The sequence below is a fragment of the Beta vulgaris genome, chromosome 6 (genome assembly GCF_026745355.1).
Source record: "Beta vulgaris subsp. vulgaris cultivar EL10 chromosome 6, EL10.2, whole genome shotgun sequence".
NCBI classification, from domain to species: domain Eukaryota; kingdom Viridiplantae; phylum Streptophyta; class Magnoliopsida; order Caryophyllales; family Amaranthaceae; genus Beta; species Beta vulgaris.
This window is the reverse complement of record NC_079207.1, coordinates 45,316,935-45,383,475: the sequence shown is the minus strand read 5'-3', so window position 1 is coordinate 45,383,475 and position 66,541 is coordinate 45,316,935. Positions and strand designations below refer to the sequence as shown.

General features: G+C 35.6%; 1 protein-coding gene across 1 annotated transcript; it reads left to right on the top strand.

The window, feature by feature from the left end:
* Positions 1-16,749: 16,749 nt before the first annotated feature.
* On the top strand, positions 16,750-53,877 carry LOC130591841 (uncharacterized). Its single transcript, XM_057395778.1, has 15 exons — positions 16,750-17,234; positions 17,340-17,436; positions 36,660-36,797; positions 38,370-38,525; positions 47,872-47,976; positions 48,427-48,510; positions 48,602-48,717; positions 50,284-50,385; positions 50,470-50,583; positions 50,700-50,756; positions 50,845-50,911; positions 51,075-51,128; positions 51,241-51,315; positions 53,285-53,320; positions 53,563-53,877. The coding sequence occupies exons 1-15, from the start codon at positions 16,750-16,752 to the stop codon at positions 53,686-53,688; spliced, it is 1,812 nt and encodes a 603-aa protein (XP_057251761.1). The 3' UTR covers positions 53,689-53,877.
* The last annotated feature ends 12,664 nt before the right edge of the window (positions 53,878-66,541 follow it).

The following is a 66,541-nucleotide window of genomic DNA, read 5'->3' as shown; positions in this document are numbered from 1 at the left end:
AGGGGGTAGATGAAGGGTAAATTTTCTGGCCAACTTAGCGGAATGATCATAGTTCTCCAGGACTATTACAAAGAAAAAGTTGGATGTTGATGCATATGCCTTGTTGTCTCACAAGTAGCCCAGTTGAGCATGAAGATGGACTCACTGAAATCTTTGCAGTCTAGTATTCCTCCTATGAGTATTAATGCGATGTCTTCCATGGCTCCTATTACTTCTTCCTTTTGTGAAGTGTGTGGTGTTCAAGGCCACTTTGGTCATGATTGTTGCTACAATCAACCTGATCCGAATCAAATGGCGCATGCAAATGTTTTTCAGCAGAGACCTCCACACAACCATACTCTAACACTACAACCAGGTTGGAGGGATCATCCTAATTTTTCCTACAAGAACAACAATGTTCAGAATCCTCAACCTCCACCACAATCTTCCTACCAACCACCACATGCTTCTAGACAACAATATTATCAAGGGGCTCCTCAGAACCCCTCTCCTGGTTTCATTAGGCCTTCACATCAAGGCTATCAGCAGCAAGCTTCTAAATGTAACTCTCAAGAACCTACTATGTCTGATCTAATGAAAATGATGGTTTCTATGCAGAAAAATCATGAGAAGAGCATCAAGGAGTTTAAGAACACTACCAAACACATGGAGACTCAACTTGCTCAAGTGGCCGAAAATAATGCACTGAGGCAACCAGGTCATCTGCCGGGAACCCATCCAAAGAGACTGTCAATGCCGTTACAATTCGTAGCATCATTGTTTATGATGCTCCTCCCATGCCCATTGATGATGCTGCTCCTAGCAAGGAGAAAGAGGTGGTAGAGGAAGAAGCGGAGAAGCGTTCGATGTCTGAGGTCGAACTAGCTAAGGAAGATCAGACAGGAAAGCAAAAGGAAAAGGTTTCTGAAACGCCTATTTCACCAAGGCTACCTTTTCCCCATAGGATGAAGAAGTCGAAGGTCGATCAACAACTTGGTAAGTTCTTGACTATGGTCAAGAACCTTGAGGTAACAATTCCTTTTACTGAACTTATTTCTCAAGTGCCTGTTTATGCTAAGTTTTTGAAAGACATGATTACTAAAAAGAAAGACTTTGGTGGGGTAGATCGAGTCGCTCTAACTGAAGAGTGTAGTGCTGTTTTACAAAAAGAACCCCCCTAAGTTGAAGGATCCTGGTAGTTTTTCCATCCCTTGCCATGTAGGTGCATTATTTATAGATAAGGCATTGTGTGATTTAGGTGCTTCTGTGTCTGTCATGCGTTTTTTTAGTTTATAAGAAACTGAATATGGGAGCACTTAAGTGCACTCAAATTACTTTGCAAACGGCCGATCGTTCTATAAAATACCCTCTAGGTGTTTTAGAAGACGTCCTCTGTTAGGGTGGGAAAGTTTTATATCCTGTTGATTTTGTTGTGCTTGATATGGAGGAGGATGCCCAAATTCCTATTATTCTTGGTAGGCCGTTTTTGTGTACGCTGGTGCTGTTATAGATGTCAAGTCTGGGTCTTTAACTTTGAGTGTTGGTGATGATAATGTCACTTTTAAACTAACCAATGCTGTTAAGTCTCCTATGCTTGAGCAAAATTGCTGCAGGAGGAAAATGTTTGATGAGGGGGGGACTCATTGCCAAGCCCCTCCGATTTGAGATTGAGGAGGTAATATGGTCGTGCGGGACCTTTATAAACCAGCGCTAGGCGGGAGGCAACCCGTAGTTTTTTTCTTATTTTTTTCTTATTTTTTTTTCATTTTTTCCCTTTTAGAGAGTGAGAGAGCGGAGAGTCTAACTTAATTTTTCTCTAAGCAATGTCCTATAGTTCATCTTGCGGCACTGAGGACATTGCCAGTTCAGCTTGGGGGAGGATTTTTGTATGTATTTTCTCTCTTTTACTACCTTTTAGTGTAGATTTTTTGCTTTCTTAGGCCAGATTTATTTGCTTTCAGAAAAAAAAAAAACAAAATTGCTGAAAAAATACAAAAATACGATTTGACTGGATTGGTGTGATTGCTTCCCTGTGCCCCTATGTTCTTTGAAAGTATATTTGGGTCTTTATCTGGATAGTTGAGCATTGAGATTGTGATGCTGGAATGTGAACTCTAAATGCCTTGACCTCAATGAGTTTTGATAATAAAGCGCTTATCTTGACTGCATACTTGAATTGGTTAGACTGTGAGGATTCATTCTTGCCAATGGATTCATTTTATTCCATTCTGTTTTCTTGTGTGTTAGTTCCTATTAGCTGACTGATCTTGACTTTGACAACGTACTATTGATATCTGATATTGTGGCAATTGTTGTGATAGAGGCGTTCTTTTGTCTGTTTTGAGCCTTAAAGTGATTTTTGTGATATACTTTATCCTCCTTAGCCCGCTGAGCCTAATGACTATTTAGTTACTAAACCTCATTACATGCCCATGGCCCTTTTTTGATATTAATCCCAAGCCTAGCTTGGGGGAGCATATGTTTGAGTTAGTATCTGAGATAGTTTTTATGAGTTACTTTGGATGGAGATGATTGTATTAAGGTACAAAAGTTGAGAAAAAGAAAAGAATGAGCAAATGAAATACATGTGATTATGGGATTGGAAAAATGCAAAGGGAAAGAAAAAGAAAGATTGAAAAAAATGAACAAAAAGTCAAAAATTCTTTCTTTTACAAGTGCTTGCAAAGAAAAAAATTCATCACACTGCTTCAAGGATGAGTTTATTGAAAATTTTGTGATTTATAGAATTGGGACATTGTTATTGGCTATTATTCAGGTTGTTACTTCTAGTGACTTGTGCTACCCTATTCTTGGTTTTTCCCCCACATTTACTATACATAATCCCTACCCATACCTAAGCCCCATTACAACCCTGAAAAAGTCCTCTTGAGCTTATGCTTATATTATTGTTTATTGGATTGATGTGGAGTCAGTTTGTCAAGGTTAAAGAGTACGTTCGCTACTTGAGTCGACATGATTAGGTTGAGTGGCATTATTACCTTTCTAAGCACATGAGAGTGTGAGTGGGAAGGGTTATTATGGTTGGGATGGTGAGTGATCGGGCACATCTTTTGCCTGCCACAAAAATGTCGAGAGGAGTGACACCCTAGTGAGAGCCTTCTCGAGATTTGTATGTCATATAAGGCATCTGCATTTGATTGCTTATTTGGGTGATGGGTTAATAGAGTAATCTGAACAACTGAAATTGAATTGTGTCTGCTTGAATGATTTATGAGCTTTATAAAAGATTTTGATCTCTGTTTTCATATATAAAGGGGCGAAGCAATCATATTCATGTTCATGTCTTGTTTGCTTGACGACAAGCAAAGGTTTAACTTGGGGGAGTTTGATATGTCATATTATATATAGTTTTTAGATGCATTTGATTGCATTTGGAACTCCCTTTAGAGCATTTAGGTGCATAATGGCATGAATTACGTAAGTTGTGCTCTACTACTCCCCGTTTGCGTGTTTTGATAATTTTCAGGTTACTTTGATGCAAATTGATTATGATTACCTAAGATCAAGCCTATTAATCATTGAAGATGAAGATATCTTGCACAAGGGTCACAATGCATCCTTTCGGGACAATTTCGAGTTAAAATGAAGCAAAGAGTTGGTGAAAGAAGTGTCAAAACTGACACATATTCACTATTTTGATCATAACGTTTGATAGAGAATTGATAATTAAGAAATTCCAGTTGGGTTGGAAACTATACTTCAAGGGCTTTCCAATGATAGGTCACACGCCCAAATCCGACTTCTGGTTTGAGAGATACAGCCTTCGCAAGTTGACACAAAATCGCAGTTTCCTCGCCCGGTCCACCGGGGGGATTCGCCCGACCGGGCGAGATCAAAATTTCACTATGATGCAAGGCAAATTAGCTCGGTCAACCGGGCGAGAAAAGAACCAAAATCGCTCGCGCTCCCGACCGGGCGTATTTGCTTCTTTGTCGTAATTTCCTAATCACCGTCGCCCGACCGGGAGGATTTCCCCCGGTCGACCGGGCGGATTTCCCCCGGTCGACCGGGCGGCTTCTCGAGACGCGTTTTTTCGGGTTTTTTAGCCGATTTTTTAAAGAGTATAAATAGGTTTTTAATATTTTCGTTTAGACTATCTCATTTTCTACGTTTTTAGGGCCAAACACTTAGTTTATTCTCTCTACTTTTGTTGAACTTTTACATTGGAAGATTATATAGATCGTCGATTTCCTTTTTCATTGTTCTTCAATCATTCGGTATTCTTCTTTACTTTCTTTAACTTAATGAATTCTTTTACTTTGATCATGTGTATTGAGTTCTTTATTATAATGAGTGAGTAGTCTATTTCTAGGGCTTAGAGAGGGAAGCCATGTTTATACCTTTTTTATTGTGGTTTGATGTTCCTCAATAATTGGATTGAATTAGAATAATTCCTGTTGATTTGTTATACTTGTTTAATTCATGTAATTGCGCAATATCATGAGTTATGTTTAGCTAATAAGAATTAGAATCGGAAGATCGTATTCATTAGAGGCTTGTTATAATAGGTAGATTTTATTATGTTGAGCGACCGTACTGGCATATGTTAATCTAAGAGTTGTTAATGCCTGACCAAGAAATAACGAAATACTTTATTTATTCGAACCTCAATCCAAGTGTTGTTGAACTATATTATATTGATTAAACTGGTATAAGCATGGTGGACCAATCGATTGCCCTAGGCTTTTAATTATTTGATAAATTCCCATTTTTTCGCGTTCTAGTTTATTCTAGTTTAGTTATTAATTATTCAATCCTTTTCCTGTCTGGAAGTAGTTAGATAATTGAGCATAAATCTATAGGACTCCTCTCCCTGTGGATCGACCCGTATTTGCCAGTTTATGCTAAACAGACATCGTGCACTTGCGGTATATTTTAAAACACATCAGAGGATGCAATCGTTCAAGGATATCCTGCTGGAATATGAGAATGTGGAACTCCCTACTGCTGATGGAGGGCCTTCCCCTCCTTTGCTTGTTGTTGAACCCTCCCTTGGCATTGATGCTAAGTCAGTAAGTGATCCTCCTAGTCCCCTTACTTTTTGTAAAGCTATCATTTTAGATGATCTTACTAAAGTTAAGAAAGATATTGATGACCTGTCTAAAACTTGTTTGATGGGTAAGATTCTGGGGGCTGCTGTTGATCTAAGAACCATAATGTTTAGAACTAAAGCTGACTGGCAGTTTTGTAAGGGTGACGTTGAGTATTTGGATATGGGAAATAATTGGGTGTTGATGAAATTTTCTAACCCTGATGATCTTTTCCTAGTGTGGTCTGAAAGGCCTTGGCATGTCCAATGTGAGTTATTTGTAATTTAGCCCTGGAAACCCCATATTGACCCATATGTGGAAGAAGTAAAGTATGTGGATTTGTGGGTTAGAATTCCTAGATTTCTTACAGAATTATCAAACTTTGATTCTGTTGCAAACATGTTGGCTGCTAATAATGTGGGGTCTCTTGTTAAGTTGGCTGCAAGATCTATGCTTAACCATAAGATTAGATCTGCTCGTGCTTATGTTAGGGTTGATATAACTGAACCTTTATTGGAGTATTCGAAAATTACCAGAGATGGTGGTGTTAAGTGTGGTTATGTGATATGGTATGAGGATTTATCTGTTGGTTGTTCCTTTTGTGGCTCTGATGAGAGTATAGATAACTGTTTTATTTTATCCCCCCCCCCCCTCAAAAAGAGATCAAAGTGATGTTGATGAAACATCCCAAGAAAAAATGGTTAGCTGAGTTCATTCAAGGTGCTACTAGGCAAGCTAAGCCTCTATCCACCGCTGTGCAAGCATTGGTGGTGGAGGCTATGTCTAGAAACATTGTTCGATCTCATTTTAATGCTGGTTCTTCTACTAAACAGTCTGTTCAAAAGAAAAAATTCCCTGGTAAGACATTTACTGGTAAGAAAAATGTTGTGGATGGTAGTGGTATAGTTTTTAATGAAGTGCATGTTCACTCATGCTAAAGTTGTTGTAATCTCTGCCTAGTCCAACTAGGAAAGGTAAGGGGGTGATTTTATCTCACCCAGTGATAGAAGTGGAATCTTCTGATGATGAGTTTGGTGATGTAATCTCATCTGTTGTCTCTCCTTCTCTAGTATCTATACGTAAGGTGATGTGATTCTTGAAGCAAGATTCACTTAGTTGAGGCTCTTTGATGTAGTTTAGTGGCTTTTATATATGAAAGATTGAATCTTTATTGAAATTGATTAAAATAAGGGTTCTTTAGTGTTTCTTGATTGTTTATTTAATGAAAATAGTAGCAAAAGTAAGTTACAGTAACCAGGATATGGACAACTTAGGCGTATTTTGTCTCAAAGTTCAACTAGGGTTTTTGGATTCTCTCCTAAATCTTTAACTCACAAGAATTAAGTCAAAAATATTCTCTATCTTTATTAGGATGGCCGAAATTCTTGTTATATAGTATAAGATTCCTAAACCTATTAAAACTAGTAAAGCTTAAAGAATAAAGATAAATAACTAACTAACTAACTAGCTTATCTATCTTTATCTTAAAGGATAAAGATAAATAACAAACTAATCTATCTAATTCCACACGCCTACAATTAAGATAATCATAAACATAAGACTCCTAATAGAACTCAATGACAAAGGAATTAGACTCCTAAGTATAATAGGATTCCTTCATCACCAAAACACTTAATTAAAGCAATTCAAAAGCAATTAAACTTATAGTCTCCTAACAGAACTAGGATACTACATAGAAGTCCTAATAGAACTAGTACTCATCCCTAAAGGACCTTAGTCACACATCATAGGGTAGGTGTTATGGAGCATGATGCTCTAGAACCTACTATTTACACTGGATCACATCCCCTCCTCTATCCCTCTATCAATGAGGATGAGTTGTATTCTCCTATTCCATTGAGGGTTATCTACCCTAGTGAACTGATTGGTAATGATTTCTTACCTGATGATGAAGGTTTCCCTGATGAAAATAATGAGCTGTTTGATAATGATATTGTCAATTCTGCTATGGTTGATGATACTTATATTCTGGAAGATCATGTTCATGAAGTAACTATGGAAGGTTACATTTCTCATCAATACTGCTCTTTTCACTCTCTCAATTCTGAGACCTCAAGCATTAAACAGATTGAGGGGATGGGAGTTGAAGGGGCTAGTATCCAGTAGAATGTTTCAGCTTCTAGTTCGGCTAAGAGAAGGAAGATGGATTCTGATAAAGAATCATCTAAATCCAACCTGAAGAGGGGTAGAACTTAGGCTAAGTTCTACCTTCCATCTGCCAAGATTATGAATATCTGTTTTTGAAATGTTAGGGGGTGCAAGAGGCATCTAGCTAGAGAGGAAGTAAAATATTTTTGTAAAAATAATAATGTGCATGTCATGATGTTATGTGAAACCAAAGTTTCTTCCCCTCCTTCGGAGGCCTGTGTTAGATTCTGTGGGTTTCAACATCATGACTTCCTCCCTTCTTTTGGATTCGCATGTGGAATGTGATTATTTTGGAAGGATGTTCCTAGTAATCCTTTCTTAATCAATATTGATGCAAAGTTTGATCGATTTATGGTCTGTAATGTACATATTTTTTTAATGAACTGCTCTTTTAAGCTTATTTTTATATATGCCCCCCTAATCATAATCAAAAGTTATCCTTTTGGGAAGAATTAATTAGCACGGTTCAATTGCTAAATTACCCTTAATTATATAATTTTAGGTGATTTTAGTGAACTTAGTAATCAGAATGATAAAGTAAGAGGGACAAACTTTTCCTCTGCCCGGTTAAATCATATGAATCGGTTATTTACTTCACTTGATTGTATAAAATTACCCTTTAATGGGCAAGTTTATACTTGGCGTAAAAAACGTAGTGGCTCTAATAACATCATGGATTAGATAAAGGGGTTATTGATTTAGAATGGATAATTTTTTTCCGTGCTGCTAAATTAAATCATCATGTCTTCGGATCATTGTCATATTTCTATTAATTTAGATTTGACTCAAGGTAGGAAATCAACTCCTTTCAGATTTGATAAAATATGGACGTCAAGGAAAGATTTTGATGTTGTAATTAAAAAAGCTTGGTGTACCAAATTCTGTGGTTCCGATATGTATTATTTCATGAAAAAGTGCAACCTACTTAAAGAAAAGGCTAAAATTTGGTCTAGTACTAGGTTTGGTAATAGTTTCCGCCAACTTAGGACAGTTGAAACCAAGTCAAGAACATTACAAGACCGTCTTCTTATAGAACCAAATTGCCTTATTTTATGTGCAAAACAAACAAGTTCCTTGCTAAGCAAGCCAAACTCCTAGAATTTAAAGAATTGCATTGGAAAATAAAAGCCAAAGCTAATCACCTGAAATTAAGTTATTCTAATTCAAAATACTATCACGCTTTTGCTTCAATTATAAAGAATCGCAAGTTTATATCTTCTATTAAACACGAACAAGGTATCTTAGTCTATAACCCGAAACAAGTGGAAAGCTGCTTCACTAATCCTTTAATTCACTGGTTTACTTCAAACGAAAATTGTAAGTTTGATGAGAGTGTTGATTTCCAGCTTCTAGATACCATTATCTCTAATGAAGATAATGCTCTTCTTTGTGCAGAACTAAGTTTTGAAGAAGTCAAAGAGGCAATGTTTGATTTAGCCCCTCATAAAGCACCGAGTCTTGATGGATTTCCCGCTTTCTTTTTTCAGAAATACTGGTCTTTAGTTGGCAATTCGGTATTTAAAGCAGTAAAGGCGTTTTTTCATTCTGGTAAATTATTAAAAGAGGTAAATCATACTTTTGTTACGTTAATCCCTAAAGTCGACGCTCCATCTAATCCTAGCCAATTTCGGCCAATTAGTTTATGTTCCACAATATATAAGATAATTTCGAAAATAATGGCTTCTCGCCTCAAGGTGGTTTTGGGAAAAATCATCCACCCTTTATAAGGAGCGTTTTTTCTTGAAAGATCAATTCAAGATAATGTTATGTTAGCTCATGAGGTATTTTATTCTTTTAAAAAGAAATCGGGAAACAAAGGGTAGTTAGCAATAAAACTGGATATGGAAAAATCCTATGATAGACTGGAATGGAACTTTATATTTAAAGTTTTTGAAAAATTGGGCTTCTGTGATCGATGGGTAGGCTGGATGAAGGAATATATTACTACAGTTTCATTTTGAGTATTCCCGGTGAAATGTTTACTCCATCTAGGGAGATTCGTCAGGGGGATCCCTCGTTTCCGTAAATTTTTATTTTATGAGCAGAAATTTTAGCTCGTCAATTATATAATGCTAGTATCAATGGCTCAAAACTCTTAGGAGTCACTCTTGGTCATTCTAGAGTGAAGATTCCGTTCGTAACATTTGCAGGTGGTACTATGATTTTTGCTAAAGCTTCTGTAGATAGTTGTACTATTATTAGATTTATCCTGGAAAAATAATGTAGTATGTATGGGCAATTAGTCAACTATACAAAATCACCTTATCAATGTTCTCACAACACTGAGCCAGAATTAACAGCCTCCATTGCGAACATACTTTAGATGGGAGAAGCTTGTTCTTTAGGAAAATATCTAGGATTCCCGATCATAGATAGTAAAGTTACTAATTCAAGATTTGGGGATATTGTGAACATACTTCAAATGGGGCTCTTTTTGCAGATAGGTTGTAAAGTGAAAGCAAATGTGTCATGGCAGTGGAGAACATTAATGTTGTTGAGGAAATATCATTTTGGTTTGATAAATGGGTATTCTAGTATCCGATTAGTGAAGTTTGCCCTGTTATGAGGGGTAGTGAAACCCTTTATGTTGACTATTTTAATTTATAGATCAAGAGAGGTAATGGGACATATTGTGACTACGTGTGTTTCTTCCCATGCACTTGGTTGATGCAGTCCGGTGTATTTTTATCCCTAGGAATCATATCGAGGATCAACTTATCTGGGCTCTTTCCCCTGATGGTTGCTATTCTGTTAAATCAGGTGTTTCTTTACTTCAGGGTTATGGTTTAGATGCTCCTTCTCTTGACCCTTTCATCTGGATTTGGCGTCTTAAAGGTCCCCCCCCAAGATTAAGTTTTTTTTATGGACGATTTGTAATAAAGGGCTTCCCAGAAAAAAAAAAAAGGTTAGAAATGAGTCATATTTTTCTGCCTCTGGAGTGCTTTTTTTGTAATCACCACTCGGAAGATTTAGCCCATCTGTTTATAAATTGTCCCTTTTGTGTCGATTTTTTTGTTAGTTTGGCTTCAAGTTGCGAGTCGCCTTCCCCCTCCCATTAAGGGTGACATGTCTTTTATCGAGTATCTTATGAATCTTGCTAAGGATTTCTGTTTGGACCCAATAGCTAAACTCGCTTTAACTTGGTGGTTTATCTGGTATGCTCGGAATGGTGTTACTTTTAGACAGGATCCCTCCTCTCCAGCTATTGTTAGTAGAATGATTAGAGTTTTTGCAGATAGGTTAGAGGGAAGGGTCTTTAAAGACGTTTTGTCTATTCGGAATTCCTCCTTTTCTGGTAGGACTCAAAAACAAAATAGGAAGAATATTTGTTGGGTGCCCCCTCCCTCCTATTTCTTTAAGCTTAATTTTGATGGGTCAAAATTGAAGGATGGTTCTGCTTCTTTTGGGTTTGTTATTAGAGATAAGAATGGTAACTTGAAGTTATGTGATGCTAACTCTATTAGTCCTCGTCATTCTATTTTAGTTGCTGAAGCTTGGGCTCTTAGGGAAGGCATTAAAGATGCAATTGTGCTTGGTGCTAAGAGATTAATTATTGAAGGGGATAACATGAGTGTTATCCAGGCTATCAAAAGGATATGCAAAATCCCCTAGGCTATTCATTCGCTTATTATGGATGTAAGGGAAGAGTTAAATTGCTTTGAAGATGTTCGTATCAACCATGGAGTTAGACAAGGTAATTCGGCGGCGGATTGGATGGCTTACCGGGGTCACTCTTGTTCAAATCTGACTTATTGGTTCGATTCTCCGGCTCATGTTTTCTCTTTGATCATCCGAAATGATGCTTTAGGGTGGCCCCTTTCGTGGGATCCTCCCTAGTTGTTTATTTCCTTTGTAAAAAAATAAAAAATAAATACATAAATTGCGATCTAAGGTGAAACATTATCATTCTTGTCCTTAGATTCCTTGCACCGTGCAGGCGTGAAGATCTCATCTTAAAACTCATCTATGTCCTCAGTGTTATAGTTGACATATTTCTTAGGTCTGGTGGATCTTCTTTTAGGTTGAGGCTCGTCCTCCTATGATTTTGGATCACTCTCAAATCTGAAGGCAGCATGGTATATATTGGTTCTGGTCTGGCCTATAGCACGGTCAAACTCCACAATGAGCTCGTCATCGCGTTCCATACCTGCTCTTAACACATTACGGATAATATATTCTATGATGGTGTAGTTATTCCCATCACCTTCATCATCACTTACGATAATGGGATTATGGTAGCTTCCTACTCTATTATATCGAGTAGCAGATATGGTTAGGAATCTAGAACAAATAAACATATTCCAATTGATATATTTAGTATTCTCCTTTTCTCCCTGAACGCAATTCCCAACAATAAACAATAAGTAGCTACCACAAACAACATAGGCACAAGAATATAAAAAGTTAGCATGGAAGAAAAATATAATCATGTTGAACTAACTATTTAAAGCAAACATATAATATTTCTATTCTATATGCCCTTCCTATACTACCCATTCTCACAACACAGCAAAATAAACTAAAGTATTAATATATTAAATAATAATAATAATTATACTTTTCGACAAATTAAAAAAAAAAATTGAACCATAAAAATTTCGAACCTTATTTTTTCAAATGCTAATATAAAAATATTATGTTTTAAAAATTAATTTGAACACCACGAATAAGTAGGAGCTCGATTCTAAGAAATTCATCTAAATAACTAGCTAGTTACGAGCCTAATTTTTTTTTTGAAATAAACCTAAAGCTCCCATATACTACTTTGTAACTCCTCGGTAATTCTCCCTTTTCCAAAAATATTTTTCAAATATAAAATTAGAGAATGATCAACGTATTATCCCTCGTGTGATAACGTATCGGCTTGTTCAGAATTTTGCAGCGAAAAACATATAATCAAACTTTAAAATTGAAATATAATAAATAACAAAGTCAACTTTAAAACCAAATAACAATGTTAACGTTAACTCCAAACCAAACTTAAATATAAATATATCAACTATAAAACAATAAATAAATCAACATGCTACACAAGCTCTATATTCCCGAAACTCCATGATGTATAATCTGCACACTTGTACATGTCAATGCACTAGAGAAACTACTCACCAAGAATGGATCCATCACAGGGTCAATAAGGCAAAACCATGATCAACACATACAAACAAAGCATGTAGTCAGCAAATCTGAGTACTACATAATAATAAATAAACATTCATAATATGATACTAATAATATTAAGCAGGAATAAATAACAATATAACAATCTACAGATAACTTTTACTGAAATAAACTTTAACAATCTTTTTATTACTTCAATGGAATAGTCATTGGACTGAGTTGTCTAACTAAAAACCAGCCTTCCCTTTGGAAGACGAAATACGGGCTATTCCCATGACCTATGATATCGAGGAACCTTTTAAATAAAAATAGGAACAATGATCAATCCGAACCCAAAAAAAAGTCATGGCCCGCTCACCAAGTACCCCAACTCCTAATTGTCCAACTTCAGACGTGCACCAGTCTAAAGTCTATTACTATCCAAGTTTCACTTTACATGATTTACCAATTATTACTTGTTATAACATACAACCAACATAGATAAAATATAACCAAACATTCAGAACTTTAATTTTATCTTAGGATTAAATAGGTGATTATACAACTTACAACCCAAGATTAATTCCTTCTTTAATCCAATCCTTCTTATTTGTTGAACCTAACCAACAACTAACTTACCTTTCAAAGGTATAAATTATCAACTTACCAAATAAGGCTCATAGTCCTCATAGAGTAGTGAAAATAATAAAATAAGGGAATGAACACATGATTCAATCTTAATCCAAACCAATAAATATATTAATTCCCCCATGTGAATTAATAAATAAATTTTCCAACCAACATGCTTGCATCAATCAAAATAATAATATGTTTTCTTTTGTAGCTGGGGAGGGAAAGGTTGCCACAAAATTTAAAAAACTCAAACAAAAATCTCGTTTGACTAAAGTTGCTGGGGAGGCTTTTATTGATATTAATAATGTGAGTCCATGCCATATTGAGTCTGGTGGTAAGGCAGGGGATAAAAGAAGGATGGTTGATAATATGATTGTGGATGATATTAATGATTCTTATAACTTGAGTTCCAAGAAATATAAACTAAATGATTTTTCGAAAAATGACAATAATGTTGATATTGTTGACGCGGAGGTTGGTTGTAACCAACCCCGCCAGGCTTTATGAAAATCTTGTGTTGGAACTGTCAGGGTATGGGTAACCCTTGGACAGTTCATCAGTTGAGAAGGCTTATGGCTTCTAATACCCCCGACATTCTCTTTATGTCGGAAACAAAGGTTACTAAAAATATTGTTGAGCATAAAAAGGAGAGCCTCGGATTTTCCGGGGCCTTTGGTGTTTCGTGTGTTGGGAGAGCTAGAGGTTTATGTATGTTTTCGAAGGAAGAGACGATCTCATTTAGGATGGTGTCCTTCTCCCAAAATCATATTTGTGGTGATGTGGGGAGTAATGGGGATGTGCGCTGGAGGTTTGTGGGGAGTAACTTGGGCTTTGATAAAAGGGTAGTGTGATGAATATGAGGGGCCTATAGTCTTTGGGGGTGATTTTAATGAAATTATGAGTTATGACGAGAAGGAAGGGGGTGCATCGAGGGAGCAGAGAGCTATGGTGGGGTTCCGTAATGTGATGGATGACTGTAGCCTGGGAGATTTGCGGTTTGTGGGTCAGTGGCACACCTGGGAGAGAGGGAGGAGTCCGGAATCTCGAATTAGGGAACGTTTAGATCGGTTTATTGTCTCGCAGTCTTGGTTGCATTTATTTCCAGAGGCTTTTATTGATCATCAGGTGCGTTACTGTACGGATCATGCGGCTATTGTATTACGTTGTTTGGGAAATGAGGGGATGCCGCGAAGAAGGGCTGGTGGGTTTCGGTTCGAGACCTTTTGGCTACTTGATGATACTTGTGAGGAGGTGGTGCGGGGGGCATGGAATGCAGCGGAGGGTGGTAGAATTTGTGAAAAATTTGGGGCTGTTGCAAGGGAGTTGCAGGGATGGAGTAAAAAGACTTTTGGGTCTCTTCGAAAGAAAATTGAAGCAGTGGAGAAAAAGTTACATGCAGCCCAGGGTGAAGCTACTTCGATTGACAGCTGTGAGAGGTGTGTGAGTTTGGAGAGGGAGTTGGATGAATTACATGCTAAGAACGAGGCTTACTGGTATATGAGATCACGAGTGGCGGAAGTGAAGGATGGGGATAGAAATACTTCATATTTTCACCATAAAGCTTCTCATAGGAAAAAACGGAACCTTATTCATGGTATTTTTGATGGGGGTGGGAGGTGGCAAACGGAAGGCGAGGAGATTGAGTGTGTGGTGGAACGCTATTTTTAGGAGATATTCACGTCTTCCGAGCCTTCTTCTAATGATTTTCAGGAGGTATTGCAGCATCTGAAGAGGTCTGTGACACAGGAGTATAACGACATTCTTCTGAAGCCCTACTCAAAAGAGGAGATTTTTGCAGCTTTGAGTGATATGCACCCTTGCAAATCCCCCGGGCCTGATGGTATGCATGTTATCTTTTATCAGAGATTCTGGCATATAATTGGTGATGAGTGTTTTAATTTTGTAAGCAGCATTTTACATAACTATTCTTGCCCAGGGAATGTCAATTGTACTAATATTGCTCTTATTCCCAAAGATAAATCCCCTACTGTTGTTTCTGAGTTTAGGCCTATAAGTTTATGCAATGTACTGTACAAAATAGCTTCTAAAGCTATTGTTTTGCGGCTTAAACAATTCCTTCCCTGTATTGCAGCGGAGAATCAAAGTGTGTTTGTCCCTGGAAGACTGATTTCAGATAATTCTCTTATTGCTCTGGAGATCTTTCATACTATGAAGAAGAGGAATAATAGCAGGAAGGGATTGATGGCGATGAAACTTGACATGAGTAAAGCCTATGACAGAGTGGAGTGGGGTTTTCTTAGGAAGCTACTATTGACAATGGGGTTTGATGGACGATGGGTAATTTTGGTTATGCGTTGTGTTGCTACTGTTTCGTATTCCTTCATTATTAATGGACGAGATGTGGTTCTGTGACTCCTCCAGAGATTACGCCAGGGTGATCCTTTATCTCCGTTCCTATTTATCTTGGTCGCAGATGCTTTTTCTTAGATGGTTAAACAAAAGGTGGTTTCGAAAGAAATTCATGGTGCGAAAGCAAGCCGGAATGGTCCAGAAATCTCTCACCTTCTTTTTGCAGATGACAGTCTTCTCTTTACCAGGGCTACCCGACAGGAATGCTTGACAATAGTTGATATGCTCAACAAATATGAAGCAGCATCCGGACAGAAAATTAATTATGAAAAGTCGGAAGTATCCTTTAGTAGTGGTGTAAGCTGTGAGAAAAAAGAAGAATTGATTATCTTCTCCATATGAGGCAAGTTGATAGACACCAGAAGTATCTTGGTATTCCAGCTCTTTGTGGGAGGTCTAAGAAAGTGCTTTTTCGGGAACTCTTAGATAGAATGTGGAAGAAGTTAAGGGGGTGGAAAGAAAAGTTATTGTCGCGTGCTGGGAAAGAGGTTCTTACAAGGCTGTTATCCAAGCCTTGCCTACATACCTATGGGAGTTTATAAGCTTCCTGTTGCTGTCATACAAGAAATCCACTCTGCTATGGCTAGATTTTGGTGGGGAGGGAAGGGGGGTGAACGGAAAATGCATTGGCTAAGTTGGGAGAAAATGTGCAAACCCAAGTGTATGGGGGTATGGGATTTAAGGATCTTGCGGTTTTCAATGATGCTTTATTGGGTAAACAAGTTTGGCGATTGTTACATAATAAAGAGTCCCTTTTGAGAGGGTAATGAGTGCCAATATTATCCACATGGTGATGTGCGTCACGCACGGTTAGGATACTCGCATAGCTACTCGTGGCGGAGTATTTGGGGCGTGAAGAGTTTGGTATTGGAGGGGTTGATTTGGAGGGTTGGAGATGGTACGAAAATTGACATATGGAGTGCACCATGGGTAGGGGATGAAGAAGGTAGATTCATCAAGAGTGCTCGAGTGGAAGGACTAGAAGTGGTGGGAGACTTAATGGATGTTGAAAGGAAGGAGTGGAATGTGGAGTTATTGAGCGCCATTTCAATGAACGAGATCAACAATGTATACTGGCCATTCCTTTAAGCACTAGATGTCTACAGGATGAATTAACTTGGGCATATTCTAAGGACGGCACTTATTCGGTGAAAACTGCTTATATGCTGGGAAAAGGGGAAACCTGGATGATTTTCATAGAGTGTGGAATATTTTATGGAGTTTAAATGTGTCGCCAAAGGTACGTCATTTCCTGTGGCGTGCGTGCACAAGTTCACTCCCAGTAAGGAAAGTGCTTCAAAGACGCCACCTCATCGACAAAGCAGGGTGCCCCTGTTGTGCTAGAGAGGATGAAACGCAATTTATTATATTTCGTTGCCCGATGTCGCTCTAGTTGTGGGAAGAGCTGGGTAGTTATATATTATTGCCAGGGGTTGAAGATGAAGCTATGTGTGATACCTTCGTCAGATGGAGTCAGATGGATGCAAAGGTGGTTCAAAAGGGTTGTTATATCCTATGGAACGTTTGGGTTGAAAGGAACAGGAGAGTCTTTGAGCATACAAGTCAGCCTGCTACTGTGGTGGGCCAGGGAATTATGAGACAAGTTGAAGATTTTAACAACTATGTTGTGAAGATTTATGGAGGAATGCGCTCCCCCCGTCCTCTGAGCCCAAGCCGATGGTATGCCCCTCCAGTTGGCGCTATTAAATTGAACATAGATGCAAGTTTGGCTGAGGAAGGATGGGTGGGACTTGGAGTGATAGCCCGCGACTCGGAAGGTAAGGTGTGTTTTGCTGCAACCAGACGTGTGCGTGCCTACTGGCCTCCCGAGGTAGTTGAATGCAAGGCCATTTACATGGCAACCCACTTGGCCCAAGCTCATGGGTATGGGGATGTGATTTTTGAATCCGACTCTCTGGTAGCAACGAAGAGGTTAACGAAAGCTGCAATTTTCTTCTAAGATTTGGATGCAATACTTGGGGACATTCTTTCTATGTGTAATGCATTTTCTTCTGTTCCTTTTTCTCATGTTAAAAGGGATGGGAATATTGTTGCCCATAACCATGCTAGAGTTGTGCCTTTTGGTGTTGAACAATGTTGGGAGCATCACTGTCCTAGTTCTGTAACACCCTATGTACTTATTGACACTTTGTCCCTTTGATTAATGCACTTCTCTTTCCCCTCAAAAAAAAATCTTCCATACAAATATGATATGAATCTCATACTCAACATGCTTGCACCCCGTTGTAACTCCACTGCACAATACATATGTGGCTGCTGAACTGTACATATAATAGGCTTGGTGTGCCGCCATAAAAATTGCAGCACTAGTAGTAATTTCATCCTGACCTCTAGGCTACCACAATGAACTACGAGTTTTCTGTCACCAAACCACCCAACCAACAGAACCACAATATCTAAATCCCTCTAGAATGTTAAACACCAGTCCAACCACTCTAGAATGTTGCCATTCCTTGGCCCCTCTACAACGTCGTACATCTAAACTTGTTCTGATACATTATTTGCATACAGACATTTCCACACAACTGTTTCATCTTTCCCACTACTTCTTGTGCATAACGAGGAGGCACTTTCAATTTGATGATGTAGCCCTTGCAGGTTGAGAGAGCTTTGTACCAAATCCTCCATAGCATCATCTTTCGCTCCAGTTTGTTATTCACAAGGAGCCTCACCTCCAATAAAAATCTTATAAATTTCAACCTTTTAAAAAAAAATTAAGTCTATTTCAGTTGGCTCTCTTTATGTTAGGTGTATTGAAGTAAATATGAAGAAATTTCTAAACTGGATTTTTAATAACAGAAACGAAGGAGGCTAACTAGAACTCATTTTCCATTGGAAATGCTTTCCGCCCAATGAATACAGATTTTTCTTCCTGTAGGGAACTAGAATTGGAATTAGGTGGTTCATTAGTAGTTGATATACTCAATACCCATAATTCTAATTTTTTCTCATAAAGAGAAATACTCTCAATTATCTCTCTTTCCACCTCATCCGACAACATTGTCTAAGCTTCATAATTTCTACTTGACCACCCAAATAATAAGCTTCATAAATAGACTTAACTAGTTAAAATTGCTCAAGTTCTAAGTAAAAACACAGAAGAGGGGAACAATGGAGAGAAGCTCAACTCACTTAAAATCTGGAACATTAAAGTCTAGATCAAAGAACCATATGTATTTGGCACAACTAGTTTATATTGGAAGTTTGGTTTGTTAATGTTCCATTACATAGTATTTGAAACCTAGCAAACAAAAAATATGTCTTTCACAAAGTTGCATAATAGATTCTTGGTACCAAAGTTGATTCAATACTACAAAACCTCCTAATGTTCTTTTACTTAATTTGCTTAACATGGACACGTTGTTAAATAATTATTGAATGGATATTTTCAACACTGCTAGGAGTTATATCTTAAGAACAATACAAAATCTTCACTCTATGTCACTATGGTGGGGGCATCACATGAAAGAAGATGGTGGGGGCATCATAGGAAAGAAGCTGATTCAATGCAAAGATATTAAAGAAATAGTCATAACTTTAGTATACCATAACATAGTATCATAACTTCTGAATTTACGAATTTATTTATGAAACTTTTATGTATTCTTCTGAAATCAAGAGAGAAATTCACAAAAAAAGGAAATGCATATGACAAGTTAATATATATAAAAAAATTAGTTGCAACCAAATATGAATTTGGTCTTCACAGGAATTTCTGTTCAGGTATCTCTGATGGAAAAATCAAAGCTATTAATAATGGTAGCAGTTTTCGTACCGTTTCCTATTATATGGCTTAGAAACCTCTCTACTATAGCTTTTCTATCAGCCAATGGTATTATCATGTCAGCGTTTATTTTTCTGACAGTGACGGGTACAACAATATCTGGGGCAGTGAAAGCAAACCATAGAATACCAGGGCTGCAACTAAATAGAATTCCTCATGTATCTGGACTTTATACCTTTAGTTATGCAGGGCACATTGTTTTTCACTACATATATACATCCATGAAAGATCACTCCAAGTATAAGAAGGTAGATTCCACTATTCATTTCATAAAATCACAGTAAGATGATTGGCAAAAAGGAAATAAAAGTAATATACCTACTGAAGAGCTTATACCTCAATGACAACATAAGCATCTTATTATCTTCATATTTGGGATTGGAGCCTCAACTAGGTCCCTTTTTTCCAACTCAAAGAAACAATAATGAGATTTGACTAAATATCAGTTGTAACCAGCAAAAAAAATGCCATCTATGTTAACATCAACAGAAGACATCAGGGTTATGGTGTTGGCAGAGATGTTAAGGATGCCAATTTCGGTCCAATGGATTTCAGGGAAGGGGGTAATGGAGGCCCATCTATAACTGTTGGGCTCAACCTACTTAGTGCAAAGGGCCTGAGATACACAGGTTGCGTCTGATCTTAACCCCCGGAAACCACCCTCCCCTGCCCAAACCAAACATAAAAAGAAATGAAAAGGAAAAAGAAAGAAAGATGAAAAGTTGTTAATTTACTTGCACTTATGTTCTTTCCTGCACTATTGTCTTTACAAGTTGTTGTAATGAGCTTCACAATCACAACAGTCATCTCGCTTTACATAGCTTTGGCCTTCATAGGTGCAAAAATGTTCGACCCCAACATCAACTCCCAAATCACCCTCAATATGCCACAAGATTGCATTGCCACGAAAATCGCCTTATAGGCAACAGTGTTGACACCTATGACCAAATATGCACTCCAGTTTGCCCCATTTGCAATCCAACTCGATCACAATCTTCCATCATTCACAAATCCAGGACAAGGAAAATCACAAGGGGTAGCATAGGCTCGATTCTTCTGATAACTAAACTAACCCTTGCTCTCTTTGTGTCGTACTTCAAGTATGTTCTCAGTCCAACCGGCTCACTTGTATTTGGGACACTCCTGCTCAAGTTTTTATATTTTAGAAACCTATTAACACTCCCGTTCAAGTTTTTGGGATAATTTTGTACCTTTTGCAACCAAAATCTTATGATTACAACCAGATTTAGTACTAGTTGCAAAACAATGTCAATATTTAGGACGAGCTAAACAAACGAACGTTATTTGTCCTATTTTACCACCAGGTTTTCGTATGGTTGTAAACTTTGGTCGCAAATGAACTACATTCTTGTAGTGCTAGTTTTCATATTTACATGCTTTTATCAACGCGGTCTTCAAATAAATGCATCATAAATAATGAACTCATCACTCAAATTATACTTCCACTCTATCAACCAATCCCCACACGCTCAACAACTTGAATGAAAAAGAAATTGGGTTCATAAGATTTAAACTTTTTAAGCCAAGAAGCAACCTTTAAACTTAGAAAATTCATCAGATTTTTCGAACAAAAGAGTTTTGTAATTATAATGATATGTTGTTACAATCGATAATCCATATTCACTGGCCTACTTCGCTTCCAATCATAAATAGTCAATCAAATAGAGTTCAACAATTAATCTAAGGACTAAAATCAACATAGCTTTAAAAAATTCAATTGAAAACCCTAATTTCTAAATATTCAGTAGTGAAGAATTCATACCTTGCAAATTCAGTCCCACTCAATCGTAAAGTAGTAATCAATAGAGTGAGTGATCTGAGTGAGGACGACTGAGAAAGTGAAGGAAGGCGAAGGGAGGGACGGCGGAAGCCAAGGATGGTAGAGGTCCACAGAGGGAGGGACGGTGCGCGCGAGAAAGGGTTATATTGAGAGAGAGTTTCAATTGAGGGAAAAGTGAGGGTCGAACATTATTTTAATGTAGATATATTATTGGGAGGGTTATTTTAATATTCCTAGTGTTACTATTTTAAAAGTGGTACCTATATTAAAGTTCTAGTGTTAATATTTTAAAAGTGTTACCTAAATGTGTTACTTATGGTCAATTATGTAGTAATGATGTGTTATCATGTGTGCATATATGTGTGTATGTATGTGTGACTCGATGATTGACGCTAGAATCCTATGGCTATGTACGATAGGATGCAATGCTTGACACAATGTTTGGACGATGTAAATTTGTAATGCAGATGTAGAGGTGTGACACTAATGTAGAGGTATGACATGCAGATGATATAATGACACTAATGCAGATGATATGATTTGATCATTCCATTAGAAGCTCAAATTTTCGTCTAAAAAACTGTTTTTGAAATAGGATAAAGGGTAAGCCCCCAAGGATGATCCATGTAAGCAATGTTTAATTTGAAATGTGTCGTAGTTGTTACGTGTCTAAGTGAGCCCATTAAACAATTAGGATTTCGTACGGCTCTGGAGCCCACAATCTTTTGTATTGACTAGTAATGAAGTCCTTGTTAAGGTACACTTGGAGCCTATTTAAGAGGAGACATGGGAAGCCCCCAAGGATAATATATTGGATTTGAAATATATTATAGAACGAGATTTTGTAGCTCTTGAGTTCTATATGATTCGAGGGTTGTATGTCAAGGTCTAAGTGAGCCCATAAAGTAGGTTCGGTCTTGTATCGGTGTGGGTTTTAAAACCCAAGATTTCACATATGGACTTGTAATGAAGTCCTTATTACAATAGGTCTGGACTTGGAGATTGTGATTTTCTGGATGGACCAGTGACCAAGCCCCACTAAGATGGATTTGATGAAGTACTAGCCTGATTAGTTGATTTTAAAGATATCTCGTCATGCTCAGTGAAAGTTCGATCGAAGATTCCATAAAGAGTTCCTAAGGTGAGAGATACAAGAAAGGCTAAAGAAAGGAACACTCGAAAGATGAGGCGTTGTCATAGCGTTGAGTGTTGAAAGGTTTTGCTAAGGTTGTCTTAGAAGCAATAATGTGGCTTAGAAAAAGGAAGTGATTAGTATAATAAAAGGCGGAGTCATAATGAATCGACTCACGCAATGTGGTAGGCCAATGATGCAGGATCAAATCCCATTCGATGTTCTAAGGGTAGGGATGAGCATTTAAAATTCATGATTTGGGAGATCGCTTTTTTCTTATTCTTTATTCTTTCCTCGATTCAAACAAAGTGGAGCAAGATATTAGTCACAATAAGGTACTAGATGGGGAGACATGATTATGTATCTACAGTATTATAATGGTTTTTAAGTTACTTTAGGCTAGTTTTTAGTTATTTCCTTAAGTTGTGCAATTTTCCTCCTTATTTCGTTTCAGAGTTTGGGAGTGTGCTTGGAGAGAACATGCGCAATTTCGGATACTAAAATCGAAGAGATTGGTCAAGGAAGCATAACCGAGTTCATGGGGGCAAACATAAGAAGTTTAGGAATGGTCTGCGTAAAAGAGTCAACTTCAAATGGATATAACTTTTAGCATACACGACTTTTTTGGGTGATTCAAGTTAATTATGAAAGCTTGGCTCGATCAATTTCCAAAGAGTGTTCACAAGCCCAATTTTGATGAAAAAAGATTGAGTCATGGCCATTTGAAAATGTGTCGACGAAATTGACCAAGTTACGTGAGCACTCGAGTCAACTGACTCGTCCAGGTTCATTTGCGAAAAACTGAAATTTCAGTTGTGTTAATCCGACAAGACCAAAGCAACCTCAATCCAAGCACTCGGGTCACTCCAAACCTCCCGTCTCGCTTGTTTCCTGAAAGTCCTTTATAAATCCTCTTATTGAACAAGGGTTAATCTGTACTTATACTTAGTTTAGTTAAGCACTATATCAGACAAGTTTATTTATGTTAATTTGGGAGGCACATTATATTTTAATATATGGAGATTTTATTTTTGTGAGCATTTCAAATTCTTAGAACCTTAGGAGAGAGAAATTGGCAAAATCAATGAGAAATCATATATTTTGAGATTCAAGGGTGACAAAGCATTGAATCTTCAACAATGAGTTCATGAGTATATCTTATTCTCTCTCCTCTTTTGACTACTTTATTTTAATTCTTTTCATTAGATTCATTTATTCATGGTTAGTTTAATTCTTTGTGTATTATTTTTCTTACTTTAACTAGTGTTAAATCAATATATTATCATATTGTTTAGTTGTTAATATTTTTATCTTATAATCATCATGATTTGTGAGTAGCTATTTCTTTCGGAAGGGTTTGAAGCGAGAATGAGTTCATGAACCTCTAAATCCAACATTGAATTTGACTTGTGATAATTTTGGTTAATTGATTTGACATTCTTTTATAAATGTTTATGTGATTGGCAATCATAGGGGCATAATTTCGTGAAGGATCGAGAGATGAAGTGAAAGGGTTGCCTCAAATTTATTATGGGCTTATGGGACAATGATAACAGGGACTACAATGCCTAGAGGACTTTTTTTTTTTTTTGTTTATGTTCATCATTTTATATTGATATGCTTGGTTGAATGCTTTAGTCGCCATGACAACAAATCTTCAGTAGGAGAGTAGGTCAATCTAATTAGCTTGAGAGAGTGGTTAGAGTGCCAATGGATGAACGATTCCCCTCAATTGATTAATTAGTTTGTGAATGAGTTGGTACCAACGGTGAACAATTCCCCTCAATTGATTATTTGATTTGTGAATGAGTTGATTGGTGGGTACCATTTTTCAAAGTCATTTAATTGGTTTGTGAATGAGTTGATTGGTGGATACCATTTTCCAAAGTCATTTTTCTTATTTTGTTTTCGTCTGTAAATCTTCAAAGACTTAGACTTGGGTTAGCTTATCATAAATTGATTCTTAGTTTGTGCTTGCATTAGTACTTGTGGATTCGACCCTTTGTTTTCCTTATATTTGGTGGTTTAGATATCTTTGACGTGTTTATAATGAGCGTGTCAAGCACATAAGAAAAGGAGGCGCAGATCCATTAGAACAAAAGAATAATTTTTACTAGCATTGAAGAATGAAGAAGAAGCCCAAAACACAAAATGATTGCTCGAAATAAATAAATAGTTTAACATCAAACTGAACATCTTAAAAGGAAAAAAAAAACACAAAAGGAATAAGGAAAAGGTCAAATTTTCCTTCCAATATATTAGTGAATTTTTATAAGGTATGTGTATGTGCATTAATATGTATGCATACTTGTATAAAATATATGTATATATACTGTAGATATTCAAATGAAATATGTTTTAGAGATTAGTGTTTATATGAAGAATCTTTTTGCTAACATTATAGTTCTTTTTCTTGTTTTTCTATTTTTTGGAATATGTTGACCCTTGTACACGTGTGTTGGGGTTTCATTATTTAAACTATATATTCTCGCACCTTTGTCTTTCTCTCTCTTCTCTGTCTTCCTTAAGTTTTGGATCTACCATTTGTTATGCATTCCGCTTCTTTCTTCATCATTTTTTTACTCTTTCCCCTTATCTTTTATTAGCTTCTTACTAAACATTTCCTTTTTCTTATGGGATCTCAAATCAACCAACATGACTTCACCAAGAACTAATAAAATCAATGCAATTTATAAAGAAATTGGCGACAAGGAGTTCAAGCTTTGTTATCCGAGAAGAACCAAAATAATACAGTGTAAGAGGTAGAACTATTCAAATTTCCTCTTTAATTACCTTATTGAATTTTAATAGATTTCATTTGTTTTAGTTGTTTTACTAGCTTTTATTTTGATTTAATCTATATATTTATATTGAAGTTCTATTTATGTTTATATCAAAACTTTATTAGATGTAATCAATGGTTGCTTAAAAGTTCATAAATAATAAGATGATAAATTTTATATTTCATAATATTTCTTCCTAAAATATGGTGAACATGGAGATGAAAATTTAAATGGAAATTTGTTTCCCCATTTCCCTTGATTCTTATAAGGTCGATGAAAATTCGAAATTAATTAATGAAAAATGGATGACGGGTGGAGCACGTGACATATTGGTCGCTTGGGGTGGTGCTCCATTGCATTCATTACTCATCCATTCACTCATTAAATATATTTATATATTGATATTACTAAAAATTATGAAAATAAAAGGAAAAATTAATTCTAACATAGAATTTCCTTTTTAAAAAGTTTATTTGTCGTTTTTCTCTTCTCTATTTTTTAACAAATTTAACTATTTATCAGTGAAAATAATTATCTTTTAAAGAATATGTGGACATCTTTATTTTAAGACAGCTTTACCTGTTATATACACATACATTAAAGTAGAAGTTATTCAAAGATGTTGTGTATTCTAAAGTCATCTTCTGAAGCCATTAAATAGACAATTAAAACATTACCCCCTCCATTTCAAAATATAAGGCACGCAAGATGTTTGAGGTCGAACTTTGACTGTTAATTAATTACTCTGATTTATATTGATAGAAATTTTTTTAAAAAATAACGTTACTGTAGTATTTTCAAGACGAATCCAACGGTATGAGTTTTACAATTTAATTTATCATATTGCGAGAGATATTTGTGGTCAAAGCAAATTTTCGTAAAGCGTGAATGTATTATATTTTGAAACAAAGGGTGTTTAATAGTTGCATTGGAATTCAACATAGAGGATATATTGAATATCAATAACCTATTAGGATTAAAATTAATATAAATTGTTCAAATTAGGCTAGTTTTTAAAAATGGTTGTTTGCAATATGCTATATTTAGTATCGTCCTAAAAACTATACTCCCTCCATTTCTATTTGTTGTTACCAATTTTCCAATAATGTTTCTAAAGTTATTCTTGAAGATGATGTTACCATACTTTATGGTTACTAATTTCGGACGAGTCATAATACTTTATCCACATTGTTTTACGGGTTGGTATCATATCACAACTATGACAAAATATTTAAAAATTTAGATTTATTTTGGATGTTATACGTCAATAAACTATGTCTAGTAATTCATGATAATCCATACTTGAAAATCGAAAGTATTGAGAACTTCAGGAAACATACATAACATTCTCTTTACCGATTTACACTTTTGAATATCTCAAGATAAATATATACTCCTATAAGGCTATAATTGTACATCATGATTAATTGAGTCCTTCGTACTGAAGTAATCATCAAACTATCAAAGTTTTTTGTTTTATTTGGTAAAGCTTGTTAATATTCTACTCAGATTTTTACATTATATTGACAGTGGAGGGAAAACAAGGAATGAGTTATAACCTACATGTCATGTATCAAAGAGCGAAAGGCATATCTGTAAAGGTGGACATAGGCCGGGCCCACCGCTACATGGACCATGGACCTATCACAGTCAATATTTCGGTTCGAGCCCGTCTATATGACCCATTATTTTCGGACCATTCCGGCACGAGCCCGTCTATATGGCCTGTGGGCCGCCTCACACACCGAATATCTTTTTTTGTTTTTTAGTCTGAGATTGCCAAAAATTATAAAAAAAAACTATAAAACACGGGTCAGATTCGCATGAGACACGAGCCTGGCCTGCAGAACGTGAACCTAGGCCAGTTTGTAGACAAAATATGAAAATTTCAGGCCCGATACAGCCCGCCATTCATGGGCTCGGGCCCAACATATTGATGTCCAAAGTCCACGAGCCAAGTCTGTAAAGTGTAAACAGGTCCAGCCCGGCCATGCCCAGGTGCCAAGCTAAGACCATCCCAAAGCGTAAAAGAGAAAAATTTAAAAGAAAAGAAAATGATTGCACTTTAAAATCCTCACTTCTTTCCGAAATTCAGTTGTTATCTCTCTATTATTAGGCTTCTATCTCCTCGTGTTTTGGACTTACTGTTCACAATCTTCAGCTTATACCAATTTAATTGGTAAAAAGTTTTTGTCCTTTAAATCTATAAGATTATGAACAAAATTTGCTAAGCATGTCGTGGCCATTGTAATTCATCAAGTGCCGAACTTTTTGGGGATTTATTACATTATATATTTAGTACCAAAATATTTAGAATGTGGCGACACTTCTCTTTATTTAGTCTTGATCTTTCTCTCTACATTCTTTGTCTTTCTTTGAAAAGCTTCGTAGATACATGAAGAATTCCATGAAATAAAAGAAAATCAGAACATTGTCCCATTTTAAATATTTTTTACAGTAGTTATTATTTGAGGTATGAAGCTTCGTATTTATAGTAACTAGATTTTGATTGAAAATGTGAAAATGTGAACTAGGCATAATTCTGCCTTTCTACGGTAATTATGGATTGAAGTTTGAAGTTTCGTACTTTTAGAGCATCATTATTGATGATTGAGAAATAAGATCATCCCACTCTCTTTCTAACTTTTTCTCTCCAAATTCCTCACACTACTTGCAAACTTCAGTTTGTTTCCAAATCCCTCACAATATTCAATAAAATACTACTTGTAATAACTAGATTTTCAGGATGATGGTTGGACTATTGCAAGTAGCATTATATTGAATATAGAGTTTTGGTCAGAAACAACCTTATAAATTTTTCTTTGTGACAAACAATTATTAAATGCGATTTTCTTGTCAGATCAAACCCTTCAATCATTTTTTGGCATTGACTTGATTTTTCCGGCGAAGACTTTTTTTTTACCCCCTTCCCTCTCTTTTTCCCTCCAATTTCTTATTTCAAACCATTCTCTCTCCTCTCTTTCACTTCCTTCCCCGACCCTCATCCTCTCACGCAACATCCTTCTCTCCTCCACCCTCGCTGAACGCTGCCACTGAACACGGCCACTGAATGCCGCCACTGCTACTCATCCTCTTTCTTTCTCTCCAAAATTTATCGCCTCTATTTTCTAGTCTTCATTCTTACTGTTAATGGCAACAAGCTTTGGGGAGGGGGGGGGGAGTTTTCTTAGGTTAACATCATTGGAGGGTCATGGTTTCTTACTGGTTAATGGCAACAAACTGAATTTTTTATGCAACAATGGTGAGATGAGAGAAAAGAGATGAAATGACAAGTTCACAGGAGATTCAAATGGGGGTTGACATTTGAAAGAGAGGAGAGAGAGAATGGTTTCTTTAGGTTTAAAATAGAGGATTCTGCCCTAGGCTTCTGGCCAATGCCGATGTGGTGGCTTCTTGTGCGAATGAGAAGGCAAGATAGTGAGGATGGAGGATGGAGAATGGGGGTGAGGCTCGAGGTTGGGGTGGGGTTGGGAGGAAGAAATTGGAGGGGAAAAGAGAGGGAAGAGGGTAAATAAAAAATCTTCGCCGAAAAAATCAAGTCAATGCCAGAAAATGGTCGAAGGGACTAATCTGACAAGAAAATCGCGTTTAAAGGTTGTTTCTCACAAAAAAAAAAAAAATTATAAGGTTGTTTCTCACAAAATAACACTTTTAAACGGTTGTTTCTAACGAAAAAATCTTAAATATTTTTAGTTCCTTGTAGTTAATGATTACAATTTTATCATAAGTACCAATGATAGCTGTTAATATATGATCAATAATAGCACAAAATTGTTTATCCAACAATTAAGTAAACCAATTTTAAAATGAATTTAATTGATCAAATCTAAAATGACATAAACTTTGCAGTATTTAGAATCACATAAGATCTTTTAAAATTTTCTCAATATGTAAGTAAAAAAGAAAATAAGAAATTATCTTTATAGAAAAATTCAGTCATGTGGGGTCTTGTTTGATTCATCTCAATTAGTACTTTGATAATATTAGATTGTTACAACTTTTACAAATACATACTTATATACTTACATGTAGTTATAATCGAAGATGTGCATGGGAAACTATGCAATTTAAACTAGGAACATCAATAAGGAATGGAGAGAGAATGTTCTATCGAAGCTTCATGTATGCATTAAAAAATGGGGATTTGTTAAACATCACCCCGATTTACTTAAAATCACTCCAACTCCCCGCTAAAAGTACCATCATATCCTTACTATATTTTTTTAATTTTTTACTCCAACTTAACTCCTCCTCTGATTCATATTCTCTCTCATTTTCGCAATCACCACTGACGATCAACACCGGTGAGCACCACCGACGAACACAAAATTCTGACGCGGTAAATTTTTTTAACGAATTCCATGGGGCTGGCGTGTGACCTGCACGTTGGCCCCATGGAATTCGTTAAAAAAAAAGTACATTGCAGGGGAAAAACATTACAACGTCGGAAAGACATTGTTGTCGTCGGTGGTGATCGTCGGTGGGTTGGAGGTAGTGATTGGTAGTTAGTGATTTTAGGTGGTGGTGGAGAGAGAGTTGTAAAAGCGGCCAAGGGTATAATGGTACATTTACAAAGTAGTTGGGGTGATTTAAAGTAATTTCAGGGTGATGAATAGAAGTTCAGTTAATAAAGAGACTTTATACTTCCTCCATTAATTTTAAATGAAAACTAGGGTCTTGGAACGACGATTTAGAAGAAGGTAGACATAGAGAGAGAAAAAGATGGACTCATGTGTTGATGAGACAAATAGAAAGAAGTGAATACCAAATAAAGTAACGCTCCATCTATTTTAAAACGGCCTAAAATGGTAAGTGTTTCATTTATTTTAGAATGGAAGAAGTATTATATTTCATATAGGTATATAATAAATTGAGTGATTAGATTTTCATTCAAAGTAAGAGTATAAAAAAATACTCATCCCTAAGCTCCATTGATTAAAGCTAAGAAGTTTTAAATTGATGAGCATAACTTTTTATTTCTTGGCTACATTGATAAGGTTTCTGTCAAGAAATTAAGGATGCTAATGTGTGCTGAGAGACTTAACATGGGCCCCTAGAAGGTACGCCTAAACTCCGTTATCCGTACGTCGGAATCCTGCAAACCAGGTTTGCCTACCCAGGGGGTGGTCTCGGGATCGCCCCTCCGATGGCCAAGCGAGTAGGGAGAGAAAGTGATCAATGTAGAGAGAGATGCTCTGGGTTTTGTAGCTTAGAATTGCTTACCTTTTGATCGATGAGACACCGCTATTTATAGAGGATGAGACCTCCAATAAATAAGGGTATTTTAGTCAACTCTAGCTAGTGGAGGATTAGCTTCCCTAGATGTAGGGGTATTTTAGTAACTTTGCTATAGGTTGGCTGCTCCAAGAAATGGTCCCAAAAAATTAGCCCCACGCCAAGTAACCAAAGTGGAAATCGCCATTTTAGAGCGGTTGATTGGCGGAATAGGATGATTGCATTTTTGCCGATATTGAGGGGGACCAGCGAATCTTCATCCCTGATCGTAGTGGAGGAAATCTTCTGGCGCTAGAATTAACCAAGCACGGGGGTCTCCCGAACTTTTGCGAGGCCCTGGCCGAGTGGCTCCCCAGGCCGAGGGGGTGCCCTGGCCAAGTGACTCACTTGTCCGAGTGGGGGCCCTGGCCGAGCGGGTGCCCTGACCGAGAGGGTGCCTTGGTCGAGCAGGTGCGATGGTCAAGCGGGTACCCTGGCCGAGTGACTCTTCTGGCTGAGTGACTCCCCTGGCCAAGCGGATATCAATGAAGTACTTAGCCTAAATTTGACTAAGTATAAGAGCCGGTCGACAAAGGAGAAGGGGTCTCCTAGTGGCCGAGTGGGTCGGACGCCACTCGGATGAGGGGATAATGAGCCACATGTTGTCCGAGTGGGTGCCAATGAAGTACTTAGCTTGAATTTGGCTAAGTATGAGAGCGACCCGTCAAAGGAGAGGGATCTCCTAGTGGCCGAGTGTGTTGGATGCCACTCAGCTGAGGGGGGTCCCATGCTATCCGAGTAGGTGCCAATGAAGTACTTAGCTTGAATTTGGCTAAGTATGAGAGCTACTCATTAAAGGAGAGGGGGTCTCTAGTGGCCGAGTGGGTCGGGCGCCACTCATATGAGAGGCTAATGAGCCCCATGTTGTCCGAGTGGGTGTCAATGAAGTACTTAGGTTTAATTTGGCTAAGTATTTGAGTGACACTCCTCGAAATACTGAGGGAGATTGTGGATGCTCCTTGGCACGTTGAGGGCTTCTGATCCCCAAGTGGCCGAGAGAGGTCCTTAGCCTTTTTTCGGCTAAGTATTTAAGTGACGCTCCTCGAAATCCTGGGGGAGGTCATGGACACTCCTCGAGATGCTGAGAAATGTCCTTAGGCTTATTTCGGCTAAGTATTTGAGTGACACTCCTCGAAATGCTGAGGGAGGTCATGGACGCTCCTCGAGATGCTGAGGAAGGTCCTTAGCCTTATTTCGGCTACGTTAGTAGGACGCTCCTCTTATGACCGGGGAGGTCATGGACGCTCCTCGAGATGCTGAGGGAGGTCCTTAGCCTTATTTTGGCTAAGTATGTGAGTGACGCTCCTCGAGATGCTGAGGGAGGTCATGGACGCTCTTAGAGATGCTGAGGGAGGTCCTTAGCCTTATTTCGGCTAAGTTAGTAGGACTCTCCTCTTATGACCGGGCAGGTGCCAATGAGAGAGCTTCTCGACTCGGGAGGGCTAGTTAGCCCCATGTTTCCCGAGGAGATCCTACGACGCTACTTAGATCCCGAGTTGGTCCAATTGTTGATACTTAGTGGTTTTTTGGCTAAGTTGGCCGGGGGCTTCTCCATGATTAAATGTCATTGGAGGAGTTCTTGACTCGGGGGAAACGAACGTCATCGTACCTCCATCGAGTGTATTAATTGGACCAGCTGAGGGGTTAAAGAAATTAACCCCACGCTGAATGATCGGATAGGGCAGACATGTTCTTTCCCCAAGTGGTCGTCCAGCGAAATTGAGAGAGTCTCTTGTCGGGGGTGCCATGTTGGTCCCGGGAGGGGGGAGGGTTCAAGATTATGCCTTGTTTCTAGGTACCTGATGTGCAGGAGCCCCAAATGTTGTGCTTCTTGAGGCCGTGCTAGGTGAGCTTCATGAGGGAACCGAGATAAAGTTCCCGAGTTGGGAAGATACTTAATCCCCAAGTTCGGGAGGAGCCTCAAATTTCTCGAGTGGACACAACTCTGTCCATTTTATCTTGCTAGGGGACTGAATTATACTGACTCGATTCTCCAAGTTGGCCCTCAAGTCTTTCGAGTTGGGTGTTGAGATATTTAGCCAAATTGAGGTTAAGTGTTTAGCCCCCTGGCAAGACCGAGAAGGGTAATGGACCAATTCGGGGGTTAACGAGCCCTCCATAGTGATCCCGATTGTCTTCAAGGTATTTACTTAGTTTTTTCTTGACCGATCTGGGTGACGTAAGGTTTTTGATCGTGTGCCTTTGAGGATGAGATAATTTCTCCTTGGTAGAGTACGCATCTAAGGCCGAGTAGATGCCCCAGTTGAGTGAGCACCCAAGGATGACTGGGTACCTTGAAGGAGTAGGTACCGTTGATGAGTTGGTGCCTTTGATGAGTAGGTACCGTTGATGAGTCGGTGCCTTGGATGAGTAGGCACCTCTAGCTGAACTGTACCATAAACTTGAGGGTGTCATTGTTTATTTAAGAGGGGTTTTGCGGTTCCGAGTCACCACATCCCTTGTTCGGTTCAGTTTTCATGGGTTGGGTGTTCTTCGATACAAATTCTTCCGAGTGATAACATGTTTTTGGAGAACCTTGAAAGGCTTGAGTACTTTGAAGGTTGATGCAATCCAGCCGGTTAGGCTGAGCATCCTTGGAGGGGTGAATGATCTCTTCGCGACGAGTGAAAACCATACCAATCCAACTTTGCTGGGGACATGAGCTGCCATCAAGGTGACGTCTGTTGCAGTTATGGGTGGAGGGTCAGCTGCATAAATCTGACCCGATGTCCCGGGATGACCGACTTCTCGATGGATTCCTCATTGTCGTGCACCGTGAAATCAACATCATTTGGATAGAAGGATAGCATTGTAAGTGCCTATGGGATGCTTGAGCTCTCCATAACGGTTGGCTTGGGAGTGTGTCTTCTTGGTTGGGGCCATTGCTGAGCAACAAGGAGGTGAGTTTTGCTGAGTAGCAACTGGTTGAATCTTGCTAAGTGGTGGCGAAGTAACTTCTTGTACTATCCCCCCCGACGACGCCTAATTGTTTATGTCAAGAAATTAAGGATGCTAATGTGTGCTAAGAGACTTCATGTGGGCCCCAAGAAGGTACGCCTGAGCTCTGTTATCCGTACGACGGAATCCTGCAAAACAAGGTTAGCCTACCCCATGGGTGGTCCCGGGTATGCCCCTCTGACGCTCAAGTTAGTAAATGATTGAGGTAGAGAGAGAAAGCGATCAATGTAGAGAGAGATACTCTAGGTTTTGTAGATTAGAATTGCTTACCTTTTGATAGATAGACACCGCTATTTATAGTGGATGGGACCGCTAGTAAATGAGGGTATTTTAGTCAGCTCCAGCTGGTGGAGGATTGACTTTCCTACATATTATAGGTGTATTTTAGTAACTTTACCATAGGTAGGCTGGTCCAAGAAATGGGCCCAAAAAGTTAACAAGAGTTATGACATTAGGAGTGATGGTAAATTAACTATCTTTGTAAACATGAGGTTAGGGATTGAATCATATAACAGAGATTTTGTATAACTCCATTGTTTCTCCTGAATGCCCCTCGTTGTTTATCACATCGAGTCATTTGAGAATGGTAATCATGTTTTCAGATTTCATTGAAGTAAATTTTCCTTTCTATTTATTTATTTTTAAGGGATTTCGTATGTTACTTTAATTGGCAACTATTTGATATACAAAATTTGTTGTGAATTATTAGTTGAATTTTATTTGTTTTATCCTAATAAGTTTTAGATGTTCAACATATCCTTTTAGAATATATTTTTTTATCTTTTTCTAACTCTCTCTGTATTTTTCCTCCATTAATTATTTGCCGACCTTAAATATCTTTCAATATATATTACTTCTAGTAAAGATCATAATTACTGAATATTATTAATAAAGCACTTACTGGGACAAAATCAAACAAGAACATACATCATTGTGTTTTTTCTTAAATATTAAGAAGAATTTAAAAGATATTTTATAATCGTAAATAGTGTCAATAATATTAGTAGGATGAACAATATAATATACAGGGATTATATTTTATCATGAAAGAAGTTTCCTTTGACGCATTTCATCCTCGGCATATATCATTGCAAACTAGTCTAACCCTTCAAAATATAACTAAAACATATTTATTTGGAAAATTTATTACGGTTTCTTCACCAAGTACCCCCCGAATTTCCAAAAAAAATCACCAGGTACCCCCCATATTTTCAAAATTAACAGGGTACCCCTCAGTTTTATGTAAACACACCCAGATACCCTTAGTGACTAACGGCAGTTAACACTATTAGTTTTAACCCTAATTAAACCCTAATTAGCCCCAATTAACCTATCTTAACCCTAACTTCTAAACCCTACCCTAACCCTAACCCTAACCCATCCTCCCACCACTCACACCACCACCCTCCCACCACGCCACAACCCAACAGCCCCCCTTCCCCAGCCCAGCAGCACCCCCCTTTCCCCTGCCGCAACTGCCCTCCCATTCGCAGCCCCTCCTTCCTCCCCCACCCTTTGCAGCCCTCCCCCCAACCCCAGTTGAGTTTCGCAGCCCCTCCCCCCACCCCCGTCGAGTTTCGAAGCCCCTCCCCCACCCCCGTCGATCGAGTTTCGAAGCCCGTCCCCCACCTCCGTCGAGTTTCGAAGCCCGTCCCCCACCGCCGTCAAGTTTCAAAACCCCACCTCTGTCGATTTTCGATTTTCTAAGCTCGAAACTCGACGGGGGTGGGGTTTCAAAACTCAACAGGGGTGGGGGTGGGGCTTCAAAACTCGACGGGGGTGGGTGAGGGGCCGCGAAACTCGACTAGGGGTGGGGGGAGGGGCTACGAAGGGTGGAGAAGGGAAGAGGGGTTGCGAAGGGGTGGGCGGTTGCGAAGGGGTGGGCGGTTGCGGCTGGGGGAAGGGAGTGCAGCTGGGTTCGGGAAGGGGGGCTGCTGGGCTAGGGGAGAGGCAGGGGTGGTGGCGTGGTAGGAGGGTGGTGTAAGTGGTAGGAGGATGGATTAGGGTTAGGGTTAGGGTTTGGGGTTAGGATTAGGGTTTGGATTAGGAATTAATTAGGATTAATTAAAGAATATTGGGGTTACTAACTAACGGTGGTTAACGTCGTTAGTCATTAAGGATGTTTGGGTGCATTTACATAAAACTGAAGGGTACCCTGTGAATTTTGAAAACATGGGGGTTACCAGGAGAATTTTTTGAGAACTCGAGGGTACTTGGTGAAAAAACCTAGGTTGTTTGAAATCTTATATAAATACCAAGGTTGACTAATTTTTTTTGGAATCAATGGCACTTAATAGAATCTTGAAAACACGTTAGTTTTACGCTGTTAGTGGCACGTAAAGTTACGATTTTTCCCTTTCCCACTACAACCACAGTTGCCGCCACAACACCCCCACCTACCCAAAAATTGACCCACCCATAACCACAACCAACTACAAAACACCACCACCGTCACCCACTCAACAATCATCCCACCCCACCACCCTAACCAACTACGAAATCACCACCACCTCCGCCCACCAATTTATCAACCTACACCACAATACTAACCAACTATGAAACCACCACCACCACCTCATAATGGTTGTTAGGAAAGAGAAGGAAATTGCAAGGGTAGTGAGTTTTGTGGGGTTTGCGAAAATCTATTAAGTGGTAGTGATTCCAAAAAAAAATGGCAAAAAGTTGGTATTTATATACAATTACAGACAATTTAAGTATATATTTGAAAAAAAAGGTCTCCAAAGTGTGGTATACTGGTATTTATTAACAAAAAATTCCTATTTATATTGTTTTATGATTAGATTATGAATGTAATCTGTGTAGGTTCATTATTAAATGGTAATGATGCCATTTTGAGGCATTAATCTAGTGTGAGAAGATTATATTTTATAACTATTTTTCGTCATTTATTGGTAATTAGGTAGGTAATGAAATCATAGTATACTCCCTCCGTTTTCTAAAGATCTCCCTCTTTCCGTTTAAGTGCGTTTCCAAAAGATCTCCCTTCTTTTACTTTATTCTTTATTTGGTATTTGTTTTTCTCTTTTTTATCCTCTCATGTCCTTATCATATGATCCACCATTACATTATTAATTCAATTTTACTCCCTTTCTTTCTTTTACTTTAACCCTTTTTTATTTGTTTATTTATCTTAACCCCTTTATCTCTCCTACTTTACTCACCCCACACCCCCACAAAATTGATCCTCATTGGTATCTCTGTATCTGTTAGAACAGTAACAAGGAAGATCTTTAGAAAATGGAGGGAAAACTATGTTAGCACCCTATGCGTTGCGTGATTTTTAAATTTTCGTTTTGGTGTGTGTATTACAGGGGGTAGATCTTGAAGATATCTTTCTTCTGAATAAGTGGGAGACAAAAGCTGGATGATTTGAGCACGCTAAGGCTAAAGCATATTTGTAAGACAATCAAGATTTGCAATTGAACAGTTTATACCTCCTCTTAAAAGAAAGATGAAAAGTGTGATGCTCAGGTTGATTGATCAATTTTTGGTTAGACTGTTAACTTTATGTTAAGTTAAAAGCTAACTTTTTTCTTATAAATTTGACATTATTATAATTATATTTGCTTCTGATTTATGGTACAGTGGTCAAGTAAGAAAACCAAATGAGATGCAGAGGCTTATTCTAACCACTTTTGTTGGGATAATGTTTGGGTTCTTTTTAGGGGTATCATTTCCTTCACACCCTCTCGCAGAGAAGGTACAGAAAAGTGATTCATTCAAATCTCAATACTTCCCCAGTTTTGTTTCAAATGCAATAAAGGGATATTTTTTGTGAGATATAAAATATTCATTTGTTGCATTTAAAACAAAATCGAGGAAGTATATTTTTTCCTTTTACCGAAATTCTCATTATTATTAACAAGAAAAGTAATCGAGATTTTGCCACTTATACTTTGGAAATTCGTAGATGGTAACCAAAATACTCCCTCGTTCCTTGAAAAAAAAACTCTCCAATTCATACTTCCTCCACTTAAAAATAGTTGCACCATTTCATGTTCTCACGCTTGTCAATGTATGTTTTCAGTCATTAATATCTTTGATTATCAATAAATAAAAATTATAAAAAGTTTGATATTAAAAAAATATATGTTGAGACGCATCTAACAAGATCGTACATGACACATATTTTTTCTACAATATAAATCACCAAAGACAATCAAAGTGTAACATGTGAATTGTAAATACTATGCAAATGATGCAACTATTTCCAAGCGGATGAGGTATTAGTTTACCCCTTTGCTTTTTCATGGTCATTAGTATATCCCTTTGACCATGATTATCTTCAATTGTATACCGATCAAAACTATATGAAATTTATGATTTAAATCTACATACTAGAATTATTTGAACAATATTCGATATGATGATATTTAGTGTTTTAAATTAATGTTAAAACACGGTGAAAGCTAATGAACTCTGATTTGCAAAAGCAAATAAGTAAACTAATGAAAAACTGAGGGAGAATCAATCATATATTTTCTCCTTTTTCTTTTATCTTCCAAGTTAAAATCTCTTTTAGATACAAAAATGTCAAATTGGGAAAACAAAAGGGAATAGAGAGAGTAATATCATTATTTATTCTATAATACATTGTGACACAAAAAAAAACTAGAATAAAAATCATATACATTACAAGAAGACATGGGTTTCAGTTTTGATACTGGCATAATCTTTAGATTATATGAACTATTTTGGTGAGGGAGAGGTGGTAGCTCAGTGGAGTATCATCCAGAATTTCAGGGCATTGCCCAAGGTTCAAATTCTCATCCCAAGCCTAGTCAGCCTTTGAAATGATGTGCCCCGCAGGGGTTGGTATTCGTACCAATTATCTTTCTAATAAAAAAAAACTATTTTTGTGCTTTTCTTTGGCTCAATCTGTGCCCAGATAAAATTGGTTAACCTTATTTAAACTCAATAGAGTATAATTAATTAACACCAAGGACCCTTGGGTCTAATGATGTGACTTTATATCTCCCATATGGGAGAATAAGGATCAAATCTTGGTGGAAGCCAAAATTCAATATTGTTGGGGAGGGAGGGGTTAGGGTTTATTGAGCCTTTGAATAAGTGCCCTGTGCGAAGGCAAACTAGAGAAAATTCATCTTACCACGGGTTTTTGAAAGGGGCCAAAAAAATAGCATAATATTAATAGCTAAACATGACGTTATTGATGAGTATTTATTTTTGAGTTATACTACTGTGTCATTTAGTTTATATGTTTTGCTTTTTTATAAAACTAAAATTTATAATAATAAAATATATTTCGCAGATGAACCTTGAAGCCCCTCTTTTGCCTCCAATAGATCTGACTTACATAGAAGATAAGTACTCGGGGCTTTCGACCCAAGCCTTGTTGAATGCCTGGTCTACATTGAAAGGCAGAAGGGTTGGCCCATCCAAGGGTCAAGCATTAAATGACACTAAGGTATGTTTATTACATCATGGTATGTCATGAACACCTTTCTCATCTATACAAATATATTAAAAAGACGTTTCTATCAAAAGAACGGTATCACATAACACTCTTCTCAAGCTTCTAATACACTTGTCTATGATTTCATTAAAAAATATTAACAATGCGTAGCTACTATGAATTGAACCCATGACCTTTGAAATGAAATTTGAGAGTTCAATAACCGATCCACTATGATTAATGTTTCACAGTAAAACATAATAAAGTCTTATAATTATATGTAAGTATAAAGACATAAACAAATATTTTGATGTCTAACACTTTTATTAAGGTATAACATTCTCTTTATCTCTTACCCCTATTTATTGACATTGTTATTTTTTTTTTATCCCCGATTCCTTGCAAACTTTTTTAAAAACAATTTATCATGTTATACGTCCATATTTCAATGTCACACTACAAAAAAAATTATAAAAAGATAATAAAATCAATTATGAAACTTAGAAATAATAGAGTAATATATTTAATTTGATAACTGTAACTGCATGGGACATCGTCTGGAGTTTTTCTCTACAAGGAAGATGAAGTTACTCTAAGCTATCAGTATGAATAACGTTTACTGTAGTAACTTTCATATTTCGTGCATATTTCTTTTATATGAAGGCATATATAGTAAAAAAAAATAAAATTATAGACATGGCAGGATCACACGATGTACTTCCTCCATTGAGTTTAGAACTAAAGTTTTATCCAGTAATAGTTGTTTATGACAGACCAGGGGAGGGGGTGTGCTAAGTGCTAACAATGAACATTATAGCTTCTTTTCTAGTGATGGCCACTGGTGCGGGCTGGACGGGCCGGACCGTGGGCCGTAGTAGGCTGGGCTGAGATTTCACGGCCCAGGACCAACCCGTGAAATTCATGGGTTGGGCGGGCTGAAAAATCTTGGCCCACAACCGTTTGTTACCGGTTTTCACGGTTCAGGAAGCTGTTCTCGTGCTTCTGGATCTAATGGGCTGGACCGGGCTGTCGGGCCGGCATGAGATTTTTTTTTTAATATTATTTAAACATTGAAATTATTCATAATTGTTACATAAAACCTTTAAAATGAATTAGAATATATACAATTATTAATATTAATGAATAATTTCATTATTTTAAAATTTGATTAAAATATATACAACTTGATTAAAATATACACAATTTGGTTCAATATTTACTTGGACTGGGTTGGTCTGGTTCATGGGCTGGGCGGTTTAGTAGCGGGCTTTAGTAGGCTGGGCTCAAGAAATTTGACCCACGACCCACCCACCAATTTCACGGTTCGAGTTCGGTTGGACCGGACTTTTTGCGAGCCCGTCCCACAAGGTGGGCTGGGTTGGCCCGCACTGTTGACCATCTCTATTCTTTTCTAACTTTCCTTGCTACACCCTCTATTTCAAAATAGTTGCACACTACTTATCAACCAATTTTGACAAGTTTTCTCTCACCATTATATAAGAAAATTTTACTTTTAATCACACTAACTAGAGGAAAATTTTTAATTTTAGGTTCGCACTTTGCTTTCCAAAGTCAATTAAGATGGAAGGATTTCCACCGCGTAAGCAAGGGACATAGAGAAGCCCTTATAGTGACGAATGAGGGGGAAAGGAGATCATCACGAGAGGAGGTAGTGGGAAGAAGGAGATTCATTACCCTATGAACATTGAAAGGGGCCGGGGAGATCACAAGAGCTGAGGCTAAGATCCCAAGCTCCATGATAGGTAATGTCAACAACAATAAAAGAACGAAGTTTCATGATGAGGGATAATGGGTCCATAAATAAAGGATTTGATTGGGCTAATAGAGAGCCAATTATCATGCTAGAAGTCCACATCGTGACCCTTAGAGGGACCAGAAATTTCTTGAGGAGGTACCTCTCCTTCCCAATATTACGCTAGACCACTGACTCTTTTATAAACTAAGTGACATAGTTCGAGTGAACATATTTAGAGATAACGCACTCTTGGGTAAGTTTGGATGAGGCTTAAGACATTTTCCACCTCAAGCTTAGCCATATAGGTTATATTCATCTAGGAGTGTCATCAATTTTTGTTTTACCTTCGTATTCCTTTTGATTTTTTATATATCGCTCGTGAGGATGCATCTCATCCAGCCCCTATTTAAGATATATTAGAGCTTGAGATATTGATTTAAATTCAGCTTCTAAAAGGGTCATGAGAGAAAGATATTCAAGAGAAGCCTTCAACCAATCCCCGTTATAATCTCTACTAACTGAAGTGGCAATTGAACATTTGGTATCTTAGAGAAATGATCCATCAATGTTAAGTTTTACATAGTTACATATTAGGGGGACCCACTTTACGGGAGGTGTTTTGTGGGAAGCTTCCTTTGGGTTGTTCCAAGTATAGAACTGTTTGATTGCTGCCGAATAGAGTTTTGTTAGAACGACACTTGATGGAGGGTTAATTTTCTTGGAAATTCATTTATTTCCATATAGCCAAAGGTGTCAATGAGCAAAAGTGTTGAAAACATTATTTGGGATGACGTTTTAGGATTCTTTGTTACAAATGTTTTCCTTTAACCATTCCTTAATTGAAAAGAATATATACTCCCTCCATTATGTTTTAAATGAAACATTGGGTGAAATGACACTATTCATTGATCATTTTTTTACTCCAATTTATCGCAATTATATAAAGAAAAACATAGTCAAGTGGGTCTTTTTAGATTCATCTCGATGCATACGATCACATTATAATTTTTTTATATTTTTTACATGTGTACAACTACATATATTAATGATTAAAGAAGCGCGTTGGGTTGCGTAAAAAAGCAAACGTTTCATTTAATATAGAACGGAGGAAGTATATATATATTATATTCCACCAAGTTTGCATAGAAAAATAATCATTTTATGATGGCCAAGTTCACAGGAAAGCATAATTAAATAATACAAAAAGGGCATATTCAACTCAAATCTGGGACACGTGGCAATCTTAAGCATATGTAACAATACGAACTTTAGGAGCTGATATCTCCAAAATGACAATTCACCTTGGATTGAGCTGCCTATCATTGAAAATCAGTTCATGTATAGTATCTAGTGTTGCAAATATAATTTAACTATAATTAGCATATCAAAAGTTATGGAGAAAACAATAGACATGACTCAATCTCAAACTTTCTTCTATTAAAATCCAACTTCATTTCGACTCAAATTCGTACTCAAAGATATACGTAATGATTCCTATGCTATATAGCTTGCTCAAATTGTTCTCAATGCTCAAGCTTGGCTAACCCCAAATATGTTGTCAATACCTAAAATTCATCAAAAAAATATGAAAACATACTAAATAGGAGTATAATAACACAACTTCATAACATGATGCAATGAGGAACCAAAAAATAAGTCTAAATGTTCTATAATGCAAACTTCATGCACCTAAAAACTATATACAAGTATAACACATCATTTGTAATTCCAAGATACTAGTTTGTTTCAAACCTTATGAATGACAAATTTTAGGTTTGGTTTGGATGGTAATGCTTGAGCAGGCACGAAATTCTAAGTAGCTACCTAGTTGGCTAGGTCTTTGGTGCTTTTGATGTTAAAGATTTTTCTGGAAATCTTAGATCATATCAATGTTCGAGTTTCTTGAGAGGAGTATTTCAATCTTTGAAGCATTTTTTTTACGTGAATAGCTAAAGAATGGTTCTAAGACGGTTTTCATGGATGATTGAATGTTGTTGTTCGCATCTCCAAAGAGATTAACATCATCCCCAAACATGAGGTGAGAAATTTATGTTTTTCCTCCTCAACTTTTGAAAGACAATCCAAGATTTCGAGGTGCAAGCATCACGAGTACACACGGAAAGGTATTCCAAGCATAAGATTAAAATATAGGGAGAAATGATATCCTTTATATTATGCCTCTTGATCGCTTAAAATTTGAAGATTTTTTCCATTGATTAAGATACTAGAAAAACCAATAGATAGGCCGCTCATAATTAACTTTATTGAAGCTGTAGAAAATGAGAAAAGTTAGACAATGTTTAATGAATGGTCCACTCTAGTATATCGTGTGATTTTTCCAGGTCAATTTTTAACCATAAAAAAAAAAAAACCTTTTTTTCTCAAGGATGAAGCTATATATATTTGGTTTTGGGAGATTAGGACTTCGAGAATTGGTCTTATTCTTTGGAATAAGATTTATGTAAAAATTTTATAGGGCGTGTTCACAAGGCTGATTGGCCTGAAATTGTTTATTTGGGGAGGGTTTGCTATATTTGGAATTCAATTGTGGTTGGATTCTAAGTGTAGAGAATAGATTTATTTGAACCAACCAAAGGTGGAATGATGGTAGTCGATGAAGTGAAGAGATTTCAAAGGACGAGGTAAGGAGGGAGTGGGTTTTTGGCTCTTTGGAAACTTCGGTCCCAACATCATTTAAAGCATTTGTAATTTATCGGTTTTCCTTCTAATCCTGTCTCCCTGAAGGACCCAACAGTTTGAACAAACTTTAGTTATGTAACACCTCGATAATTCTCTCTTTTTAGAAATACCATTATACTATAAAACTTAAAGAATTAACAAAGCATTGTTGCCCGTATGATAACATATCGGCTTATTTAGAATTTTGCAGCGGAAAACAATTAACTAAACTTTAACTGTATTATAACTCAATAAATAAAGAAACAAGCATTTAGAACTTAAACAACCTACTTTGGTCAAAACACACAAACTTAATAAATTATGTTCTTACTAAATGCAGAAAGTAAACTATACTAGCTAGTTACACATTCTCTCCACTCCATATTCCCAATAATGCACATCTGCGAACCTGTAATGTCAATGTTATACTTAATCTACTCACCAAAATGGATCATCACAGGATCAATAAGGCAAAGCCATGATCAAACACACAAACAAAGCACGTAATCAGCAAAGCTGAGTACTACATACTAAAACATAAGCATTCCTAACATGATATTAAATAATAACATGTAAGGATAAATAATAGTATAATCTTAAAACATTTTGCAGACAACTTTTACTGAACTAAACTCTAAACATCTTTTTATTACTTTAAATGTAATAGTTATTGGACCGAGCTGTCCTACCAAAAATGTCTTCACTAAGAATACGAAATAAGGGCGCGACTCCGTATTCCAAAATGACCTGCGATATCGAGGAACCTTTGACTAAAAGAGGGATGATGATCAATCTATTCCTAGATAAAACCATGGCACACTCACCATGTACTCCAACTCCCAATGTCCAACTCTAGACGTGCACTAGTCTAAAGTCTACAACTATTCTCGTCACACTTTACGTTAATTACCAATTATTACTTGTTATGACACACACACACACACAAGCAACACATAAATAATAATCAAATAATCACAAATGAACTTATTTTATCTTAAGATTTAATAAATTATCACAACTTACAACCCAAGTTTATTTTTCCTTTAATCCAATCCATCTTATTTGTTGAACCAAGCCAACAATCCAACTTACCTTTACATAGGCATAATTTCAACTTACTAAATAAGGCCCATGGTCCTCATAAAGTAGTGAAAACAATATAATAAGGAAACACATGAATAACCATGATTCAATTCTTACAACGACTATTAATTCCTCATGCGAATTAATAAATAACAATTCCCTTCCACATGCTCGCATCAATTATTTCATACAAACATGAATCTTTACTCATAATAAATCTCAGAATCACATGCTTGCACACAGGCATAAAACATGTAACAATCAATAATACCAGAATCATATATGAACATAACAAGTTCCTATACATGATACTAAAATCTTTTCCTTAAATCATAATACTAATCACATAGCACACAGGTATGTACGTACCTCGTGTAAACTAGTCTGCAGGCCACTTTTAACTCCTTAAAGTTTCCTACAGAATACTCTCCTCCTAGAAATCAATATAAACTAAAATCAATACCATTACATAAAAATACAGCAACTCTAAAATATTTAAAATCCCCTTTAAATACATTCAAAAGCTGATTTTAATAAAACTTCAATTACTTTTAATTCCTAGCATAGTACTACCATAATAGTAATTAAAATTTTTAAAACTCCATTAATAAAAACCTTTATGAAATTCCAGGAACTTTAAAAATCAATAATCCTTCTTTAAACATATATAAACATGTTTAAAATCATAATCTAAATCAATCTCATAGTATCTATTATGCTACTATGATTTTCTAGTAATTAAAACCTTAAAAATTCATGTTTACATGATTAAAACTACAATCTAATCATAATAAACAAATCTGAATTTTTATTCTTATAATATAAGATATATATGAATCAAGATTACTTATTAAAACAGTAAATTAAAACCAATAATCATAATTTACATTAAAAAAAATCATAAAAATATAGTCTTTAATGGCAACTTGAGGAAGAAGAAAAGAAAAAGGGAGAAAAAGAGTGAAATACCGAAATCGCGCGTGAAATATGGCAGCAGAATTGCGAAACTTGCAGAGGTCATAACGGATAGAATAATAATAGGAATCGAGTGATTTTTGAGCCTAAGTTCAATAACTTTTCGAGATTTACAATTTTCAAGAAGGAAGTTTTGGCTAAAAATAAACGAAAGTATGAGAATTCTGGACAACCAGATTCGGGTGAGAGAAAAAACGAGAATTGAAAGTGAGGAGAGAGAAAAATATTCTTTGTGTGGGTAAAATAATTGGGTATTAGGATATTTATAAGAATGCTTCTTTTTTGGACTTAGGAAAAAGAGTTCGGGCTCAATTAGAATTGATGACGAGTGGGATAAACAAATTAGAACTTTTATCATCAATATGACTCATTTTCCTTATTGGGTTCCTCAAGTCTATTAAACTTCTTTTGTAATAGAAATTAGTATTTAAAACTTTTATTAAAGCATACTTAATTAAAATATTTTTAACTTTCTTAAATCCTTAAAATAATTTCATTTGACTTTTAAAATAGTCAACCTTTTTAAATAGTCAAATCATTTTAAAACTAATTTGTGTTTAAATATAAATATATATATGCTAAAATATATTTATAAAATCCTTTAAAATTATGGGGGATTATAAGTTATCATAACATATCTTCTTAATTGTAGTTGATAGATTAGAGAAAATTCGAGGATGAAAAGAAAGTGATTATTTAAATTTGCTTCTAATGCTAGTTTGAATTCCCTAGATTCTTACTAGAACTTTTTTTTTGTCGATTCCCAATTTTCATGGGCAAAGTATTATATCATTCTTAATCGTCTAAAACTTTGAAATAACTGGCCATATGCTTTTGTTCCATTGACCTCTCACCCAGTAGGGATCAAAAGTATGGTAGGATAGCTACATGGGTGTGATGGAAAGGAGTATGAGATTATGGTATGAGGACATTCTTGGTAGATTATCCCTCCCCTTTGGAATCTTGGTGATATAACTTACACATGAATCATAGGTCCATTTTTTGGTTTGAAGAACTTTTGGGTAGGAGGAGAAGTTTTTCTTTTTGTGTTAAAGGAAGAAATCTTGTGACTAGGGTTAGTGGCTTTTTAGCATGTTATAGTGGGAGGGGAACAAAGGGATTATTTATTTTTATTGAATATAGAGGGCTTTTGGGAATGAGGAGAAAATTTCAACGTTTCATCATTTTGGAGTTTTGGGGTGTCTATTAACTAAAAAATATTTGTAATATTATTCTTCTTGGATATATAATTATTCCTTTTAGTCTATACACTTTGTTTAGCCTTTTCTTTTCATGAGTTTATTTTTTTCGAATTTCTCCCTTCGACTATTTGTCATTTTGCCTTTTTTTGACAATGGAGTCCGATAGTTTTTGGTGATCAAACTTTGAGTTTTTTGTGGATTCTGGATCAAAGGCGGGTGGTTTAATTTATTGATGGATGGGCTTTATAGGCAAGTTTTATTATTTTTGTCGATTTGATTGCATGAAGCGCAGAAATATGACGAATAGTTTAAAAATATCTTTTGTTCAATATTTCCCAGCCATATGGAAATCTTTTTTTCTTTTGCCAGATCGACCATTACGAGGATTCGAGCGAACCATATTTTATTGCTCTAAGGCCTTGTTTACCAGTTTGTTTTATAAATGAACCCAAAGAATCTTCTATTTTTCTTATCATATTTTCGTTGTGAAATTCGATTGGGAGTTCAAGGACATAAACTCATAGAAGAAGAATTGAAACAATCCCTATGGTTGCTTGGAATTTTGGGATCTATTTTTGGACAGAAAAAAAGAAACTATTGAGGAACATATGGTCCTTTACCCCTTAGAATTTCAGATTTATCAAATCCTAGAAAGAATGATGATACAAAGTTTCCAATTGGGAACATACAAATATTAGCAATTGCGGATGGGATATAATTAAAGGGTAAAGATTTACCAAAAGTTTTAGATTTCGAAATTGGGATAAAGAGTTGATGGACCTTTTGGAAGGTCGTTAGAGGCGAAATAAATGCAGGTAAGTAGGAGAATTTTTTTTTGGGGTAATGAGTTTTTCTTCGAAGGAGGAAATTTTGATATCTTTGCTTTCTCACAGGTTAAGATCATAAATCGAAAGACATTGGTACCCATTCGAAGCGAGCTGCGAAATTAGGTAATAGAAAAAGGGGGGGGGAGGGGATGGAGAGGGGAAGACATTTTTATACTCGATGTTATTTCATGCATAATTATAAGTTTTTTAATTCTAGAAAGACAAGCTAAAAACGAAGGGCATAACAAGAAAAGTGGAAAGAAAAAGTTTTTCCTTTCTGCTAACTTCCCGTAGACTTCCATTTAGAAGTACTCAAACAATATTATGTTCTTTCTGTGGTGTGTATAATCAAATTTCATTCATCCCGTGTTCGAGAATAATGCAACAATATCAGTTTCACGTTTATCAACGTAAAATTTTGATTTGATTTTTTTTAAATCTTTTATCAAAAAATATAAAAATATCTTTAGTTGATAATATAATCTAAGAGAAATCTAACAAATTATGTATAGATTTTGATTTTATATAATAGGAGTGAATTATGGCTAAAGTGGGATATCATGTTAATAATGTAAAAGTCAAATTGACGTATGTAATTATGAAACAATGAGATTATTTACAGCCCGTCTCAAAAACAGGCTCACTTTGTAATATATAGCATTAACATTGTTATAGTATTAAAAATGCCAGATGGAATGGTACTAATTAAGCATCTTAAGTATATTTTGTGGCTACTTTAATTACCTTCAATAAAAAAAATTAATGCTAAATTGAGAAATTATAAGTTGATACTGCATATAATAACATAATTAAAATAGTGAGTCACAATATTACAGGTTTGGGTACCAACAAATCCACGAGGAAGTGAACGATTACCCCCTAGAATTGTTGTATCAGAGACTGATTTCTACAGACGCAGACTTTGGGGCTTGCCTGAGGAGGTAAATCTGTTATGTTGATTAATTAACTAGTTTGTATAATCATGCGACAAATCAAATGTGCATATGAAAACTAAGAAAAGTGAAACGTGATTTTACACGGATAATTTGTAAAACAATGCACAAATGTAGAAAGATACAATGGACATGCATGATAGCATATAAAATCAATCTTGGTGCTCCACATCAGCTTAACCTTTTAATTGATTTGGTTTTTTGACATGGTATCGGAGCCAACTTGAGAAGAAGGCCGTTGTTCTAGTTTCATCTAACCCTCCTTTTGTTGGTTCTTTGACAAGAATAATGATGGCAAAAAAGAAAACTAATCTCCATAATGAGGACAAAAGAAACAAAAAAAAGGAGTTAGATCAAGGTTGTTAATAATCTTGAGTAGCATCTTAGATCTAAAATGATACGCGGTTTAAGATCATGAGTACTGAGAAAATTTTGCAGGACCTCAGTAGCAAACCTAACTACCTAGTCGCATTCACAGTTGGGTATGATCAACGATACGATATCGATGCATGTGTAAAGAAGGTTAGACATCTCTAACACGTATAACCTTTGCATTCATCTTTCACTCATCATATTTGTATCTATGGTTATGTGCTTAATTTTATGATTACAGTTCTCAGACAACTTTACAATTGTTCTCTTTCATTATGATGGGCGGACAAGTGAATGGGATGAGTTTGAGTGGTCCAAGCAAGCTATCCATGTCAGTGCACTTAAACAGACTAAATGGCGAGTGATCTATTATTTAAACCATCCTTCAACCAAGAAGATAACATCTACTGTATTTCATTTTTCTTAATTAGCTGCAATATTTTATTTATATATTTGATTAAATTAATGATTCTTTCATCAAATATTCTTGATGAAGTGTTTCCACAAAATACCCTTAAATCTTTTTAAATTTACCATATACGTCTTCATGTTTTAAAATTCACTACATGTCTTTAATGACTAACGATCCATATCTTTTTTAGTCAATAATCTTTATTTAAGTTATTAAACTCCAATTATCTCCTATTCGACACATTTACCTTAATTCACAAATATTGATATATACCATCTATGACCCCTTTTTCTCTTTGTCTTCATAATTTTCTTTACTCTTTCTTGGCATTCATTGGTGTATTAATGGTAGTCTATTAAGGTAAATGACTCAAGTATAGGGTAAGTAGAGTTTAGTAACAAAAGTAAGGGTTAATGACCAAAAATGTCGGCAAACATTAGTTATTGAGGGCATATGGTGAATTCTAAAGAAATTGAAAGGTAAATGGTGAATTTTCAAAGGTTGAAAGGTATTTGATGAAAAAAGAATTACTGATAGATATATTTGGTGAAAAATCTCTGAAATTAGTGCCAACAATATATGTTACAACTAATTTAGGACTCATAATGTATATGATACATATTTATCATAATGCAATTCAAAATATTTGCATTGTGTTCTCAATACAACCATTGATGTAAAGAAAGTTGGTTGGCACATCCTAAAACCTTTTAAGTAAAATTCTACACAGTTAGAATATAATAATTAAGTTTTTATACTCGTTGAGTAACTCTTTACCTATTCAATTTGTTTCATTACCATATTATTTAGAATTCAATCGGATAGCCTCAAGAGTAATTGACTGATGATTATCTCTAGAACTTTGTTTTTGGAGTATGAGGTTGTTAAATTAAATAATACTGGACATTATTTTACTTACGCATCAACCCTTAAAAAAAGTTAAGATGAAACTCTAATTTTTAGGACTGCCCAATACCATCTTCAATATGGTAATGATAATTTATTGAAAGCAATTATATTTGGGGTAAACAAACAATATCATTATCTTTGACATGACACATCAAAATAGCATATATGTATCACTTATCAAATAGGTAGTGAGAGTAGTAAAGTAGAAAAGAAAATCTTATGTTAAAACAAAATAATGGAAATATTGGGTGAAATTTGCTTAAGTTAGTATCAAAGAACTGACAATCAAATGCAATATTGTCTTCACGTGAAATCGATCTGTTTTATATTCTAGATTCTTGTGGTCTAGTTCTAGTATTTTTTAGTCTGGTCTGGTCTAATTTGGCGTAGTCAGATATACAGTATGACTATGACCTCAATTCCTTTTGCATTTTTTTTGGCTAAAACCTATGGATTATGTGGTTATGGAAGTTGGGTGAACTAAACCACTTACAAATAAATCAAGTCTTAAAGATCTAATGGATGACTTACACACATTACATATCTAGGGTCATATCCTCAGTCCATTTACTCTAATGATTCATTAACATTTGGTGTTTTAGGTGGTATGCTAAACGATTCCTACATCCGAACGTGGTAGCTGCCTATGATTACATATTCATATGGGATGAAGACCTTGGGGTTGAAAACTTCGATGCTGAAGAGTAAGCTTAATTCTACTTCAACATTCTACCCTACAAATGTGATTGGGGCTACATATATTAGTTACTGATTAACTTTGGTTTTAGATACCTTAAATTAGTTAAGAAGCATGGATTGGAGATTTCACAGCCTGGTTTAGAGCCAAATAGTGGACTAACATGGCAAATGACCAAGCGGAGAGAGAATAGCGAGTTTCATAAGTAAGTGCATGTGAATACATAAAACTTGATCGTATTTCTATTAGAAATGTTTTCCGCACAACCTGGAGGATTCTTAGTTGTTTTCGTTGTTACTTCAATTCTCCCTACTTCTACAGATTCACTGAAGAAAAGCCTGGTTGGTGCCCTAATCCTGTGCTTCCACCATGTGCTGCGTATGTTGTATAAACTATATCTTAAATCTGGATGTTGCTTTTTATATGATTGATTAGTTTTTGAATTTATAAGGTCTTTATCTTTTAGGTTCATTGAAATTATGGCACCAGTATTCTCAAGAAATGCATGGCGCTGTGTTTGGCACATGATTCAGGTATCTGGGTTTTCTTGAACGATTTTCTCAATATAGGTAAAAACAAAGATAAATGCTAAAAATTATGCACTTTTGAAGCTAGGTTAAGTTGAGTTTGGTGAGTCTCGAGTGGAATTTGTGGTCCTAATTTGAATACTAATGTGGTTAGTGGTTTATATTACAGAATGACTTGGTGCATGGCTGGGGTCTTGATTTTGCATTGAGGATGTGCGTTGAGGTGTTGTAATTTCTTTTCTTTGTCCTTCTCGTACCAATCAGTGCAAGGTTCCATTCTTTTTGTTGTAATGTAATGTATTATTTTTTTCATTTTGCGATCCTTGTTAATATAGCCAGCACATGAAAAGATTGGGGTTATAGATTCACAATGGATAGTTCATCAATCAGTACCATCACTTGTGAACCAGGTCCATCTTTCTTTCTACTTTATTTGTTTTATATAAGTTGCAACATTTCTTTTTAAGGGATGAAATTTATAAATTTCAAATTGTCATATTTTTAACTAGGAAAATTTGTCAGAAACCACCTTTTATAACTATTTTTTTGTGAGAAACCACCTTTAAAAAAAATTGGGCACGCAACCACCTTTTTGGTTTTATTTTTGGGAAATTTCCTCAGGTACCCCTGAGGTTTGACGTAATTCCCAAATTACCCCCCACATTTGGGGAATTCCTCAGATACCCCTGAGGTTTGGGTTTGGGCTCAAGATACCCTTACTATGGACGGAACCCTAACACCATTAGGTTCCCCCCCCTCTCTCCCCCATTTTCTCTCTCCTCCCATTCTCCCACCCACTGCCAAACCCCCATCCCCTACTCCGGCGCCGACGAACCTACCCCTCCCTTCCCCATTCCCGATTCCCTCACCCTCGGCGTTGGCGCCGGCCAGAACAGCAGAACGACAGCCTAGGGTGGTTTTGAGGGCGGGTTTAAGGGTTTGTGGGCGGCGTATCTGGGTGGCGAAGGGAAGGGGTCGACTCACGGTGGGAGACAGGGAAGGGGGGACATTTCCGATAGGGGGAAAGGAGGGAGGGCGTGGTGTCGTGTCAGGGTGCTGTTGTTCTGGCCGGTGAAGGGAGGGCTAGGGTGAGGTGTCGAGGGTGGGGGAAATGGAGAGGGAAGGGCCGCCAGGGGTGTTGCTGTTCTGGCCGGCGAAGGGAAGGTGTAGGATCGCCGGGGGTGCTGCTATTCTGGCCGGCGAAGGGAGGGGGTAGGGTCGCCTGCTGTTAGTCGTCGACTGGGGGAGGGGTGTTGGCAGTGGGTGGGGGAATGGGAGGAGAGAGAAAATTAGGTAGAGAGAGGGAGAAAACCTAACGGCGTTAGGGTTCTGTCCATAGTAAGGGTATCTTGAGCCCAAACCCAAACCTCAGGGGTATCTGAGGAATTCCCCAAATGTGGGGGGTAGTTTGGGAATTACGTCAAACTTCAGGGGTACCTGAGGAAATTTCCCTTTATTTTTTGTGTGAAGCCACCACTTGCCGCAATCCGGTTGTTGACCTAACTTTTCTGGAATTGACCATCATAGAAACTATATTTTTTTTCAGATTTTTGCCATTCTTCCTCCTTTATCCTTCTTCTGCGAAAATCACCATCATATAGCCTTCTCCTCGCAGCCACCAACTCCAACCCCAGTCCTTCCTAGTCATCGCCGCCCAGCCCCACCCTCCTAGCTCTATCCCACGCATAGCCCCAACCCCCCGCAACCCCACAACCATCCCCACCCTCCTAAACTCAAGCCCCTCTCTCCCCTCGCATCCCCCGACAGCCCCCCCAACCCCTTGCTTCCCCCTCCCTCCTTGCATCCCCAAGCAACCCCTCCCCCTCACAACCCCCATCAACCCCCATCCCCCTCGCATCCCCCCTCCCCCCTTGCATCATCCGACAAACCCCCCGCCACACAGCTTTCCCACCCCTTCTTCTTTCTCTTTCTCCCTTCCTCCTCCCTGCTCTAAAATTTTTAAAAAAAAAATCGAGGGAGGAAGATGCTAACACAAGAAGGGAGAAGGCGTAAAGGTGGAAGAAATGACGAAAATTTGGAACAAAATGGGTTCTATGATGGTCAACGCCGGAAAATCGAGGTCAACCACCGGATTCCGGCCAGTGGTGGCTTCCAACAAAAACAAGAACCAAAAAGGTGGCTGCATACCCAATTTTTTTAGAATGTGGTTTCTCACAAAAAAGTGATTATAAAAGGTGGTTTGTGACAAATAATCATACATATATAATAGTATTAATGATAAAAAGCTATATGTTTGGAAACAATGAAAAAAACGATTGCATAACATGGAATAAATTAAGTATTAATATTCTTTTTTTGCTTGTGTTGTTACCTATCTGATCAATCTCTTTCTCTTATCAAAATTTCTTGGATATATAGGGTGTAGCTGAGGATGGGAAGGCACCATGGGAAGGGGTATAGTCCTCTCTTTTCTTATAGTTTGAACATGTTAATTTTTATACAATACTTCGTGAATACATAGGAAAATATATAGATTCAATTAATGTAGCTGATGAAATCTCGTTAATTTAGTACCAAATCTCGTCAATTTGGTACCCGCGACAACTCTCTATATACAAAACATAAGAAAAGTAATGCTTATTTATCAATTTTTACCCTTAATTTGCAATCTGTTTTAAGTAAATTTATTTAGTCAGGTAAGAGAAAGGTGCAGGAAAGAATGGAGTATGTTCCAAGATCGGATGGCGGATGCTGAACAAGTCTACTTCAAGTCATTGGGATTTAGTATCAATAACACAGCTCGTTATCCCACTCAAATGTAGAGGTCCAAACGAACTCCTAAATAAAAGGATGGTTTGAGTATAACAACAATGCTCATTATTGCCAAGGCGTTTTTATACATGGTAAATAAGAAAAAGGAACCCTGCATTGCATTGCATGCAATTTATCGTGAAATCCTTGGGACCCAACATAATAACTGTATGTATTGATTATTTTTCGAAAACATTTGACCGGTAAGGCAAACTTTATTGATTATCATGGTGCCCTCCTGTAAAAGTATACATCAATGGAAAGCAAGTCAACTTAGTACTACAAATACTCTAACTAGCTATTTTGTGCAACATTATTTTTCTAGCTAAGAGTAGCTTAGCCTTTGTAAATCATATGTAATATTTAGGGTGCGTTCTATTCAACTTATTGGACCTGAACTTATTTGACTTTATCTGAACTGAACTTATTGAACCTGAACTGAACTTATTGGAACTTATTAAACCTGATTGGACCTGATTCAACTTATTGGACCTGATTGGAACTTATTGGACCTGATTGGAACTTATTGACCTTATTGAAACTTATTAAACCTTATTAGCCCTGATTGAAACTTATTAGACCTTATTGGACCTGATTGAAACTTATTAGACCTTATTGGACCTGATTGAAACTTATTAGACCTTATTGGACCTGATTGAAACTTATTTGACCTTATTAGACAAAAACATTGACCATGAATAACATAAAAATTACCACTAATGTTAATACTACCCCTCAAAATTTTTTATGGAGTAATAATTATTATAATTTGTCCTTTAAAAAATAATGATTATTAATTATCTCTTATGATAATTAATTTAACAAAAAAATTTACTATTTATATATTTGCCTATACATAACTTTCACCACTAATATGTCTAATAGTCTTGTTTTGATTTTATAAAACACTAGTAGAAAATCAAAATTTTATATCTTTCATTGTTATTAGTAACGAAAACATGTTATCTTTAGTTATTTAAAGATGAATTGCAAAATATTGTAATTATAATTATTATTATTATTGTTAACCTTAATTATTTGACCATGATTATAATATTATTTAATAGCAATATGAATAATCAAATAATAGACAATAATACAAGTATAATACTATACATTGTGGTACTTTAATAAAAAATTCTAATAATAACATAATCAGCTAATAGTAATATGAATAATAAAATAATAGACATAATATAAATAAATAATAAAATAATAAACATAATACAAATAAATAATAAAATAATAGACACTAATACAAGTATAATACTATATAATCATTGTGGCACTTTAATTAAAATTCTAATAATAACATAATCAGCTAATAATGATATGAAATTATGAATAACAAAATAATGGACAATAATACAAATGTTTATCAAACATTGACTATTTGGACCTTATTGGATCTTATTAGACCTGATTGGAACTTATTGGACCTTATTAGACCTGATTGGAACTTATTGCACCTGATTGGAACTTATTGCACCTGATTGGAACTTATTGGACCTTATTAGACCTTATTGGAACTTATTGCCCTTATTAGACCTTATTGCAACTTATCTGAACTTATCTGAACTTATCTGAACTTATTGCACCTGAAACTTAATTTTTTAAGTTGAACAGAACGCACCCTTAGGCTATGTTTAGTTCACCTTATTTTTGCTTATTTCAGATCTAATCAGATCAGTTCAGATCATGCTTATATTTAAAAATCATTATATCTTTCATTACATATTAGTAAAAATTATAATAATTGAATATTAATAAAGTACTCATTGAGACGAATCAAACAAGACCCCACATGACTATATTTTTTCTTATATATTGAGAAAAATCTAAAAGATAAGATCTTGTTATCAGATTAGTTCAGATCAGATCAGATCAGAAAAAATAAGTTCAGATCAGATCAGATAAGTTCATATCAGAAAATTTCAGGTGAACTAAACATAGCCTTAGCTAATTCTAGCTATTTTCATGTTTACATGTTCATGTGATCTTTGTACTTTCGAACTTATATACTCGCTCTGTCTCAAAATATAGTTCCCACTTTTATTTTGGGTGTCCCATAACATAGTTTCCATTTCTATATTTAGTTCCACAGTTTTCTGTAATTTGTCTAGAAAAACCATATCATTTATTTTGGAACAGAGGGAGTAATTAAAAAAAGTAGCCCTAGTGTAAGTTAAGTTGTACATCCAATAGAGCAATTCAATGAATGGAAAACACTCAAAGAGTTTCTACTAGCTACTGTCCATTTAATCTTGATTGTATCAAAGAAGCTAAAGAGATCCTCTTTATCATTTGCATTCAATTACACCACAAATCAAAACTTATTCCTACTCCTAAAAGCTTAGAAGAAATGGTTGGAGCTAAAGGTGAAAAAGAAATCACTACTAAGGTAATTGAAGCGACATATCCTCTATACCTTCACACTTTTGAAAATTCAATATATCTAAATGTTAGAACCAAATTTAACAGTTTAAATAACTATTTTAGCTTGAAAAGAAAAATGGAAATAGCTCTTGTATCCAATAGAAAGCTTGACTTTGCCACCGGTGTAACAACCCGCGCTTCCAAAGCTGCTAGCTAATTTCACTTAATTAACATCCACATATCACGAATTAAGACTTGAGAAACCTCGAATTACATTCTCTTGCAGCAGAAACATAACTTTACAAATCGATCATGAACCCGTGAGTCGGGACCCACTAAAAAATATTCTGATTATGAAATTCAAATACATAACTGCTCCGACTCATATCCCGAAATAATACAATCAAATTCCACAAAACCATTCTCATTAAAATATTGAATTACAATTTCAAATCACCAATAACACATGGAAACATACCCATCTTCTCGCTCATCCAAATGATTTAGGGATATTAATATGACACTTGCAAATAATAGAAAGAAATACAAAAAAAAACAAAAAACAAAATAAGCAGAAAGTTCGGTAACTTTACTTCATCCCATTAAACCGATTTTAGTTCGTAAACATTTTTATACAATAATCTTAGCTTGGTATTTATTCGGAAAATCATTATTCAGACACACCACCGGCATAGCTCAACCCCTTAACACAGATTGCTAGCAAGTATGAGTTTTGACAGAGAATAACGCAATGTAACATCACCAAATATTCGACCATTTCTGGTCTTAACTTTTATCTTAACGTATATCTGAATCATTTTCCTCCACATGTACCTTGCCCAATATTTATCGCAGTTCATAAGTTAGGTCAGTTAAAACAAATACAAAATTCTTTTTATATTATCATACTCAAATCATATTTCAAGAAACATAAATGTTTCCTAATAACGCCAATAATTAAACATCATATTTCGATAATCATTTAATAAAAGTTCCACAAATAAACACTCATAGATACATCTATAATCGTTGTCATGACTATAAACGATATATAATATTGAAAATACAATACAAGACTCACATGGGCATTTAAATACGTTTTGTGGAACATAAATATTACCTCAGTCGGAATCCAATTTCTTAATCTCCAACCCAATAGAAACCTCCAAGTTTCCTTAATTTTTTTGAGCTGCACAAATCAAATTCATTATACACCTGAACAACAATGACAAACAAGATATTAACACCCATTTCTACAAATTCCAAGTAAAGAGTATGAGTTAATTATATTCCTTTAGCATATATTTTTCCATTAGTTCAATTCAATTTCTTTAATAAGAGCCAACTCACTTGTCACTCATCATTCTCATACATGGTAGTCTATTTGAGTCAAAATCCAATAACTAGTACTAACTTGATGACTTCCATAAATAATCAGTTACTTGCCTATACCCAACCGGACATTGATTGAGTGACCTTAAGGGTTGCCAACCCTATTGTTATTGAATTTTCATTGATTAGGAATACATTAAAACATTATTTTTGTATCTCTTCTTTCCTCATTTTTTACATACATATCAATATTTTATTCTAATGTGTCTAAGAGGGTTGGCAACCCAAAAGGTTACTCAAACATCTTCCTACCCAAAATAGAGCTTGTTTAGGCATCTTATCATGACTCGTGAGAGGCCGTTTGGCCTCTCACGAAGGTATTTTCATTGCGCGCTACAAGACAAATACTAAGCTAGAAAGCCCTATTGAAAGACCTGCGATATAGTTTCTCCTTTCTCTCTCAACCTGTCTTTCTCCTTCATCCATTGTTGCCTAGAAAAACTTGTAGCTACTAAAATTAATCAAATTATTCCCGTAAAGTTTATAAATTGTTTCAAATTAATAATTAACAACTGTGGTTAATTGATTAAAATAAAAAAAATTTCAAAGTGTGAAGGTCAGCCTCGCTGGAACATAAATTTTGAAGCACTAGATTCTTGAGTATATCAAGATTCAAGATTAGAAAGACAACTCTAGACTCGAGGAAACGCATCACCAGCGAAGGTATTAGATTCTTGAGTATATCAAGATTCTTGAGTATATCCTTATTCTTGATGGAACCCTAATGCTGTTAACTTTCTTTCTCTCTCTCTTCAGTTTTCTCTCTTTCCTCCCACCATCCTCCATTTATTAACCAGCAAACCTCCAAGTGTTCTCCCTCCTCCCACCTCTATGCCTTTCTCCCTCCTCCTAATCTTCATCTTCCTTCGTCCATCGATTCTTCATCCATCGATTTGTTGATGATTCGATCTACTTTGCGAACCATCAACACACGATCACCACTAGAGGTGGTAGCACCACCAACGAATCAGCAGGGGAAAGGAAGAACATAATGCAGCAGCAACACCGGTGGTAGACGCAACAACATCGGTGACAGACACACGCGAACAGAGGAGGGAGAATCCGAGTAGCACGCGCAGCTCCGGCGATGGCTGCAGTAGCGGAGAGAGAAGAGAGAAGCGACACTAAGGGAGCAACGACAAGGAAGAGGAAGAATCTGCAAGGGAAGATGATTTTTGAATTAATTCAACAAACTAAATATGATTTATTTTGTTAATTTAACAAACTACTCGAAAATTCAAGAAAAATAAAAATGGAGGATGGTGGGAGGAGAGAGAAAAAATTATGAGGTTTAGAATGTCACAAATGGAGGATGGTGAGAGGAGAGAGAAAGCTTGGATGTTCATCAATGGATGATGGTGGGATTAAAGAGAAAGAACTAAAGAGAAAGAGAGAAAAAGTTAACGGCGTTAGGGTCCCGTCAAGAGTAAGGGTATTTTGAGCACAAACACAAACCTCAGGTGTATATGAGGAATTCCCCAAATGTGAGGAGTAATTTTGGAATTACGCCAAACCTCGGAGGTACCTGAGGAATTTTCCCTTTATTAATTTCATCTATACTATTACAAGATTTTTTCATTACTCTGTCCTATGTTTCAGTGTTAATGATTATGAAATTAGTTGAAGTAGTAAGTTTTTGTTAATAAAGATTTAGAGAATTGGAATTGTTTATTAGTAAAAGAGAAAAGTTTGAGATATAGATTGAAGGGTTAAAAAAGGAGACTTGTAAGAATATATCATTTCCTTTATAAAAAAATAAATAACAAGTAGATAATTTCCTTTATAAAAACAATAAATAAAGATTAGATCATTTCTTTTATAAAAAATAAATAAAGAGTAGAAAAGTGGTTGTGTTTATAGTTACGCGTGTTAGGTTGAGAATAATATTGTATTTGAGGGGAGGTATGTTTTTTATTTTCTTTATTTTATTCCGTACAACATTTTTGCAAATTATTGTAAAAGATTGTCTGATCTGATACAAAGCTTATATCGTATATATTTGTATACTACTATATATTTAAGGCTATTTATTAGCTCATTCTTTGATTTTTCTCATTTGGAGTTTTAATAATGAGAAATGGAGATTACCAAGTAAAAAATCAATGGTTAAAGAGTTGTCGTACACACAATGAAATAAAAGTGCAAAGCAATATAAGACAAAGGGTGAATTTAATAATAAGTAAATACTAGTAATTCAACTACTATTTGGCTCAAATGATCTTATTATGATTAATTTGTTATCCTTATAGTGTTCCTTTGCTACCATTGCTTAATATATTGGTACCCTGGCGTTCATACATTCAAACCCTTTTGATTGATTAATTGGTTATCAATGTATAAATTTACGAGTTTGAAATTATCAAAGCAAGGGTACCAATATATTATTACAAGGGTACCAAATTACAGTTAATGGTACCGAAGTACATGTCGATCGTTTCAAGGTATATAAATCTATTACAAAAAGTATAACTCGCTAAGATTAATTACAAATTTTATGAAAGTATTTGTCCTTGGTTAAAAACTCTGTTAATCGAGTAATTAAATAAACAAATAGTCAGGACATATACCATTCAATAGTTCCTCATAAAATTTAATCAAGATTTCAGGCTTATTATCTTTAATATATAATATATGATTCCTTAAACTTGGCAAATAATTATTATTCCTTTAAGGTAACCCATGAATCAATTTAGGGGTTCAAATATATAAATGAAAGGGTACAAATAGAATAAAGCAAGAATGCCAAAATAACAATACAAGGTACCAAATAACCATACTTGTACTTATTTGTCTTTTTAAAAATATTTTTATCAAATGTTCATACCGTAAACATACTTTTTAAAATAACTCATTTCACAAATAAATTTTGAATCGTATTAAAGAGTAATAATATCGCATTTTTTGTCACATAAAACTAAATTTATTTTTATAGTCATCATACTTTATAATATAATAACAGAATATATATTCTACTTAAAACCTTGCATTAAAACATATTCGTGCAAATATACGAAAAAAAATAATTTTGAATGCATAATACAAACTGTAACACGCACGTGACTAACGACTAAATATTATTATGTATCCTTTGAATGGTACCAACTAGTTTTTACGAGAATTATTAAATAAATTTAAATCGGATTAAGATTAATATAGTTAGTATATTTGTCTTTTTTTTCACAAATTTTAATATCATAATCATACTTTTTTACATAATTTATATTAGGCACAAATAAAATTTTAAAGTATTAATTTTTCTGTTGCATAAATTAGCTTTAGTTTTAGAATCAAACTCCATAATATATAATTTATCAACTCAAAGGTTTTTAAGTGTCAAATATAGGGTACCAAAATATTAAGATTGGGATACCAAATAATCATGTCAAGGGCCTTTTGAAGTATACAAAGTATCCTTTCAAATATGTCAAAATATATAATTGAGGGTACCAAGTATCATTCAAATGATACCAAAATATCTTTTTAAGATACTAATATATCCTTTGAATGATAAAAAAGTATCATCATATACTCAACATATGATTGAACAATTCGTATCTATTTGACCAGAATGCTTGGCCTGAATCATTAAACAATTCAATTATATCGAAATACATTTTTATTTTATCTGAGGGCTTTTTGAGATGATTGTTTCACTTATTTCAAAACAAAGAAAATATATATTGAAATTTGAATGTTTTCATCGGCAATAAATATTTGCCTTCTCAAATTACAAGTGTGTCTAAGTATTTTTTTAGAAACAACAATAAGCGCGTTTTGAAAAGTGTACCTTAGTATGACTGTAAAGGTACAAAGTATGGATTCGATGTTATCAATGTATCAAGGGTTCGAAGTTATCAATGTAAGGGTACCAATGTATTACAACAAGGATACGAAATTATTCATTCAAGGGTATCAAAGTACATGTTAAGTGTTTCAAAGTATATTTTCAAAGGTACCAAAGTGTCATTTGAATGATGCTAAATTATCCAACTAATGATATCAAAGTATCATTATGATACAAAAAATAATCTATTAATGGTATCAAAATATTGTTTGTATTATACTAAATTCAATTATTCTATCAATGATACCAAAATATCCTTGGAATGATACCAGATTAAAGTATATATCTTATATATCAATAATACCAAAGTATTCTAATATCTTGTCAATTGTACCAACGTATCATTTGATGCTCCCAAAATATCGAGTCAATGGCACCAAAATATCCTTTGAATGATACCAAGTATCTTTTAAATGATACCAAAATATGTGGTCAATGGTACTAAAGTATTCTTAAACGATACCAAAATATACTATAGATATGGTACCAAAATATTCTTTCAATGATATCAAAATATCATGTATATGATACCAACGTATCCTTTAAATGCAACCAAAATATCCAATCCGTGGTATAAAGTATCGTTTCAATGATACCAAATATCATCAACAATTGTAACAAAGTATCGTCTTAATGATACCAAAATATCATATCAATCGTACCAAATTATCCTGTCATGGTACCAAAGTATCGTTTGAATGCTACCAAAGTATAAAATCACTGGTTCTAAGTATTGTTTGAATAATACCAAAATATTATACTAATGATACCAAAATATCTTTTGAATGATACCAAAGTTCATGCCATGGGACCAAAGTATATTTTAGATGCTACCAAAATATCAAATCAATGGTTCAAAGTGTCATTTGAATGATCGATACCCAAGTATCCTATCATGGTGCCAAAGTATATTTTGAATGCTACCAAAGTATCAAATCGATGGTTCAAAGTATCATTTGAATGACCTATACCCATGTATCATGTCAATGGTACCAAAGGATACTTTGGTACCATTAAAAGGATAATTTGGTACCCTTGACTATTACTTTAGTATTGTTCAAATGATACTTTGGTACCATTAAAAGGGTAATTTGGTACCCTTACATAAGGGTGTAAATGATGTGAGTCAAGTTTGAGTTTGAGCTAGCTCGACTAGAATCGTTAGCATTTTGAGTCGAGCTCGATTTGAGTTGAGCACACTCGAGTCAAGCTTTAATCAAGTCGTATTTTAATTGAGTAGATTTCGAGTAACTTGCTACTGTCTCATGTTAAAAGCAACCCTAAGACATAAAATATGACAAATTTAGGTATTATGTATAAATAATTGGGTATTCGAGCTTCTCACAAGTTTTCGGGTCGAATATCGAGTTGCTTAACTCGACTCGACAACATCTCGGGTCGAACTTAACTTCGATTCGAGCTCACTCGAGCCGATCTTTGACCAAGTTGGTTTCGAGTAGCTCGGGAGCTGTCTTATCTCATATACATCCCTACCCTTGTATTATTACTTTGAAACCATAAAAGGGTAATTTGGTACTATTAAATGGGTAATTTGGTACTATTAAATCGGTGGTTTGTTACCCTTGCATTGTTATTTTGGTATTATTTAAATGATACTTTGGTACCATTAAAGGCTAATTTGGTACCCTTGCATAAGGGTGTAGATGGGAAACGAGTTCAAGTCTAAGGTAGCTAATCTCGACTCCTTAGCATTTCGATTTGAGTCCAGTTCACTTGAGGCGAGCATTGACCCAGTTGACAAGTTCTTACTAACTCTAACTTACATAAAATTCCAATAATAATAATAATAATAATAATAATAATAATAATAATAATAATAATAATAATAATAATATAATAATAATAATATAATATATAATAATAATAATAATAATAATAATAATATAATAATAATAATAATAATAATTAATAATAATAATAATAATAATAATAATAATAGTAATAATAATAATAATAATAATAATAATAAATAATAGTAATAATAATAATAATATATAAATAATATAATATATAATAAAAACAACAACAACAATAATAATAATAATAATAATAATAATAATAATAATAATAATAATAATAATAATGATGATAATAAAAATAATAATAATAATAACCATAACATTACCTAATCACACAAAATGATTTTCATATTAGGAGTAAAAGATTAGTGATTAAGTTGATATTAATAATAGCATTAATAACGTTATAATAATGATAATATTTGTCATATCGTACATTGTCCATAATCATGATTCATAATCGAAATCCATAGTTGTTATCCATTTTATTCTTCGTATTCATAATCTGCATTAAGTCGATAATTGTAATCCATAATTATAGTCCATACTTATAAATTTTATAAGCACATAATCACGTAATCAAATAGTTTTATACTAACGGGATCTACGTTTAGATGGACATCGTAGATTATCTCGTGATGCGCGCCCATAAGTTAAGTTCATGGACATATTAACACTCTTCATATTCCTCGTCTACGCAATCAGAGTATACAATAGACATTAGTTAAATCTAAGTTAGTCCCCTAAAAAAAAAAATTAAATCTAAGTTAGTTACCTAGATAACCCTTTATATACATATAAAATGAACAATTCAAATAACTTAAAGAAATTCTTTAAGATTTTAAGAGAGGTTATAAATCAAAGTTTATGGTTTTCAAATTATTTATGAAATTATTTTGAGTACTTAAAGATTATTTCAACTTAATTTCTATTAACTTAAACAATTATTTGAAACATAGAAAACTAACTCTATTGTACTTCTTACTTTGTTCTAGAAAATTAAGAAATATTTTCAAGTTATAAAAGACTAAGTTAATCTAAGATATACTGACTTAATAAAGCAAGTTAGTTTAGGAAAGTCATTTGTTTTGTTTAAATAAATCAAAATTAAACTAGTAAAACTAATAAAACTAATGAAAAAAAGAGTTCACTGGTTCTAACAACTAGTTTAATAGAAACTAAGTAAAAAGAACGGGGGAGGGATAAAGGGACACAAGAAGGCGAATCAGGGGAAGGAAGACTAAGATTGCGCTGGTGATTTTGATGGTGCACAGTGAACGACCGTACTGGCTCGGTGGCAAGGGTGGTTTCAAGTGGCGGTGGCTAACACAGGTGGTTCAGGGCGACAACAAGGGTGCTGCGAAGGGGGGTTTTGGGCTGGCGGTTGGGTGGGTTTTGTGGTGGCGTGAGTGGTTCAGGTGATTCGAGTGGTAATTTGGTACTATTAAATGGGTAGTTTGGTACCCTTTCATAGGGGTGTAAATGATGGGAGACGAGTTCAAGTCCGAGGTAGCTAATCTCGACTCCTTAGCATTTTGATTTGAGTCCAACTCACTTGAGCCGAGCATTGACCGAGTTTTGACCGAGTCGAGTTTTAAACGAGTATATTTCGAGTAAGTTACAGGAGTCTCGTATTGAAAGCAACCCTAAGGTATAAAATATGCCAAATTTAGGTAATTTGTATAGATAATTGGGTATTCGAGCATCTCACGAGTTTTCGAGTTGAGTATTTAGTTGCTTAACTCAACTCGACAACATCTCGAGTCGAACTTGAGTTCGATTCGAGCTCACTCGAGTCGAGCTTTGACCGAGTCAATCTTGAGTAGCTCGCGAGATGTCTCGTCTCATTTACACCTCTAGAGCTAGCTCGATTCATTAGGATTTCGAGCCGAGCTTGATTTGAGTTAAGCTTGAGTGCTTGACTCAACTGGACAACATCTCGAGTCGAACTCGAGTTTGATTCGAGCTCTCTCGAGTCGATCTCGAGTAACTCAGCTGTCTCGTCTAATTTACACCTCTACCCTTGTATTGTTACTTTCTACTATTAAAAGGGTAATTCGGTACCATTAAGGGTGTGTTCTCTTCACCTTAATAAATTAAGTTTCAGGTCAATTCAGTTCAAATCAGGACAATAAGTTTCAATAAGGTGCAGTAAGGTCCAATCAAGTCTAATCAAGTCTACCAGGTGAACACTTATCTCTTTTATGGCTCCAAAGTTATCAATGTATCAATCAATGGGTTCAAAAGTATCAATGCAAGGTACTAATATATTACCACAATGGTATCGAATTACTTTTTCAATGATACCAAATTTCATGTCAACGGTACCAAAGTGTCATTTGAATGATACCAAATTAAAGTATCCAAACAAGGATATCAAAGTATCATCATGATACCAAAATATCTAATGAATGGTACCACAATATCATTTGAATGATACTAAACTATAGTATCCTATCAATGGTACCAAAACATCATTTGAATGATACCAATTTAAACTCTCATGTCAATAGTACCAAAATATCTTTTGAATGAAACTAAATTAAAGTATCATATTAATGATACCAAATAATCCTAGTATATTGTCAATGGTACCAAAGTGTCCTTTGAATGCTACCAAGTGTCCAATCAATGAGACTAAGGAATCCTTTGAATTTAACTAACGTATCCTATCAAAGATACCTCAGTATTTATCATTTTACGTTTCTTTGACAATGGAGTCAGATGGTTTTTGGTGATCAAATTTTGAATTTTTTGTGGATTCTGGATCAAAGGTGGGTGGTTTGTTGATGGATGGGCTTTATAGGCAAGTTTCATTATTTTTGTCGATTTCATTGCATAAAGTGCAAAAAAATGACGAATAGTTTAAAAATATTTTTTGTTTAATATTTCCTAGCCATATAGAAATCTTATTTTCTTTTGCCGGATCCACCATTACAAGGATTCGAGTGAACCATACTTTATTGCTCTATGGCCTTGTTTACCAGTTTTCTTTTTAAATGAATCCAAACAATCTCCTATTTTTCTTGTCATATTTTCGTTGTGAAATTCGATTAGGAGTTCAAGGAGATTAACTCATAGAGGGAGAATTGAGACAATCCCTAGGGTTGCTTGGAAGTTTGGGATCTATTTCTAGACAGAAACAAAGCAACTATTGAGGAATATATGGTCCTTTACCCCTTCGAATTTCTTATTTATCTTCTTCTAGAGAGAATAATGATACAAAGTTTTCAATTGGGAACGTACAAATATTTGCAATTGCGGATGGGATATAATTGAAGGGTAAAGATTTACCAAAAGCTTTAGATTTCGAAATTGGGATAAAGTGTTCATGGCCCTTTTGGAAGGTCGCTAGAGGTGAAATGGATGCAGGTAAGAGGGATACATTTTTTTTTTGGGTAATGAGTTTTTCTTCGAAGGAGCAAATTTTAA

Excerpts from the sequence above, each read along its gene's own strand:
- LOC130591841 (XM_057395778.1), top strand. The coding sequence starts at position 16,750 with ATGTGTGATACCTTCGTCAGATGGAGTCAGATGGATGCAAAGGTGGTT. Across the intron at positions 48,718-50,283 it reads GCACTTAAACAGACTAAATG|GTGGTATGCTAAACGATTCC; the intron begins GCGAGTGATCTA and ends TTGGTGTTTTAG. Across the intron at positions 50,757-50,844 it reads GTGCTTCCACCATGTGCTGC|GTTCATTGAAATTATGGCAC; the intron begins GTATGTTGTATA and ends TTTATCTTTTAG.